A 71,326-nucleotide genomic window follows, 5' to 3' on the forward strand; every position below is an offset into this window, starting at 1 on the left:
GCATGATCAAGCTGTGGTGGATAATGTGTCTGCTGAACCTGTCCCTGAGGACATCGCGGGCAGCACAGCCGACGACAGAGGAAACCAACAGTTCAACGATATCAATCGTGACGACGCACCCTCCCCAGGCGCAGATGACGACCCTCAGCACAACAACACTGAGCCAACTACCGCCAGAGGTAGTGCCCCCAGAGAACAACGCCACCCAGCAGGACCCAGCGGCGGACGCCCAGTCCGCCACAGAGTCCGGCCGGAGCGGTACATTGAGCAATGTTGAGGGAGTGTTGGGGGGGGCTGCAATACTGCCATGCAATTGCAGAAAGGAAGAAGGGTCCCTGTGCAGACGCACCGCCGAATGGGAAGACAACACCGGTAACATACTTGCCCTGGCCGGGCGAACACATACGGACAATGTACTGTTATTAAATACATATAGGCGGTTTGAGGTGCTAGGAGATTGTGCTCTACTTCTGACAAAAATTGGCATAGATGATTTTGGGTACTATACGTGTACCTGTCTCAAACGGGGGGCGAGAAAAGCAGACCGCACGGGCGGTCATAAGACGGTGGACAGCATTAATTTCGTGACGTTGATGGAGAAAAAAGAAATTGCGAAACAGCATCCATACAGCCCCGGCGCGGAATGTGTCAAAGATGAAGAAGCAGTCACCATGAATAATGTCGCCTTACCCGTGACGACAATTGGTGACAGCTTTGAAACACAGTCTGCCGCTTCAGGGACGCTCATGTCGGAGATAGAGGCTGTAGAGCCGACGCCTGACGTTCCGGAAAATGTCAACGAAGCACTGGCAGAATCAAACTGGTCCCCGGCAGAGGTGCAAGCCCATTTGCATGCCATGGCAAGGCGGGAGGCTGCATGGAAGGCTTATGGGTTCGATGCCTCGGCATTACCTGGGGTTGATGAATGGGCAGGAAGGAACATGTGGTATCAACTGATGGTGCATTCGATTAAATCGTCTAAGGCGGTGAGTGGGCCGTGTTTAGTAAGAGTGAAATCACCAAGTACGCTTAAGGCCGTGTTCCAGACCATACCGGTGCCGGTATCCGACAATTGCCAGCTTAGATTATTGCTTTGGTTGGTTTACGAACAGTCGTGGAAGGCACCTGAAACCGACGCGCAGGTCAGGAAGATTTTCAAGCCCACAGGGGAGTGCGCCTGGATAAGCGAACTTCCCTACTTGGATTTGCTCGCAGTGCATGAGGACATCCAAGTCGCTGTGCCAGAATCCATAGATGTGCCATCTGTAAAGGTGCCCACCTGTTTTTGCTCTAATGTGACACATGGAGGGCCGGGGGTGCCTATGGGGGTGGCAGACTGCGACTATTACTCCATGCAATTCCCAGGAGAAGCATGGGGGCAGAGGGGAGCCGTCCATCCGGTGACCTTTGCTCTACCAGACTCCTATCAGGCGATTACTGTGATGGTGGCGAATCGCACGGTGCCTGGGAACACGACTGTAGGGAATCTTAGAGACATCTGGTGGGTTTGTGGAACTAGAACTTATTTGTTTTTGCCGTATGGATGGATGGGTTGCTGCTATTCTGCCACCCTGAAGCTTCCGTTCGAGGTATTGGCGATTAGAAAGGGCCACAAGCCTGAGGAGAAGGCTTTTAGGGAGGTCCCTAGTAGGGCTAAGAGGGAGATGGCGGCGTTTCATACCACCGACGCGTATCATTGGAGAATTAGCTTGGGAGAAAAATGGGGCCTTGGGATTTTTCCCTGGTATGGGGTCACATTTTTGGCAGATCACATTGATAACATCACGTATACCCTTCAGGGGTTCGCGAATGAAACGATCAAGGGCTTCAGACAGTTGTCGCTTACCCAAAAGAGCCATCGGCTGACTCTGCTTAAACACGACATGGCTTTGGATTATATCTTGGCAAGGCAAGGGGGGTTGTGCGTAGCCCTAAATTTGACAGACGACGCTTGCTACACTTTGATCCCAGATAACACTGACAACATCACCAGTATCATCGACGCGCTTAGAGTCATTCGGGATTCTTTTGGGCCGTCCGAGGGCGCTGGTTGGTCAGCGACGAGCTGGATTCAGGATAGACTGGGACCTGTGGGAACGATAGTGGCGCAGGTGCTGGGGGCACTCGGGATATCGCTGTGTGTAATGTTTTGTTTTTGCACTGTGATAATGACTTGCGCGAAGGCCATGATTTTACGGTGGATAGGTGTGGTAATGCCGAGGGACCAGACCCAGATGCCGTTACTCCCGTTCGACCGCGATGCAGATCTGAAATGCGCGGATGGGATGCTAATAAATGATAGGTACTCGGATTAAATTTAGCAGATTGGCGACGTGAGTACAAAGGTAGGGAGGACTGAGAGTAGCGATAGAAAACACTAAAAATAAATAAAGAACCGGGGATAGGACAGTGATGAGAGCGGAAAACCAGGTGTAGGGAACAAGAACACAGCACCAATGTCTTGGTATTCCGATTTTCAATTGTCTCTTTGTGTGCTGTGTTGCATGATTCCAGTGTGACGTGGTCCACCGTACAGTGTTGCCCGGCCCTAGACAGACTTTGACACCTTCGTTATGTCAAAGTTGCATGTGTGCTTTGTGTTTCGTGCCATTGCCATCACTCGATACTGGCAGAAGTTCTCATTCGTTGCAGAACCCCTGGATGTGGACCGGGGCCGTGCAAGGGACTCTATGGACAGTGAACTGGACATAAGGACTTTGTATGGACAGCAGGCCCTGGGCAGGGGTACCTGGCACGACCCACCATGGGAAGATTCGGTGGACTGGACTCTGCCTCAGCACGCACTCACACATGAGAAGGGGGGCTACAGTTTGGGGTTTTGAGTCGATAAGCATGTTTTGATACCTCTTTGTTGTATACCTCGTTTTTTTTTATATTCCGTTTTTTATACCGCATTTTGTTAAATCATGGCATGTTGATTAGGTGACGATGCGACTTGACCGTTTGGCAGTCGTTGAACGTGTCATTTCTTTTTCTTACTGTTCTGTGAGCTCATACTGTTTTGTGATGTGTGCCAGGACTCCTTGTTACCTGGCTGACGCCAGGTGGAGGGAATCACTGGGGTTGTTAGAAAGGGCCTCCCTCTTTTTCCTTGTCATTAGACAGGCAGGTTTTTTCTCTCGAGGGAGGGCCGACAGCTTTTTGGGGTTTCTAACGGACCACGCCAAATTCATTACTTCCCAAATTATCGATGGTGTTACGGTATTACCTAAGGGGGGTGGTTATCGTCATTTGGAGGAGGTGGATTTCGATTTTCCTTATTTGTGGTTCCTGTGAGGCCCCAGGTTGCTGTCAGGGAGCAGTTGGATACTTAAAGAGTTTGAGCTTTCCTAGACAATGTAACCTTACGTAGCATGTCTTGAGCGTGATTTAGGCTGCGAATTTCTAGGCCGTATTGTAGACGTGACTGTAAAATTTGGTTGGGTGAAGATTTTTGGATGTTTACCGATGTCATCTTTCTTTTTCGGACGTTTTCGGGACATTTATAACGTCCCGGAGGGGGGAATGAGGTAAATTTTAGATTCTAGGCGTCGCCGTATGTCACCTTAAATGGTGACTTAGCTGCAGTGAGGAGACCATAAGCTATTTTGGCTGGCCAGAGATGCCTCAGTTTCTGCAAGGTATAGCAACTTAGAATATAGAAGGGAGCAGCTGTTGTTATGCAGGGGAAAGCGTCTTCTACATGTCCTTCTTCGGACATTTGGGAGCAACGAGTAGACTAAAATACGAACAGCAGCTGCACCCCAAGTCATGACATCAACGGTTCGGGCAGGTATAAGATAGGCTTGTCTGTGAGAGGGGGGAGCTTTTTTGGGGCGAACATCTGTGCCGTCGAGAGCTGAACCATCTTTGCTTTTGGGGCCACTCAAACTTTTGGAGAGACATCACTTTGACATCGGTTGAATAAAATCTTTTCCCAATCAGCCGTGTGTCACTGGAGTGCTTGGCCGGGACAGCCATTGTCCACTGAGTGTTTTTTGGAGACCAGCGAAACAACAAAGACCATTCACCACAAGCATTTTTAATTGTATTGCTTAAATCGCATTTTCTCGGCGAGCTGAGCACTTTTTCTGAATTGTGCCGCTCCCGTCACTCTGGTTAGGTTGGCATCGAAAAAAACGCTCTCGGGTGCTTTAGAGTGCCGAGTTTATCACTGCGCATGAAGAAATGACCACCTCCAACGTTTGGTTTATGTTTTATAAGCATTTTTAATTTTATTGCTTAAATCGCATTTTCTCGGCGAGCTGAGCGCTTTTTCTGAATTGTGCCGCTCCCGTCACTCTGGTTAGGTTGGCATCGAAAAAAACGCTCTCGGGTGCTTTAGAGTGCCGAGTTTATCACTGCGCATGAAGAAATGACCACCTCCAACGTTTGGTTTATGTTTTATAAGCATTTTTAAATTTATTGCTTAAATCGCATTTTCTCGGCGAGCTGAGCGCTTTTTCTGAATTGTGCCGCTCCCGTAACTCTGGTTAGGTTGGCATCGAAAAAAACGCTCTCGGGTGCTTTAGAGTGCCGAGTTTATCACTGCGCATGAAGAAATGAGCACTTCCAACGTTTGGTTTATGTTTTATAAGCATTTTTAGTTTTATTGCTTAAATCGCATTTTCTCGGCGAGCTGAGCACTTTTTCTGAATTGTGCCACTCCCGTCACTCTGGTTAGGTTGGCATCGAAAAAAACGCTCTCGGGTGCTTTAGAGTGCCGAGTTTATCACTGCGCATGAAGAAATGACCACCTCCAACGTTTGGTTTATGTTTAATAAGCATTTTTAATTTTATTGCTTAAATCGCATTTTCTCGGCGAGCTGAGCACTTTTTCTGAATTGTGCCGCTCCCGTCACTCTGGTTAGGTTGGCATCGAAAAAAACGCTCTCGGGTGCTTTAGAGTGCCGACTTTATCACTGCGCATGAAGAAATGACCACCTCCGACGTTTGGTTTATGTTTTATAAGCATTTTTAATTTTATTGCTTAAATCGCATTTTCTCGGCGAGCTGAGCGCTTTTTCTGAATTGTGCCGCTCCCGTAACTCTGGTTAGGTTGGCATCGAAAAAAACGCTCTCGGGTGCTTTAGAGTGCCGAGTTTATCACTGCGCATGAAGAAATTACCACTTCCAACGTTTGGTTTATGTTTTATAAGCATTTTTAATTTTATTGCTTAAATCGCATTTTCTCGGCGAGCTGAGCACTTTTTCTGAATTGTGCCGCTCCCGTCACTCTGGTTAGGTTGGCATCGAAAAAAACGCTCTCGGGTGCTTTAGAGTGCCGAGTTTATTACTGCGCATTAAGAAATGGCCACCTCCAACGTTTGGTTTATGTTTTATAAGCATTTTTAATTTTATTGCTTAATTCGCATTTTCTCGGCGAGCTGAGCACTTTTTCTGAATTGTGCCGCTCCCCCCACTCTGGTTAGGTTGGCATCGAAAAAAACGCTCTCGGGTGCTTTAGAGTGCCGAGTTATTCACTGCGCACGAAGAAATGGCCACCTCCAACGTTTGGTTTATGTTTTATAAGCATTTTTGATTTTATTGCTTAAATCGCATTTTCTCGGCGAGCTGAGCGCTTTTTCTGAATTGTGCCGCTCCCGTCACTCTGGTTAGGTTGGCATCGAAAAAAACGCTCTCGGGTGCTTTAGAGTGCCGAGTTTATTACTGCGCATTAAGAAATGACCACCTCCAACGTTTGGTTTATGTTTTATAAGCATTTTTAATTTTATTGCTTAAATCGCATTTTCTCGGCGAGCTGAGCACTTTTTCTGAATTGTGCCGCTCCCGTCACTCTGGTTAGGTTGGCATCGAAAAAAACGCTCTCGGGTGCTTTAGAGTGCCGAGTTTATTACTGCGCATTAAGAAATGACCACCTCCAACGTTTGGTTTATGTTTTATAAGCATTTTTAATTTTATTGCTTAAATCGCATTTTCTCGGCGAGCTGAGCACTTTTTCTGAATTGTGCCGCTCCCGTAACTCTGGTTAGGTTGGCATCGAAAAAAAACGCTATCGGGTGCTTTAGAGTGCCGAGTTATTCACTGCGCATGAAGAAATGACCACCTCCAACGTTTGGTTTATGTTTAATAAGCATTTTTAATTTTATTGCTTAAATCGCATTTTCTCGGCGAGCTGAGCACTTTTTCTGAATTGTGCCGCTCCCGTCACTCTGGTTAGGTTGGCATCGAAAAAAACGCTCTCGGGTGCTTTAGAGTGCCGAGTTTATCACTGCGCATGAAGAAATGACCACCTCCAACGTTTGGTTTATGTTTTATAAGCATTTTTAATTTTATTGCTTAAATCGCATTTTCTCGGCGAGCTGAGCGCTTTTTCTGAATTGTGCCGCTCCCGTCACTCTGGTTAGGTTGGCATCGAAAAAAACGCTCTCGGGTGCTTTAGAGTGCCGAGTTTATTACTGCGCATTAAGAAATGACCACCTCCAACGTTTGGTTTATGTTTTATAAGCATTTTTAATTTTATTGCTTAAATCGCATTTTCTCGGCGAGCTGAGCACTTTTTCTGAATTGTGCCACTCCCGTCACTCTGGTTAGGTTGGCATCGAAAAAAACGCTCTCGGGTGCTTTAGAGTGCCGAGTTATTCACTGCGCATGAAGAAATGACCACCTCCAACGTTTGGTTTATGTTTTATAAGCATTTTTAATTTTATTGCTTAAATCGCATTTTCTCGGCGAGCTGAGCACTTTTTCTGAATTGTGCCGCTCCCGTCACTCTGGTTAGGTTGGCATCGAAAAAAACGCTCTCGGGTGCTTTAGAGTGCCGAGTTTATCACTGCGCATGAAGAAATGACCACCTCCAACGTTTGGTTTATGTTTTATAAGCATTTTTAATTTTATTGCTTAAATCGCATTTTCTCGGCGAGCTGAGCACTTTTTCTGAATTGTGCCGCTCCCGTCACTCTGGTTAGGTTGGCATCGAAAAAAACGCTCTCGGGTGCTTTAGAGTGCCGAGTTTATCACTGCGCATGAAGAAATGACCACCTCCAACGTTTGGTTTATGTTTTATAAGCATTTTTAATTTTATTGCTTAAATCGCATTTTCTCGGCGAGCTGAGCACTTTTTCTGAATTGTGCCGCTCCCGTCACTCTGGTTAGGTTGGCATCGAAAAAAACGCTCTCGGGTGCTTTAGAGTGCCGAGTTTATTACTGCGCATTAAGAAATGATCACCTCCAACGTTTGGTTTATGTTTTATAAGCATTTTTAATTTTATTGCTTAAATCGCATTTTCTCGGCGAGCTGAGCACTTTTTCTGAATTGTGCCGCTCCCGTCACTCTGGTTAGGTTGGCATCGAAAAAAACGCTCTCGGGTGCTTTAGAGTGCCGAGTTATTCACTGCGCATGAAGAAATGACCACCTCCAACGTTTGGTTTATGTTTTATAAGCATTTTTAATTTTATTGCTTTAATCGCATTTTCTCGGCGAGCTGAGCGCTTTTTCTGAATTGTGCCGCTCCCGTCACTCTGGTTAGGTTGGCATCGAAAAAAACGCTCTCGGGTGCTTTAGAGTGCCGAGTTTATCACTGCGCATGAAGAAATTACCACCTCCAACGTTTGGTTTATGTTTTATAAGCATTTTTAATTTTATTGCTTAAATCGCAATTTCTCGGCGAGCTGAGCGCTTTTTCTGAATTGTGCCGCTCCCGTCACTCTGGTTAGGTTGGCATCGAAAAAAACGCTCTCGGGTGCTTTAGAGTGCCGAGTTTATCACTGCGCATGAAGAAATGACCACCTCCAACGTTTGGTTTATGTTTTATAAGCATTTTTAATTTTATTGCTTAAATCGCATTTTCTCGGCGAGCTGAGCGCTTTTTCTGAATTGTGCCGCTCCCGTCACTCTGGTTAGGTTGGCATCGAAAAAAACGCTCTCGGGTGCTTTAGAGTGCCGAGTTTATCACTGCGCATGAAGAAATGACCACCTCCAACGTTTGGTTTATGTTTTATAAGCATTTTTAATTTTATTGCTTAAATCGCATTTTCTCGGCGAGCTGAGCACTTTTTCTGAATTGTGCCGCTCCCGTCACTCTGGTTAGGTTGGCATCGAAAAAAACGCTCTCGGGTGCTTTAGAGTGCCGAGTTTATTACTGCGCATTAAGAAATGACCACCTCCAACGTTTGGTTTATGTTTTATAAGCATTTTTAATTTTATTGCTTAAATCGCATTTTCTCGGCGAGCTGAGCACTTTTTCTGAATTGTGCCGCTCCCGTCACTCTGGTTAGGTTGGCATCGAAAAAAACGCTCTCGGGTGCTTTAGAGTGCCGAGTTATTCACTGCGCATGAAGAAATGACCACCTCCAACGTTTGGTTTATGTTTTATAAGCATTTTTAATTTTATTGCTTAAATCGCATTTTCTCGGCGAGCTGAGCACTTTTTCTGAAATGTGCCGCTCCCGTCACTCTGGTTAGGTTGGCATCGAAAAAAACGCTCTCGGGTGCTTTAGAGTGCCGAGTTTATCACTGCGCATGAAGAAATGACCACCTCCAACGTTTGGTTTATGTTTTATAAGCATTTTTAATTTTATTGCTTAAATCGCATTTTCTCGGCGAGCTGAGCACTTTTTCTGAATTGTGCCGCTCCCGTCACTCTGGTAGGTTGGCATTGAAAAAAACGCTCTCGGGTGCTTTAGAGTGCCGAGTTATTCACTGCGCATGAAGAAATGACCACCTCCAACGTTTGGTTTATGTTTTATAAGCATTTTTAATTTTACTGCTTAAATCGCATTTTCTCGGCGAGCTGAGCGCTTTTTCTGAATTGTGCCGCTCCCGTCACTCTGGTTAGGTTGGCATCGAAAAAAACGCTCTCGGGTGCTTTAGAGTGCCGAGTTTATCACTGCGCATGAAGAAATCACCACCTCCAACGTTTGGTTTATGTTTTATAAGCATTTTTAATTTTATTGCTTAAATCGCATTTTCTCGGCGAGCTGAGCACTTTTTCTGAATTGTGCCGCTCCCGTCACTCTGGTTAGGTTGGCATCGAAAAAAACGCTCTCGGGTGCTTTAGAGTGCCGAGTTTATCACTGCGCATGAAGAAATGACCACCTCCAACGTTTGGTTTATGTTTTACAAGCATTTTTAATTTTATTGCTTGAATCGCATTTTCTCGGCGAGCTGAGCACTTTTTCTGAATTGTGCCGCTCCCGTCACTCTGGTTAGGTTGGCATCGAAAAAAACGCTCTCGGGTGCTTTAGAGTACCGAGTTTATTACTGCGCATTAAGAAATGACCACCTCCAACGTTTGGTTTATGTTTTATAAGCATTTTTAATTTTATTGCTTAAATCGCATTTTCTCGGCGAGCTGAGCACTTTTTCTGAATTGTGCCGCTCCCGTCACTCTGGTTAGGTTGGCATCGAAAAAAACGCTCTCGGGTGCTTTAGAGTGCCGAGTTTATCACTGCGCATGAAGAAATGGCCACCTCCAACGTTTGGTTTATGTTTTATAAGCATTTTTAATTTTATTGCTTAAATCGCATTTTCTCGGCGAGCTGAGCGCTTTTTCTGAATTGTGCTGCTCCCGTCACTCTGGTTAGGTTGGCATCGAAAAAAACGCTCTCGGGTGCTTTAGAGTGCCGAGTTATTCACTGCGCATGAAGAAATGACCACCTCCAACGTTTGGTTTATGTTTAATAAGCATTTTTAATTTTATTGCTTAAATCGCATTTTCTCGGCGAGCTGAGCACTTTTTCTGAATTGTGCCGCTCCCGTCACTCTGGTTAGGTTGGCATCGAAAAAAACGCTCTCGGGTGCTTTAGAGTGCCGAGTTTATCACTGCGCATGAAGAAATGACCACCTCCAACGTTTGCTTAAGCATTTTTAATTGTATTGCTTAAATCGCATTTTCTCGGCGAGCTGAGCACTTTTTCTGAATTGTGCCGCTCCCGTCACTCTGGTTAGGTTGGCATCGAAAAAAACGCTCTCGGGTGCTTTAGAGTGCCGAGTTATTCACTGCGCATGAAGAAATGACCACCTTTTGGTTTATGTTTTATAAGCATTTTTAATTTTATTGCTTAAATCGCATTTTCTCGGCGAGCTGAGCGCTTTTTCTGAATTGTGCCGCTCCCGTCACTCTGGTTAGGTTGGCATCGAAAAAAACGCTCTCGGGTGCTTTAGAGTGCCGAGTTATTCACTGCGCATGAAGAAAAGACCACCTCCAACGTTTGGTTTATGTTTTATAAGCATTTTTAATTTTATTGCTTAAATCGCATTTTCTCGGCGAGCTGAGCACTTTTTCTGAATTGTGCCGCTCCCGTCACTCTGGTTAGGTTGGCATCGAAAAAAACGCTCTCGGGTGCTTTAGAGTGCCGAGTTATTCACTGCGCATGAAGAAATGACCACCTCCAACGTTTGGTTTATGTTTTATAAGCATTTTTAATTTTACTGCTTAAATCGCATTTTCTCGGCGAGCTGAGCGCTTTTTCTGAATTGTGCCGCTCCCGTCACTCTGGTTAGGTTGGCATCGAAAAAAACGCTCTCGGGTGCTTTAGAGTGCCGAGTTTATCACTGCGCATGAAGAAATGACCACCTCCAACGTTTGGTTTATGTTTTATAAGCATTTTTAATTTTATTGCTTAAATCGCATTTTCTCGGCGAGCTGAGCACTTTTTCTGAATTGTGCCGCTCCCGTCACTCTGGTTAGGTTGGCATCGAAAAAAACGCTCTCGGGTGCTTTAGAGTGCCGAGTTATTCACTGCGCATGAAGAAATGACCACCTCCAACGTTTGGTTTATGTTTTATAAGCATTTTTAATTTTATTGCTTAAATCGCATTTTCTCGGCGAGCTGAGCACTTTTTCTGAATTGTGCCGCTCCCGTCACTCTGGTTAGGTTGGCATCGAAAAAAAACGCTCTCGGGTGCTTTAGAGTGCCGAGTTTATCACTGCGCATGAAGAAATGACCACCTCCAACGTTTGGTTTATATTTAATAAGCATTTTTAATTTTATTGCTTAAATCGCATTTTCTCGGCGAGCTGAGCACTTTTTCTGAATTGTGCCGCTCCCGTCACTCTGGTTAGGTTGGCATCGAAAAAAACGCTCCCGGGTGCTTTAGAGTGCCGAGTTTATCACTGCGCATGAAGAAATGACCACCTCCAACGTTTGGTTTATGTTTTATAAGCATTTTTAATTTTATTGCTTAAATCGCATTTTCTCGGCGAGCTGAGCACTTTTTCTGAATTGTGCCGCTCCCGTCACTCTGGTTAGGTTGGCATCGAAAAAAACGCTCTCGGGTGCTTTAGAGTGCCGAGTTTATTACTGCGCATTAAGAAATGACCACCTCCAACGTTTGGTTTATGTTTTATAAGCATTTTTAATTTTATTGCTTAAATCGCATTTTCTCGGCGAGCTGAGCACTTTTTCTGAATTGTGCCGCTCCCGTCACTCTGGTTAGGTTGGCATCGAAAAAAACGCTCTCGGGTGCTTTAGAGTGCCGAGTTTATCACTGCGCATGAAGAAATGACCACCTCCAACGTTTGGTTTATGTTTTATAAGCATTTTTAATTTTATTGCTTAAATCGCATTTTCTCGGCGAGCTGAGCGCTTTTTCTGAAATGTGCCGCTCCCGTCACTCTGGTTAGGTTGGCATCGAAAAAAACGCTCTCGGGTGCTTTAGAGTGCCGAGTTTATCACTGCGCATGAAGAAATGACCACCTCCAACGTTTGGTTTATGTTTTATAAGCATTTTTAATTTTATTGCTTAAATCGCATTTTCTCGGCGAGCTGAGCGCTTTTTCTGAATTGTGCCGCTCCCGTCACTCTGGTTAGGTTGGCATCGAAAAAAACGCTCTCGGGTGCTTTAGAGTGCCGGGTTTATCACTGCGCATGAAGAAATGACCACCTCCAACGTTTGGTTTATGTTTTATAAGCATTTTTAATTTTATTGCTTAAATCGCATTTTCTCGGCGAGCTGAGCGCTTTTTCTGAATGGTGCCGCTCCCGTCACTCTGGTTAGGTTGGCATCGAAAAAAACGCTCTCGGGTGCTTTAGAGTGCCGAGTTATTCACTGCGCATGAAGAAATGACCACCTCCAACGTTTGGTTTATGTTTTATAAGCATTTTTAATTTTATTGCTTAAATCGCATTTTCTCGGCGAGCTGAGCACTTTTTCTGAATTGTGCCGCTCCCGTCACTCTGGTTAGGTTGGCATCGAAAAAAACGCTCTTGGGTGCTTTAGAGTGCCGAGTTTATCACTGCGCATGAAGAAATGACCACCTCCAACGTTTGGTTTATGTTTAATAAGCATTTTTAATTGTATTGCTTAAATCGCATTTTCTCGGCGAGCTGAGCACTTTTTCTGAATTGTGCCGCTCCCGTCACTCTGGTTAGGTTGGCATCGAAAAAACGCTCTCGGGTGCTTTAGAGTGCCGAGTTTATCACTGCGCATGAAGAAATGACCACCTCCAACGTTTGGTTTATGTTTTATAAGCATTTTTAATTTTATTGCTTAAATCGCATTTTCTCGGCGAGCTGAGCACTTTTTCTGAATTGTGCCGCTCCCGTCACTCTGGTTAGGTTGGCATCGAAAAAAACGCTCTCGGGTGCTTTAGAGTGCCGAGTTTATCACTGCGCATGAAGAAATGACCACCTCCAACGTTTGGTTTATGTTTTATAAGCATTTTTAATTTTATTGCTTAAATCGCATTTTCTCAGCGAGCTGAGCGCTTTTTCTGAATTGTGCCGCTCCCGTCACTCTGGTTAGGTTGGCATCGAAAAAAACGCTCTCGGGTGCTTTAGAGTGCCGAGTTTATCACTGCGCATGAAGAAATGACCACCTCCAACGTTTGGTTTATGTTTTATAAGCATTTTTAATTTTATTGCTTAAATCGCATTTTCTCGGCGAGCTGAGCACTTTTTCTGAATTGTGCCGCTCCCGTCACTCTGGTTAGGTTGGCATCGAAAAAAACGCTCTCGGGTGCTTTAGAGTGCCGAGTTTATTACTGCGCATTAAGAAATGACCACCTCCAACGTTTGGTTTATGTTTTATAAGCATTTTTAATTTTATTGCTTAAATCGCATTTTCTCGGCGAGCTGAGCACTTTTTCTGAATTGTGCCGCTCCCGTCACTCTGGTTAGGTTGGCATCGAAAAAAACGCTCTCGGGTGCTTTAGAGTGCCGAGTTATTCACTGCGCATGAAGAAATGACCACCTCCAACGTTTGGTTTATGTTTTATAAGCATTTTTAATTTTATTGCTTAAATCGCATTTTCTCGGCGAGCTGAGCACTTTTTCTGAAATGTGCCGCTCCCGTCACTCTGGTTAGGTTGGCATCGAAAAAAACGCTCTCGGGTGCTTTAGAGTGCCGAGTTTATCACTGCGCATGAAGAAATGACCACCTCCAACGTTTGGTTTATGTTTTATAAGCATTTTTAATTTTATTGCTTTAATCGCATTTTCTCGGCGAGCTGAGCGCTTTTTCTGAATTGTGCCGCTCCCGTCACTCTGGTTAGGTTGGCATCGAAAAAAACGCTCTCGGGTGCTTTAGAGTGCCGAGTTTATCACTGCGCATGAAGAAATTACCACCTCCAACGTTTGGTTTATGTTTTATAAGCATTTTTAATTTTATTGCTTAAATCGCAATTTCTCGGCGAGCTGAGCGCTTTTTCTGAATTGTGCCGCTCCCGTCACTCTGGTTAGGTTGGCATCGAAAAAAACGCTCTCGGGTGCTTTAGAGTGCCGAGTTATTCACTGCGCATGAAGAAATGACCACCTCCAACGTTTGGTTTATGTTTTATAAGCATTTTTAATTTTATTGCTTAAATCGCATTTTCTCGGCGAGCTGAGCACTTTTTCTGAATTGTGCCGCTCCCGTCACTCTGGTTAGGTTGGCATCGAAAAAAACGCTCTCGGGTGCTTTAGAGTGCCGAGTTATTCACTGCGCATGAAGAAAAGACCACCTCCAACGTTTGGTTTATGTTTTATAAGCATTTTTAATTTTATTGCTTAAATCGCATTTTCTCGGCGAGCTGAGCACTTTTTCTGAATTGTGCCGCTCCCGTCACTCTGGTTAGGTTGGCATCGAAAAAAACGCTCTCGGGTGCTTTAGAGTGCCGAGTTTATCACTGCGCATGAATAAATTACCACCTCCAACGTTTGGTTTATGTTTTATAAGCATTTTTAATTTTATTGCTTAAATCGCATTTTCTCGGCGAGCTGAGCACTTTTTCTGAATTGTGCCGCTCCCGTCACTCTGGTTAGGTTGGCATCGAAAAAAACGCTCTCGGGTGCTTTAGAGTGCCGAGTTTATCACTGCGCATGAAGAAATGACCACCTCCAACGTTTGGTTTATGTTTTATAAGCATTTTTAATTTTATTGCTTAAATCGCATTTTCTCGGCGAGCTGAGCACTTTTTCTGAATTGTGCCGCTCCCGTCACTCTGGTAGGTTGGCATTGAAAAAAACGCTCTCGGGTGCTTTAGAGTGCCGAGTTATTCACTGCGCATGAAGAAATGACCACCTCCAACGTTTGGTTTATGTTTTATAAGCATTTTTAATTTTACTGCTTAAATCGCATTTTCTCGGCGAGCTGAGCGCTTTTTCTGAATTGTGCCGCTCCCGTCACTCTGGTTAGGTTGGCATCGAAAAAAACGCTCTCGGGTGCTTTAGAGTGCCGAGTTTATCACCGCGCATGAAGAAATCACCACCTCCAACGTTTGGTTTATGTTTTATAAGCATTTTTAATTTTATTGCTTAAATCGCATTTTCTCGGCGAGCTGAGCACTTTTTCTGAATTGTGCCGCTCCCGTCACTCTGGTTAGGTTGGCATCGAAAAAAACGCTCTCGGGTGCTTTAGAGTGCCGAGTTTATCACTGCGCATGAAGAAATGACCACCTCCAACGTTTGGTTTATGTTTTACAAGCATTTTTAATTTTATTGCTTGAATCGCATTTTCTCGGCGAGCTGAGCACTTTTTCTGAATTGTGCCGCTCCCGTCACTCTGGTTAGGTTGGCATCGAAAAAAACGCTCTCGGGTGCTTTAGAGTACCGAGTTTATTACTGCGCATTAAGAAATGACCACCTCCAACGTTTGGTTTATGTTTTATAAGCATTTTTAATTTTATTGCTTAAATCGCATTTTCTCGGCGAGCTGAGCACTTTTTCTGAATTGTGCCGCTCCCGTCACTCTGGTTAGGTTGGCATCGAAAAAAACGCTCTCGGGTGCTTTAGAGTGCCGAGTTATTCACTGCGCATGAAGAAATGACCACCTCCAACGTTTGGTTTATGTTTTATAAGCATTTTTAATTTTATTGCTTAAATCGCATTTTCTCGGCGAGCTGAGCACTTTTTCTGAATTGTGCCGCTCCCGTGACTCTGGTTAGGTTGGCATCGAAAAAAACGCTCTCGGGTGCTTTAGAGTGCCGAGTTATTCACTGCGCATGAAGAAATGACCACTTCCAACGTTTGGTTTATGTTTTATAAGCATTTTTAATTTTATTGCTTAAATCGCATTTTCTCGGCGAGCTGAGCGCTTTTTCTGAATTGTGCCGCTCCCGTCACTCTGGTTAGGTTGGCATCGAAAAAAACGCTCTCGGGTGCTTTAGAGTGCCGAGTTTATCACTGCGCATGAAGAAATGACCACCTCCAACGTTTGGTTTATGTTTTATAAGCATTTTTAATTTTATTGCTTAAATCGCATTTTCTCGGCGAGCTGAGCACTTTTTCTGAATTGTGCCGCTCCCGTCACTCTGGTTAGGTTGGCATCGAAAAAAACGCTCTCGGGTGCTTTAGAGTACCGAGTTTATTACTGCGCATTAAGAAATGACCACCTCCAACGTTTGGTTTATGTTTTATAAGCATTTTTAATTTTATTGCTTAAATCGCATTTTCTCGGCGAGCTGAGCACTTTTTCTGAATTGTGCCGCTCCCGTCACTCTGGTTAGGTTGGCATCGAAAAAAACGCTCTCGGGTGCTTTAGAGTGCCGAGTTATTCACTGCGCATGAAGAAATGACCACCTCCAACGTTTGGTTTATGTTTTATAAGCATTTTTAATTTTATTGCTTAAATCGCATTTTCTCGGCGAGCTGAGCACTTTTTCTGAATTGTGCCGCTCCCGTGACTCTGGTTAGGTTGGCATCGAAAAAAACGCTCTCGGGTGCTTTAGAGTGCCGAGTTATTCACTGCGCATGAAGAAATGACCACTTCCAACGTTTGGTTTATGTTTTATAAGCATTTTTAATTTTATTGCTTAAATCGCATTTTCTCGGCGAGCTGAGCGCTTTTTCTGAATTGTGCCGCTCCCGTCACTCTGGTTAGGTTGGCATCGAAAAAAACGCTCTCGGGTGCTTTAGAGTGCCGAGTTTATCACTGCGCATGAAGAAATGACCACCTCCAACGTTTGGTTTATGTTTTATAAGCATTTTTAATTTTATTGCTTAAATCGCATTTTCTCGGCGAGCTGAGCACTTTTTCTGAATTGTGCCGCTCCCGTCACTCTGGTTAGGTTGGCATCGAAAAAAACGCTCTCGGGTGCTTTAGAGTACCGAGTTTATTACTGCGCATTAAGAAATGACCACCTCCAACGTTTGGTTTATGTTTTATAAGCATTTTTAATTTTATTGCTTAAATCGCATTTTCTCGGCGAGCTGAGCACTTTTTCTGAATTGTGCCGCTCCCGTCACTCTGGTTAGGTTGGCATCGAAAAAAACGCTCTCGGGTGCTTTAGAGTGCCGAGTTATTCACTGCGCATGAAGAAATGACCACCTTTTGGTTTATGTTTTATAAGCATTTTTAATTTTATTGCTTAAATCGCATTTTCTCGGCGAGCTGAGCGCTTTTTCTGAATTGTGCCGCTCCCGTCACTCTGGTTAGGTTGGCATCGAAAAAAACGCTCTCGGGTGCTTTAGAGTGCCGAGTTATTCACTGCGCATGAAGAAAAGACCACCTCCAACGTTTGGTTTATGTTTTATAAGCATTTTTAATTTTATTGCTTAAATCGCATTTTCTCGGCGAGCTGAGCACTTTTTCTGAATTGTGCCGCTCCCGTCACTCTGGTTAGGTTGGCATCGAAAAAAACGCTCTCGGGTGCTTTAGAGTGCCGAGTTATTCACTGCGCATGAAGAAATGACCACCTCCAACGTTTGGTTTATGTTTTATAAGCATTTTTAATTTTACTGCTTAAATCGCATTTTCTCGGCGAGCTGAGCGCTTTTTCTGAATTGTGCCGCTCCCGTCACTCTGGTTAGGTTGGCATCGAAAAAAACGCTCTCGGGTGCTTTAGAGTGCCGAGTTTATCACTGCGCATGAAGAAATGACCACCTCCAACGTTTGGTTTATGTTTTATAAGCATTTTTAATTTTATTGCTTAAATCGCATTTTCTCGGCGAGCTGAGCACTTTTTCTGAATTGTGCCGCTCCCGTCACTCTGGTTAGGTTGGCATCGAAAAAAACGCTCTCGGGTGCTTTAGAGTGCCGAGTTATTCACTGCGCATGAAGAAATGACCACCTCCAACGTTTGGTTTATGTTTTATAAGCATTTTTAATTTTATTGCTTAAATCGCATTTTCTCGGCGAGCTGAGCACTTTTTCTGAATTGTGCCGCTCCCGTCACTCTGGTTAGGTTGGCATCGAAAAAAACGCTCTCGGGTGCTTTAGAGTGCCGAGTTATTCACTGCGCATGAAGAAATGACCACCTCCAACGTTTGGTTTATGTTTTATAAGCATTTTTAATTTTATTGCTTAAATCGCATTTTCTCGGCGAGCTGAGCACTTTTTCTGAATTGTGCCGCTCCCGTGACTCTGGTTAGGTTGGCATCGAAAAAAACGCTCTCGGGTGCTTTAGAGTGCCGAGTTATTCACTGCGCATGAAGAAATGACCACTTCCAACGTTTGGTTTATGTTTTATAAGCATTTTTAATTTTATTGCTTAAATCGCATTTTCTCGGCGAGCTGAGCGCTTTTTCTGAATTGTGCCGCTCCCGTCACTCTGGTTAGGTTGGCATCGAAAAAAACGCTCTCGGGTGCTTTAGAGTGCCGAGTTTATCACTGCGCATGAAGAAATGACCACCTCCAACGTTTGGTTTATGTTTTATAAGCATTTTTAATTTTATTGCTTAAATCGCATTTTCTCGGCGAGCTGAGCACTTTTTCTGAATTGTGCCGCTCCCGTCACTCTGGTTAGGTTGGCATCGAAAAAAACGCTCTCGGGTGCTTTAGAGTACCGAGTTTATTACTGCGCATTAAGAAATGACCACCTCCAACGTTTGGTTTATGTTTTATAAGCATTTTTAATTTTATTGCTTAAATCGCATTTTCTCGGCGAGCTGAGCACTTTTTCTGAATTGTGCCGCTCCCGTCACTCTGGTTAGGTTGGCATCGAAAAAAACGCTCTCGGGTGCTTTAGAGTGCCGAGTTATTCACTGCGCATGAAGAAATGACCACCTCCAACGTTTGGTTTATGTTTTATAAGCATTTTTAATTTTATTGCTTAAATCGCATTTTCTCGGCGAGCTGAGCACTTTTTCTGAATTGTGCCGCTCCCGTGACTCTGGTTAGGTTGGCATCGAAAAAAACGCTCTCGGGTGCTTTAGAGTGCCGAGTTATTCACTGCGCATGAAGAAATGACCACTTCCAACGTTTGGTTTATGTTTTATAAGCATTTTTAATTTTATTGCTTAAATCGCATTTTCTCGGCGAGCTGAGCGCTTTTTCTGAATTGTGCCGCTCCCGTCACTCTGGTTAGGTTGGCATCGAAAAAAACGCTCTCGGGTGCTTTAGAGTGCCGAGTTTATCACTGCGCATGAAGAAATGACCACCTCCAACGTTTGGTTTATGTTTTATAAGCATTTTTAATTTTATTGCTTAAATCGCATTTTCTCGGCGAGCTGAGCACTTTTTCTGAATTGTGCCGCTCCCGTCACTCTGGTTAGGTTGGCATCGAAAAAAACGCTCTCGGGTGCTTTAGAGTACCGAGTTTATTACTGCGCATTAAGAAATGACCACCTCCAACGTTTGGTTTATGTTTTATAAGCATTTTTAATTTTATTGCTTAAATCGCATTTTCTCGGCGAGCTGAGCACTTTTTCTGAATTGTGCCGCTCCCGTCACTCTGGTTAGGTTGGCATCGAAAAAAACGCTCTCGGGTGCTTTAGAGTGCCGAGTTATTCACTGCGCATGAAGAAATGACCACCTTTTGGTTTATGTTTTATAAGCATTTTTAATTTTATTGCTTAAATCGCATTTTCTCGGCGAGCTGAGCGCTTTTTCTGAATTGTGCCGCTCCCGTCACTCTGGTTAGGTTGGCATCGAAAAAAACGCTCTCGGGTGCTTTAGAGTGCCGAGTTATTCACTGCGCATGAAGAAAAGACCACCTCCAACGTTTGGTTTATGTTTTATAAGCATTTTTAATTTTATTGCTTAAATCGCATTTTCTCGGCGAGCTGAGCACTTTTTCTGAATTGTGCCGCTCCCGTCACTCTGGTTAGGTTGGCATCGAAAAAAACGCTCTCGGGTGCTTTAGAGTGCCGAGTTATTCACTGCGCATGAAGAAATGACCACCTCCAACGTTTGGTTTATGTTTTATAAGCATTTTTAATTTTACTGCTTAAATCGCATTTTCTCGGCGAGCTGAGCGCTTTTTCTGAATTGTGCCGCTCCCGTCACTCTGGTTAGGTTGGCATCGAAAAAAACGCTCTCGGGTGCTTTAGAGTGCCGAGTTTATCACTGCGCATGAAGAAATGACCACCTCCAACGTTTGGTTTATGTTTTATAAGCATTTTTAATTTTATTGCTTAAATCGCATTTTCTCGGCGAGCTGAGCACTTTTTCTGAATTGTGCCGCTCCCGTCACTCTGGTTAGGTTGGCATCGAAAAAAACGCTCTCGGGTGCTTTAGAGTGCCGAGTTATTCACTGCGCATGAAGAAATGACCACCTCCAACGTTTGGTTTATGTTTTATAAGCATTTTTAATTTTATTGCTTAAATCGCATTTTCTCGGCGAGCTGAGCACTTTTTCTGAATTGTGCCGCTCGCGTCACTCTGGTTAGGTTGGCATCGAAAAAAAACGCTCTCGGGTGCTTTAGAGTGCCGAGTTTATCACTGCGCATGAAGAAATGACCACCTCCAACGTTTGGTTTATATTTAATAAGCATTTTTAATTTTATTGCTTAAATCGCATTTTCTCGGCGAGCTGAGCACTTTTTCTGAATTGTGCCGCTCCCGTCACTCTGGTTAGGTTGGCATCGAAAAAAACGCTCCCGGGTGCTTTAGAGTGCCGAGTTTATCACTGCGCATGAAGAAATGACCACCTCCAACGTTTGGTTTATGTTTTATAAGCATTTTTAATTTTATTGCTTAAATCGCATTTTCTCGGCGAGCTGAGCACTTTTTCTGAATTGTGCCGCTCCCGTCACTCTGGTTAGGTTGGCATCGAAAAAAACGCTCTCGGGTGCTTTAGAGTGCCGAGTTTATTACTGCGCATTAAGAAATGACCACCTCCAACGTTTGGTTTATGTTTTATAAGCATTTTTAATTTTATTGCTTAAATCGCATTTTCTCGGCGAGCTGAGCACTTTTTCTGAATTGTGCCGCTCCCGTCACTCTGGTTAGGTTGGCATCGAAAAAAACGCTCTCGGGTGCTTTAGAGTGCCGAGTTTATCACTGCGCATGAAGAAATGACCACCTCCAACGTTTGGTTTATGTTTTATAAGCATTTTTAATTTTATTGCTTAAATCGCATTTTCTCGGCGAGCTGAGCACTTTTTCTGAATTGTGCCGCTCCCGTCACTCTGGTTAGGTTGGCATCGAAAAAAACGCTCTCGGGTGCTTTAGAGTGCCGAGTTATTCACTGCGCATGAAGAAATGACCACCTCCAACGTTTGGTTTATGTTTTATAAGCATTTTTAATTTTATTGCTTAAATCGCATTTTCTCGGCGAGCTGAGCACTTTTTCTGAATTGTGCCGCTCCCGTCACTCTGGTTAGGTTGGCATCGAAAAAAAACGCTCTCGGGTGCTTTAGAGTGCCGAGTTTATCACTGCGCATGAAGAAATGACCACCTCCAACGTTTGGTTTATATTTAATAAGCATTTTTAATTTTATTGCTTAAATCGCATTTTCTCGGCGAGCTGAGCACTTTTTCTGAATTGTGCCGCTCCCGTCACTCTGGTTAGGTTGGCATCGAAAAAAACGCTCCCGGGTGCTTTAGAGTGCCGAGTTTATCACTGCGCATGAAGAAATGACCACCTCCAACGTTTGGTTTATGTTTTATAAGCATTTTTAATTTTATTGCTTAAATCGCATTTTCTCGGCGAGCTGAGCACTTTTTCTGAATTGTGCCGCTCCCGTCACTCTGGTTAGGTTGGCATCGAAAAAAACGCTCTCGGGTGCTTTAGAGTGCCGAGTTTATTACTGCGCATTAAGAAATGACCACCTCCAACGTTTGGTTTATGTTTTATAAGCATTTTTAATTTTATTGCTTAAATCGCATTTTCTCGGCGAGCTGAGCACTTTTTCTGAATTGTGCCGCTCCCGTCACTCTGGTTAGGTTGGCATCGAAAAAAACGCTCTCGGGTGCTTTAGAGTGCCGAGTTTATCACTGCGCATGAAGAAATGACCACCTCCAACGTTTGGTTTATGTTTTATAAGCATTTTTAATTTTATTGCTTAAATCGCATTTTCTCGGCGAGCTGAGCGCTTTTTCTGAAATGTGCCGCTCCCGTCACTCTGGTTAGGTTGGCATCGAAAAAAACGCTCTCGGGTGCTTTAGAGTGCCGAGTTTATCACTGCGCATGAAGAAATGACCACCTCCAACGTTTGGTTTATGTTTTATAAGCATTTTTAATTTTATTGCTTAAATCGCATTTTCTCGGCGAGCTGAGCGCTTTTTCAGAATTGTGCCGCTCCCGTCACTCTGGTTAGGTTGGCATCGAAAAAAACGCTCTCGGGTGCTTTAGAGTGCCGGGTTTATCACTGCGCATGAAGAAATGACCACCTCCAACGTTTGGTTTATGTTTTATAAGCATTTTTAATTTTATTGCTTAAATCGCATTTTCTCGGCGAGCTGAGCGCTTTTTCTGAATGGTGCCGCTCCCGTCACTCTGGTTAGGTTGGCATCGAAAAAAACGCTCTCGGGTGCTTTAGAGTGCCGAGTTATTCACTGCGCATGAAGAAATGACCACCTCCAACGTTTGGTTTATGTTTTATAAGCATTTTTAATTTTATTGCTTAAATCGCATTTTCTCGGCGAGCTGAGCACTTTTTCTGAATTGTGCCGCTCCCGTCACTCTGGTTAGGTTGGCATCGAAAAAAACGCTCTTGGGTGCTTTAGAGTGCCGAGTTTATCACTGCGCATGAAGAAATGACCACCTCCAACGTTTGGTTTATGTTTAATAAGCATTTTTAATTGTATTGCTTAAATCGCATTTTCTCGGCGAGCTGAGCACTTTTTCTGAATTGTGCCGCTCCCGTCACTCTGGTTAGGTTGGCATCGAAAAAACGCTCTCGGGTGCTTTAGAGTGCCGAGTTTATCACTGCGCATGAAGAAATGACCACCTCCAACGTTTGGTTTATGTTTTATAAGCATTTTTAATTTTATTGCTTAAATCGCATTTTCTCGGCGAGCTGAGCACTTTTTCTGAATTGTGCCGCTCCCGTCACTCTGGTTAGGTTGGCATCGAAAAAAACGCTCTCGGGTGCTTTAGAGTGCCGAGTTTATCACTGCGCATGAAGAAATGACCACCTCCAACGTTTGGTTTATGTTTTATAAGCATTTTTAATTTTATTGCTTAAATCGCATTTTCTCAGCGAGCTGAGCGCTTTTTCTGAATTGTGCCGCTCCCGTCACTCTGGTTAGGTTGGCATCGAAAAAAACGCTCTCGGGTGCTTTAGAGTGCCGAGTTTATCACTGCGCATGAAGAAATGACCACCTCCAACGTTTGGTTTATGTTTTATAAGCATTTTTAATTTTATTGCTTAAATCGCATTTTCTCGGCGAGCTGAGCACTTTTTCTGAATTGTGCCGCTCCCGTCACTCTGGTTAGGTTGGCATCGAAAAAAACGCTCTCGGGTGCTTTAGAGTGCCGAGTTTATTACTGCGCATTAAGAAATGACCACCTCCAACGTTTGGTTTATGTTTTATAAGCATTTTTAATTTTATTGCTTAAATCGCATTTTCTCGGCGAGCTGAGCACTTTTTCTGAATTGTGCCGCTCCCGTCACTCTGGTTAGGTTGGCATCGAAAAAAACGCTCTCGGGTGCTTTAGAGTGCCGAGTTATTCACTGCGCATGAAGAAATGACCACCTCCAACGTTTGGTTTATGTTTTATAAGCATTTTTAATTTTATTGCTTAAATCGCATTTTCTCGGCGAGCTGAGCACTTTTTCTGAAATGTGCCGCTCCCGTCACTCTGGTTAGGTTGGCATCGAAAAAAACGCTCTCGGGTGCTTTAGAGTGCCGAGTTTATCACTGCGCATGAAGAAATGACCACCTCCAACGTTTGGTTTATGTTTTATAAGCATTTTTAATTTTATTGCTTTAATCGCATTTTCTCGGCGAGCTGAGCGCTTTTTCTGAATTGTGCCGCTCCCGTCACTCTGGTTAGGTTGGCATCGAAAAAAACGCTCTCGGGTGCTTTAGAGTGCCGAGTTTATCACTGCGCATGAAGAAATTACCACCTCCAACGTTTGGTTTATGTTTTATAAGCATTTTTAATTTTATTGCTTAAATCGCAATTTCTCGGCGAGCTGAGCGCTTTTTCTGAATTGTGCCGCTCCCGTCACTCTGGTTAGGTTGGCATCGAAAAAAACGCTCTCGGGTGCTTTAGAGTGCCGAGTTATTCACTGCGCATGAAGAAATGACCACCTCCAACGTTTGGTTTATGTTTTATAAGCATTTTTAATTTTATTGCTTAAATCGCATTTTCTCGGCGAGCTGAGCACTTTTTCTGAATTGTGCCGCTCCCGTCACTCTGGTTAGGTTGGCATCGAAAAAAACGCTCTCGGGTGCTTTAGAGTGCCGAGTTATTCACTGCGCATGAAGAAAAGACCACCTCCAACGTTTGGTTTATGTTTTATAAGCATTTTTAATTTTATTGCTTAAATCGCATTTTCTCGGCGAGCTGAGCACTTTTTCTGAATTGTGCCGCTCCCGTCACTCTGGTTAGGTTGGCATCGAAAAAAACGCTCTCGGGTGCTTTAGAGTGCCGAGTTTATCACTGCGCATGAATAAATTACCACCTCCAACGTTTGGTTTATGTTTTATAAGCATTTTTAATTTTATTGCTTAAATCGCATTTTCTCGGCGAGCTGAGCACTTTTTCTGAATTGTGCCGCTCCCGTCACTCTGGTTAGGTTGGCATCGAAAAAAACGCTCTCGGGTGCTTTAGAGTGCCGAGTTTATCACTGCGCATGAAGAAATGACCACCTCCAACGTTTGGTTTATGTTTTATAAGCATTTTTAATTTTATTGCTTAAATCGCATTTTCTCGGCGAGCTGAGCACTTTTTCTGAATTGTGCCGCTCCCGTCACTCTGGTAGGTTGGCATTGAAAAAAACGCTCTCGGGTGCTTTAGAGTGCCGAGTTATTCACTGCGCATGAAGAAATGACCACCTCCAACGTTTGGTTTATGTTTTATAAGCATTTTTAATTTTACTGCTTAAATCGCATTTTCTCGGCGAGCTGAGCGCTTTTTCTGAATTGTGCCGCTCCCGTCACTCTGGTTAGGTTGGCATCGAAAAAAACGCTCTCGGGTGCTTTAGAGTGCCGAGTTTATCACCGCGCATGAAGAAATCACCACCTCCAACGTTTGGTTTATGTTTTATAAGCATTTTTAATATAGATGCACCGAAATAAAAATTCTTGGCCGAAACCGAAAACCAAAAATGAGGAAACCAAGGCCGAAAACCGAAAACCGAAACACCGAAAGAAATACTTCTCTGGTTCTTCTATATCAAACAAATTTGTTTTAGGTTCATTTACCTGACATGTTTCGGCGGAATCTTCCGCCTTCATCAGAGTGTCACTGATGTGTTTGTGACGCGTCTTTATCAGCTGATGGACGCGTCACAAACACATCAGTGACACTCTGATGAAGGCGGAAGATTCCGCCGAAACATGTCAGGTAAATGAACCTAAAACAAATTTGTTTGATATAGAAGAACCAGAGAAGTAATTGAAAAAGAAAAAACAAGATGAACCTAGTACAACTAACCGAAAGAAATGTCAGTTATTAGAACCACAGCATTTATGGCTACATGTGTACTAACCTCACTAAAATCAAGGCATTGCAATAAACCAGTTACGAAAGTATGAAAATATTTATTTAGCACTGACAACAATGCACAATATAAATTAAAATTCAAAAATAAAATAAAATGTTTAACTTGACCCAACTCATGTGTACATTAAATAATAATTTACAGGCTTATAACTGACTGTAAAATTAAATATGTTCTCTTATAAAAACACAGAGAACTTTCTTGCCTTTTCAAAAACGTCCCCCACAGACGGAGTGGGCGTGCTCGGTGTCAGTTTCCTTTTCTGTGTCGCCTTCTTCTCATATTCAGAATGGCGATCGGGATGTTTGGATTTCAGGTGGTGAATTAAACCCGACATGGAGAAACTTTTTGCAGATGCACCCCTTTCAGCATTGCATGTTTTGCAAATCGCTATCCGTGGGTCTTTCTCTGAGATAGTGAAATCAGTCCACACCGCAGACTTATCCCGTTTTCCCGCGTGCTGGCTGCGCTGTTTGCTCACGTCATCACAAGTTTCGGCCGTGTTGTTTCGGTGATTTAGGTCTTTCGGCCAAAAACCGAAAATGCACTTTTGGGTCATTTTCGGCCGAAAATTTTCGGTGGCCGAATTTTCGGTGCATCCCTAATTTTTAATTTTATTGCTTAAATCGCATTTTCTCGGCGAGCTGAGCACTTTTTCTGAATTGTGCCGCTCCCGTCACTCTGGTTAGGTTGGCATCGAAAAAAACGCTCTCGGGTGCTTTAGAGTGCCGAGTTTATCACTGCGCATGAAGAAATGACCACCTCCAACGTTTGGTTTATGTTTTACAAGCATTTTTAATTTTATTGCTTGAATCGCATTTTCTCGGCGAGCTGAGCACTTTTTCTGAATTGTGCCGCTCCCGTCACTCTGGTTAGGTTGGCATCGAAAAAAACGCTCTCGGGTGCTTTAGAGTACCGAGTTTATTACTGCGCATTAAGAAATGACCACCTCCAACGTTTGGTTTATGTTTTATAAGCATTTTTAATTTTATTGCTTAAATCGCATTTTCTCGGCGAGCTGAGCACTTTTTCTGAATTGTGCCGCTCCCGTCACTCTGGTTAGGTTGGCATCGAAAAAAACGCTCTCGGGTGCTTTAGAGTGCCGAGTTATTCACTGCGCATGAAGAAATGACCACCTCCAACGTTTGGTTTATGTTTTATAAGCATTTTTAATTTTATTGCTTAAATCGCATTTTCTCGGCGAGCTGAGCACTTTTTCTGAATTGTGCCGCTCCCGTGACTCTGGTTAGGTTGGCATCGAAAAAAACGCTCTCGGGTGCTTTAGAGTGCCGAGTTATTCACTGCGCATGAAGAAATGACCACTTCCAACGTTTGGTTTATGTTTTATAAGCATTTTTAATTTTATTGCTTAAATCGCATTTTCTCGGCGAGCTGAGCGCTTTTTCTGAATTGTGCCGCTCCCGTCACTCTGGTTAGGTTGGCATCGAAAAAAACGCTCTCGGGTGCTTTAGAGTGCCGAGTTTATCACTGCGCATGAAGAAATGACCACCTCCAACGTTTGGTTTATGTTTTATAAGCATTTTTAATTTTATTGCTTAAATCGCATTTTCTCGGCGAGCTGAGCACTTTTTCTGAATTGTGCCGCTCCCGTCACTCTGGTTAGGTTGGCATCGAAAAAAACGCTCTCGGGTGCTTTAGAGTACCGAGTTTATTACTGCGCATTAAGAAATGACCACCTCCAACGTTTGGTTTATGTTTTATAAGCATTTTTAATTTTATTGCTTAAATCGCATTTTCTCGGCGAGCTGAGCACTTTTTCTGAATTGTGCCGCTCCCGTCACTCTGGTTAGGTTGGCATCGAAAAAAACGCTCTCGGGTGCTTTAGAGTGCCGAGTTATTCACTGCGCATGAAGAAATGACCACCTCCAACGTTTGGTTTATGTTTTATAAGCATTTTTAATTTTATTGCTTAAATCGCATTTTCTCGGCGAGCTGAGCACTTTTTCTGAATTGTGCCGCTCCCGTGACTCTGGTTAGGTTGGCATCGAAAAAAACGCTCTCGGGTGCTTTAGAGTGCCGAGTTATTCACTGCGCATGAAGAAATGACCACTTCCAACGTTTGGTTTATGTTTTATAAGCATTTTTAATTTTATTGCTTAAATCGCATTTTCTCGGCGAGCTGAGCGCTTTTTCTGAATTGTGCCGCTCCCGTCACTCTGGTTAGGTTGGCATCGAAAAAAACGCTCTCGGGTGCTTTAGAGTGCCGAGTTTATCACTGCGCATGAAGAAATGACCACCTCCAACGTTTGGTTTATGTTTTATAAGCATTTTTAATTTTATTGCTTAAATCGCATTTTCTCGGCGAGCTGAGCACTTTTTCTGAATTGTGCCGCTCCCGTCACTCTGGTTAGGTTGGCATCGAAAAAAACGCTCTCGGGTGCTTTAGAGTACCGAGTTTATTACTGCGCATTAAGAAATGACCACCTCCAACGTTTGGTTTATGTTTTATAAGCATTTTTAATTTTATTGCTTAAATCGCATTTTCTCGGCGAGCTGAGCACTTTTTCTGAATTGTGCCGCTCCCGTCACTCTGGTTAGGTTGGCATCGAAAAAAACGCTCTCGGGTGCTTTAGAGTGCCGAGTTATTCACTGCGCATGAAGAAATGACCACCTCCAACGTTTGGTTTATGTTTTATAAGCATTTTTAATTTTATTGCTTAAATCGCATTTTCTCGGCGAGCTGAGCACTTTTTCAGAATTGTGCCGCTCCTGTCACTCTGGTTAGGTTGGCATCGAAAAAAACGCTCTCGGGTGCTTTAGAGTGCCGAGTTATTCACTGCGCATGAAGAAATGACCACCTCCAACGTTTGGTTTATGTTTAATAAGCATTTTTAATTTTATTGCTTAAATCGCATTTTCTCGGCGAGCTGAGCACTTTTTCTGAATTGTGCCGCTCCCGTCACTCTGGTTAGGTTGGCATCGAAAAAAACGCTCTCGGGTGCTTTAGAGTACCGAGTTTATTACTGCACATTAAGAAATGACCACCTCCAACGTTTGGTTTATGTTTTATAAGCATTTTTAATTTTATTGCTTAAATCGCATTTTCTCGGCGAGCTGAGCACTTTTTCTGAATTGTGCCGCTCCCGTCACTCTGGTTAGGTTGGCATCGAAAAAAACGCTCTCGGGTGCTTTAGAGTGCCGAGTTATTCACTGCGCATGAAGAAATGACCACCTCCAACGTTTGGTTTATGTTTTATAAGCATTTTTAATTTTATTGCTTAAATCGCATTTTCTCGGCGAGCTGAGCACTTTTTCTGAATTGTGCCGCTCCTGTCACTCTGGTTAGGTTGGCATCGAAAAAAACGCTCTCGGGTGCTTTAGAGTGCCGAGTTATTCACTGCGCATGAAGAAATGACCACCTCCAACGTTTGGTTTATGTTTTATAAGCATTTTTAATTTTATTGCTTAAATCGCATTTTCTCGGCGAGCTGAGCGCTTTTTCTGAATTGTGCCGCTCCCGTCACTCTGGTTAGGTTGGCATCGAAAAAAACGCTCTCGGGTGCTTTAGAGTGCCGAGTTTATCACTGCGCATGAAGAAATGGCCACCTCCAACGTTTGGTTTATGTTTTATAAGCATTTTTAATTTTATTGCTTAAATCGCATTTTCTCGGCGAGCTGAGCGCTTTTTCTGAATTGTGCTGCTCCCGTCACTCTGGTTAGGTTGGCATCGAAAAAAACGCTCTCGGGTGCTTTAGAGTGCCGAGTTATTCACTGCGCATGAAGAAATGACCACCTCCAACGTTTGGTTTATGTTTAATAAGCATTTTTAATTTTATTGCTTAAATCGCATTTTCTCGGCGAGCTGAGCACTTTTTCTGAATTGTGCCGCTCCCGTCACTCTGGTTAGGTTGGCATCGAAAAAAACGCTCTCGGGTGCTTTAGAGTGCCGAGTTTATCACTGCGCATGAAGAAATGACCACCTCCAACGTTTGGTTAAGCATTTTTAATTGTATTGCTTAAATCGCATTTTCTCGGCGAGCTGAGCACTTTTTCTGAATTGTGCCGCTCCCGTCACTCTGGTTAGGTTGGCATCGAAAAAAACGCTCTCGGGTGCTTTAGAGTGCCGAGTTATTCACTGCGCATGAAGAAATGACCACCTTTTGGTTTATGTTTTATAAGCATTTTTAATTTTATTGCTTAAATCGCATTTTCTCGGCGAGCTGAGCGCTTTTTCTGAATTGTGCCGCTCCCGTCACTCTGGTTAGGTTGGCATCGAAAAAAACGCTCTCGGGTAGTGCCGAGTTATTCACTGCGCATGAAGAAAAGACCACCTCCAACGTTTGGTTTATGTTTTATAAGCATTTTTAATTTTATTGCTTAAATCGCATTTTCTCGGCGAGCTGAGCACTTTTTCTGAATTGTGCCGCTCCCGTCACTCTGGTTAGGTTGGCATCGAAAAAAACGCTCTCGGGTGCTTTAGAGTGCCGAGTTATTCACTGCGCATGAAGAAATGACCACCTCCAACGTTTGGTTTATGTTTTATAAGCATTTTTAATTTTACTGCTTAAATCGCATTTTCTCGGCGAGCTGAGCGCTTTTTCTGAATTGTGCCGCTCCCGTCACTCTGGTTAGGTTGGCATCGAAAAAAACGCTCTCGGGTGCTTTAGAGTGCCGAGTTTATCACTGCGCATGAAGAAATGACCACCTCCAACGTTTGGTTTATGTTTTATAAGCATTTTTAATTTTATTGCTTAAATCGCATTTTCTCGGCGAGCTGAGCACTTTTTCTGAATTGTGCCGCTCCCGTCACTCTGGTTAGGTTGGCATCGAAAAAAACGCTCTCGGGTGCTTTAGAGTGCCGAGTTATTCACTGCGCATGAAGAAATGACCACCTCCAACGTTTGGTTTATGTTTTATAAGCATTTTTAATTTTATTGCTTATATCGCATTTTCTCGGCGAGCTGAGCACTTTTTCTGAATTGTGCCGCTCCCGTCACTCTGGTTAGGTTGGCATCGAAAAAAACGCTCTCGGGTGCTTTAGAGTGCCGAGTTTATCACTGCGCATGAAGAAATGACCACCTCCAACGTTTGGTTTATGTTTTATAAGCATTTTTAATTTTATTGCTTAAATCGCATTTTCTCGGCGAGCTGAGCACTTTTTCTGAATTGTGCCGCTCCCGTCACTCTGGTTAGGTTGGCATCGAAAAAAACGCTCTCGGGTGCTTTAGAGTGCCGAGTTATTCACTGCGCATGAAGAAATGACCACCTCCAACGTTTGGTTTATGTTTTATAAGCATTTTTAATTTTATTGCTTAAATCGCATTTTCTCGGCGAGCTGAGCACTTTTTCTGAATTGTGCCGCTCCCGTCACTCTGGTTAGGTTGGCATCGAAAAAAAAACGCTCTCGGGTGCTTTAGAGTGCCGAGTTTATCACTGCGCATGAAGAAATGACCACCTCCAACGTTTGGTTTATATTTAATAAGCATTTTTAATTTTATTGCTTAAATCGCATTTTCTCGGCGAGCTGAGCACTTTTTCTGAATTGTGCCGCTCCCGTCACTCTGGTTAGGTTGGCATCGAAAAAAACGCTCCCGGGTGCTTTAGAGTGCCGAGTTTATCACTGCGCATGAAGAAATGACCACCTCCAACGTTTGGTTTATGTTTTATAAGCATTTTTAATTTTATTGCTTAAATCGCATTTTCTCGGCGAGCTGAGCACTTTTTCTGAATTGTGCCGCTCCCGTCACTCTGGTTAGGTTGGCATCGAAAAAAACGCTCTCGGGTGCTTTAGAGTGCCGAGTTTATTACTGCGCATTAAGAAATGACCACCTCCAATGTTTGGTTTATGTTTTATAAGCATTTTTAATTTTATTGCTTAAATCGCATTTTCTCGGCGAGCTGAGCACTTTTTCTGAATTGTGCCGCTCCCGTCACTCTGGTTAGGTTGGCATCGAAAAAAACGCTCTCGGGTGCTTTAGAGTGCCGAGTTTATCACTGCGCATGAAGAAATGACCACCTCCAACGTTTGGTTTATGTTTTATAAGCATTTTTAATTTTATTGCTTAAATCGCATTTTCTCGGCGAGCTGAGCGCTTTTTCTGAAATGTGCCGCTCCCGTCACTCTGGTTAGGTTGGCATCGAAAAAAACGCTCTCGGGTGCTTTAGAGTGCCGAGTTTATCACTGCGCATGAAGAAATGACCACCTCCAACGTTTGGTTTATGTTTTATAAGCATTTTTAATTTTATTGCTTAAATCGCATTTTCTCGGCGAGCTGAGCGCTTTTTCTGAATTGTGCCGCTCCCGTCACTCTGGTTAGGTTGGCATCGAAAAAAACGCTCTCGGGTGCTTTAGAGTGCCGGGTTTATCACTGCGCATGAAGAAATGACCACCTCCAACGTTTGGTTTATGTTTTATAAGCATTTTTAATTTTATTGCTTAAATCGCATTTTCTCGGCGAGCTGAGCGCTTTTTCTGAATGGTGCCGCTCCCGTCACTCTGGTTAGGTTGGCATCGAAAAAAACGCTCTCGGGTGCTTTAGAGTGCCGAGTTATTCACTGCGCATGAAGAAATGACCACCTCCAACGTTTGGTTTATGTTTTATAAGCATTTTTAATTTTATTGCTTAAATCGCATTTTCTCGGCGAGCTGAGCACTTTTTCTGAATTGTGCGCTCCCGTCACTCTGGTTAGGTTGGCATCGAAAAAAACGCTCTCGGGTGCTTTAGAGTGCCGAGTTATTCCCTGCGCATGAAGAAATGACCACCTCCAACGTTTGGTTTATGTTTTATAAGCATTTTTAATTTTATTGCTTAAATCGCATTTTCTCGGCGAGCTGAGCACTTTTTCTGAATTGTGCCGCTCCCGTCACTCTGGTTAGGTTGGCATCGAAAAAAAACGCTCTCGGGTGCTTTAGAGTGCCGAGTTATTCACTGTGCATGAAGAAATGACCACATCCAACGTTTGGTTTATGTTTTACAAGCATTTTTAATTTTATTGCTTAAATCGCATTTTCTCGGCGAGCTGAGCGCTTTTTCTGAATCCTGCCGCTCCCGTCACTCTGGTTAGGTTGGCATCGAAAAAAACGCTCTCGGGTGCTTTAGATTGCCGAGTTTATCACTGCGCATGAAGAAATGACCACCTCCAAGTTTGGTTTATGTTTTATAAGCATTTTTAATTTTATTGCTTAAATCGCATTTTCTCGGCGAGCTGAGCACTTTTTCTGAATTGTGCCGCTCCCGTCACTCTGGTTAGGTTGGCATCGAAAAAAACGCTCTCGGGTGCTTTAGAGTGCCGAGTTTATCACTGCGCATGAAGAAATGACCACCTCCAACGTTTGGTTTATGTTTTATAAGCATTTTTAATTTTATTGCTTAAATCGCATTTTCTCGGCGAGCTGAGCGCTTTTTCTGAATTGTGCCGCTCCCGTCACTCTGGTTAGGTTGGCATCGAAAAAAACGCTCTCGGGTGCTTTAGAGTGCCGAGTTTATCACTGCGCATGAAGAAATGACCACCTCCAACGTTTGGTTTATGTTTTATAAGCATTTTTAATTTTATTGCTTAAATCGCATTTTCTCGGCGAGCTGAGCGCTTTTTCTGAATTGTGCCGCTCCCGTCACTCTGGTTAGGTTGGCATCGAAAAAAACGCTCTCGGGTGCTTTAGAGTGCCGAGTTTATCACTGCGCATGAAGAAATGACCACCTCCAACGTTTGGTTTATGTTTTATAAGCATTTTTAATTTTATTGCTTAAATCGCATTTTCTCGGCGAGCTGAGCACTTTTTCTGAATTGTGCCGCTCCCGTCACTCTGGTTAGGTTGGCATCGAAAAAAACGCTCTCGGGTGCTTTAGAGTGCCGAGTTATTCACTGCGCATGAAGAAATGACCACCTCCAACGTTTGGTTTATGTTTTATAAGCATTTTTAATTTTATTGCTTAAATCGCATTTTCTCGGCGAGCTGAGCACTTTTTCTGAATTGTGCGCTCCCGTCACTCTGGTTAGGTTGGCATCGAAAAAAACGCTCTCGGGTGCTTTAGAGTGCCGAGTTATTCACTGCGCATGAAGAAATGACCACCTCCAACGTTTGGTTTATGTTTTATAAGCATTTTTAATTTTATTGCTTAAATCGCATTTTCTCGGCGAGCTGAGTTTTTTTTCTGAATTGTGCCGCTCCCGTCACTCTGGTTAGGTTGGCATCGAAAAAAACGCTCTCGGGTGCTTTAGAGTGCCGAGTTATTCACTGCGCATGAAGAAATGACCACATCCAACGTTTAGTTTATGTTTTATAAGAATTTTTAATTTTATTGCTTAAATCGCATTTTCTCGGCGAGCTGAGCGCTTTTTCTGAATTGTGCCGCTCCCGTCACTCTGGTTAGGTTGGCATCGAAAAAAACGCTCTCGGGTGCTTTAGAGTGCCGAGTTTATCACTGCGCATGAAGAAATGACCACCTCCAACGTTTGGTTTATGTTTTATAAGCATTTTTAATTTTATTGCTTAAATCGCATTTTCTCGGCGAGCTGAGCACTTTTTCTGAATTGTGCCGCTCCCGTCACTCTGGTTAGGTTGGCATCGAAAAAAACGCTCTCGGGTGCTTTAGAGTGCCGAGTTTATTACTGCGCATTAAGAAATGACCACCTCCAACGTTTGGTTTATGTTTTATAAGCATTTTTAATTTTATTGCTTAAATCGCATTTTCTCGGCGAGCTGAGCACTTTTTCTGAATTGTGCCGCTCCCGTCACTCTGGTTAGGTTGGCATCGAAAAAAACGCTCTCGGGTGCTTTAGAGTGCCGAGTTTATCACTGCGCATGAAGAAATGACCACCTCCAACGTTTGGTTTATGTTTTATAAGCATTTTTAATTTTATTGCTTAAATCGCATTTTCTCGGCGAGCTGAGCACTTTTTCTGAATTGTGCCGCTCCCGTCACTCTGGTTAGGTTGGCATCGAAAAAAACGCTCTCGGGTGCTTTAGAGTGCCGAGTTTATCACTGCGCATGAAGAAATGACCACCTCCAACGTTTGGTTTATGTTTTATAAGCATTTTTAATTTTATTGCTTAAATCGCATTTTCTCGGCGAGCTGAGCGCTTTTTCTGAATTGTGCCGCTCCCGTCACTCTGGTTAGGTTGGCATCGAAAAAAACGCTCTCGGGTGCTTTAGAGTGCCGAGTTTATTACTGCGCATTAAGAAATGACCACCTCCAACGTTTGGTTTATGTTTTATAAGCATTTTTAATTTTATTGCTTTAATCGCATTTTCTCGGCGAGCTGAGCGCTTTTTCTGAATTGTGCCGCTCCCGTCACTCTGGTTAGGTTGGCATCGAAAAAAACGCTCTCGGGTGCTTTAGAGTGCCGAGTTATTCACTGCGCATGAAGAAAAGACCACCTCCAACGTTTGGTTTATGTTTTATAAGCATTTTTAATTTTATTGCTTAAATCGCATTTTCTCGGCGAGCTGAGCACTTTTTCTGAATTGTGCCGCTCCCGTCACTCTGGTTAGGTTGGCATCGAAAAAAACGCTCTCGGGTGCTTTAGAGTGCCGAGTTTATCACTGCGCATGAAGAAATTACCACCTCCAACGTTTGGTTTATGTTTTATAAGCATTTTTAATTTTATTGCTTAAATCGCATTTTCTCGGCGAGCTGAGCACTTTTTCTGAATTGTGCCGCTCCCGTCACTCTGGTTAGGTTGGCATCGAAAAAAACGCTCTCGGGTGCTTTAGAGTGCCGAGTTTATCACTGCGCATGAAGAAATGACCACCTCCAACGTTTGGTTTATGTTTTATAAGCATTTTTAATTTTATTGCTTAAATCGCATTTTCTCGGCGAGCTGAGCACTTTTTCTGAATTGTGCCGCTCCCGTCACTCTGGTAGGTTGGCATTGAAAAAAACGCTCTCGGGTGCTTTAGAGTGCCGAGTTATTCACTGCGCATGAAGAAATGACCACCTCCAACGTTTGGTTTATGTTTTATAAGCATTTTTAATTTTACTGCTTAAATCGCATTTTCTCGGCGAGCTGAGCACTTTTTCTGAATTGTGCCGCTCCCGTCACTCTGGTTAGGTTGGCATCGAAAAAAACGCTCTCGGGTGCTTTAGAGTACCGAGTTTATTACTGCGCATTAAGAAATGACCACCTCCAACGTTTGGTTTATGTTTTATAAGCATTTTTAATTTTATTGCTTAAATCGCATTTTCTCGGCGAGCTGAGCACTTTTTCTGAATTGTGCCGCTCCCGTCACTCTGGTTAGGTTGGCATCGAAAAAAACGCTCTCGGGTGCTTTAGAGTGCCGAGTTATTCACTGCGCATGAAGAAATGACCACCTCCAACGTTTGGTTTATGTTTTATAAGCATTTTTAATTTTATTGCTTAAATCGCATTTTCTCGGCGAGCTGAGCACTTTTTCTGAATTGTGCCGCTCCCGTGACTCTGGTTAGGTTGGCATCGAAAAAAACGCTCTCGGGTGCTTTAGAGTGCCGAGTTATTCACTGCGCATGAAGAAATGACCACTTCCAACGTTTGGTTTATGTTTTATAAGCATTTTTAATTTTATTGCTTAAATCGCATTTTCTCGGCGAGCTGAGCGCTTTTTCTGAATTGTGCCGCTCCCGTCACTCTGGTTAGGTTGGCATCGAAAAAAACGCTCTCGGGTGCTTTAGAGTGCCGAGTTTATCACTGCGCATGAAGAAATGACCACCTCCAACGTTTGGTTTATGTTTTATAAGCATTTTTAATTTTATTGCTTAAATCGCATTTTCTCGGCGAGCTGAGCACTTTTTCTGAATTGTGCCGCTCCCGTCACTCTGGTTAGGTTGGCATCGAAAAAAACGCTCTCGGGTGCTTTAGAGTACCGAGTTTATTACTGCGCATTAAGAAATGACCACCTCCAACGTTTGGTTTATGTTTTATAAGCATTTTTAATTTTATTGCTTAAATCGCATTTTCTCGGCGAGCTGAGCACTTTTTCTGAATTGTGCCGCTCCCGTCACTCTGGTTAGGTTGGCATCGAAAAAAACGCTCTCGGGTGCTTTAGAGTGCCGAGTTATTCACTGCGCATGAAGAAATGACCACCTCCAACGTTTGGTTTATGTTTTATAAGCATTTTTAATTTTATTGCTTAAATCGCATTTTCTCGGCGAGCTGAGCACTTTTTCAGAATTGTGCCGCTCCTGTCACTCTGGTTAGGTTGGTGTTATGTATTGACTTGGAAGTGTTGTTTCTCGTTTGCATATTGCATTGTTTGGTATGCTCTACTTTTTGTTGCCCTTCTCCGTGCGGTGTGGAGGTGTGATTGGTCAGCGGATGAATATCATTGTGATGAGGCTTGTTCAGGAAATAAAAACACGCTAACAAAAGTAACGTGAATCTGTGCTCTTTACAAAGGTTATGTAAGAGAATAAACATAACAAAATTGGCGACGAGACTTAAAAAGGACCCTACAAATGCGGAGGTGGACCGGACACAAGTGAATAGTGCTTCATGGACTTGGTTGTGTGGACGTAAGTTTCGTCTGCTCGCCCCGGATTCTGCTCTGATCAAGCTAGCCGGAGGTGAGGACGGGTGTCGCTCAGGACCAAGGTAAAAGTGAACGGACGCCAAGAAAAGTGAAAAAAAAAATGTCCGGAATCTTGGGAAATATGGACATATTTGACAGTTCGGTAGAAGACTGGACAACTTATGTGGAAAGAGTTGAGCAGTACTGCCTGGCTAATGAGATACAGGACGAAAGAAAAGTAGCTGTCCTACTCAGTGTCATGGGCGCCAAAATGTATAACTTACTCCGTAGCCTGGTCGCCCCAGCTAAACCGGCAGACAAAACATTTGATGAAATAATGCAGATAATGAAAAGTCATCTAAACCCAGCACCATTGGTGATTGCTGAGCGCTTTAGATTTCACAAGAGAAACCAGTCAAGGACGGAGACGGTGTCAGAGTACATCGCAGAACTGAGGAAACTGGCCGAACACTGTCAGTTCAGAGACGGACTTTCAGATGCTCTGAGGGACAGGTTCGTGTGCGGGCTGCACAACGAGAGCATTCAGAAACGGCTTTTGACGGAGGACAAACTCACCTTGCAACGAGCAGTGGAAATAGCTGTTTCAGCGGAGACAGCAGCAAGGGATGCGACGGAGCTTCAAGGTAAAAACGCAGCCACAAGCTCTGTGTTTAAACTGCACACCAAACGGCATAATACCAAAGCAAAGCCCTGTTTCAGATGTGGTAAACAGTCACATGACCCCGCAGAGTGTTGGTTTAAGGATAAAGACTGCCGACAATGTGATAGAAGAGGGCACATACAGAAGATGTGTAAATCAAAGTACAGTAATGCAAAAGATAAACACAATATAAGAAAAGGACAAAAATTGCACAAAGTAGCACAGACAGATTCTGACAGTTCAAGTGAGGAAGAATTGGCTTGTTTAGGGCTGTGTGCTACCGAAGAGAATGACGGTGATGTGATTTGGCTGACACCAAAAATTAATGGAGTGCCATTAAAAATGGAACTGGACACAGGGTCAGCACTGTCGATCATATCATTCAACGACTACAAGAAAATGTTCCCAGACACTAAACTGTCACGCACCAGTGTAAAACTGAAGACATACACAGGAGAAAAGGTTGCACCACTGGGAAAACTCAAAGTGAAAGTGAAATACAGAAACCAAAAGTGCAATCTTGAGCTGTTCGTCCTTAAAGAGGGAGGTGTACCACTATTTGGTCGTAGATGGCTACGACAAATCAAGCTTAACTGGCATGAAATAAAGTCCATGCACATAGCCTCCAAACAGCTCACAGACATGAAGTTAACTGAGATACTGGATAAACATGCACATGTGTTCAGCGAAGGCATAGGAACAATGAAACACATCAAAGCACGTCTCGAGCTGGAAGAAGGTGCAAAAGCAAAGTTTCATAAAGCACGCCCTGTTCCATATGCGCTACGCCCAAAAGTTGAAGCTGAGCTGCAAAATCTCATGGATCAAGGAATAGTATCCAAAGTGGACTGGTCTGAGTGGGCTACACCAATCGTACCTGTTGCCAAGAAATCTTCAGACAAAGTGCGCATTTGTGGTGATTTCAAAGTAACTGTTAACCCTGTCATGCATGCAGACCAGTATCCACTCCCTCGCATCGATGACATTTTTGCATCTCTAGCAAATGGTGAGCACTTCACAAAGATTGACCTCGCACAAGCATATCTACAGATGGAAATGGATGAAAGTTCACGCAAGTACCTCACCATAAATACTCACAAAGGACTATACCAATACAACCGGCTTGTATTTGGTATTACAAGTGCCCCTGCGATATGGCAACGTGCAATGGACCAAGTGCTACAAGGAATCCCAGGTACTCAATGTTACTTGGATGATATTATTGTTACTGGTTGGGACAAAGAGTCACACTTGCAAAACTTGAATGCAGTTCTAACGAAACTGGAAGAATATGGTCTAAAAGCAAACAAAAAGAAATGTGAGTTTTTCAAGGAGTCCATTGAGTATTGTGGACACAAAATAGACAAGCACGGACTTCACAAAACGCAGGACAAAATTGAAGCTGTAGTAAAATCTCCACAACCAGAAAATGTCAGCCAGTTACGCTCATTTCTTGGCCTTGTTAACTATTATCACAAGTTTTTGCCAAACCTTTCCACTGTGCTGCACCCACTGAATGCACTACTGCACCAAAAGGCAAAGTGGGACTGGACTAAAGACTGTGAACAGGCATTTACAAAGGCAAAGGAACTCATTATTTCAGACAAGGTGCTCACACACTTTGATCCGAAGCTTCCCCTATGTCTAGCCTGTGACGCTTCACCTTATGGCATTGGTGCAGTTCTATCTCACAAAATGACTGATGGCTCTGAACGCCCCATTGCCTTTGCATCACGCTCTTTATCACCAGCAGAGCGTAATTATGCACAGATTGACAGAGAAGCTTTAAGCTTAGTGTGGGGTGTTAAGAAGTTTAACCAATACCTGTATGGAAAACACTTCATGCTGATTACAGATCACCAGCCTCTTGTTTCCATTTTCAGTCCAAAGAAAGGTGTTCCTGCTATGGCTGCCGCTCGTTTACAACGTTGGGCTCTCTTTCTTGGAGCACACACCTATACCATAGACTATAAAGGGACAAAACTACACGGAAATGCAGATGGTCTCTCTCGCCTTCCTCAACCACTGACAGAGAAGGCTACTGATCCTGCTTTAAATCTTCACATGCTGCAAATGGAACCACTTCCGGTGACTTGCGCTCAAATAAGCAAAGAAACAAGAAACGACCCTCTGCTATCTCGAGTGTATGACTTAACTGTTAATGGCTGGCCAATGCATGCAGATACTGAACTTAAGGACTATTTCACCAGAAAAGACCAACTTACTGTGTCCCAAGGATGTGTCCTGTGGGGGTCACGCGTTGTTGTACCTCCCAAACTGCGATCCAAAGTTCTAAACTCGCTGCATGATGGGCACATGGGGGTAGTTAAGATGAAAAGTCTTGCTAGAAGTTATGTGTGGTGGCCTGGCCTTGACAACCAAATTGAAACTCTGGTCAAAACATGCAGAGGATGTCACCAGACTCAGCGCTCACCTCAGATTGCCCCTGTCCACACTTGGGAATGGCCTGTTGCCCCATGGCAACGCATTCACATTGACTATGCTGGACCTTTCATGGATCACATGTTCCTTATTGTGGTCGACGCTCATTCAAAATGGCCCGAGGTTTTCACTGTAAAGAAAGCAACTACAACTGTAACAGTGAACCAGTTACAGATGCTTTTTGCACGTACAGGATACCCTCTTCAGCTTGTAAGTGACAATGGTACCCAGTTTACTAGTGAGGAGTTTCAGATCTTCCTGAAAAGCAACGGAATAAAACACCTTACTTCTGCTCCTCACCACCCTGCAACGAATGGACTTGCTGAACGTTTTGTACAAACTTTCAAACAGTCGATGAAAGCCAGTAGGAGGGAGGAAGTTCCACTACAGCAGAAAATCGCCAACTTTCTGCTAGCCTACAGAAACACTCCACATACTACTACTGGACAGTCACCTGCAATGTTGTTCATGGGAAGAAACCTAAGATCTCGTTTAGATCTCCTGAAACCTGACATCCGAGAACATGTTTCAAACAGACAATGTTCACCAACTCAATTACAAAGGAAACTAAGATCATTTGACATCGGACAAAAAGTATTGGCAAGAGACTATCGTAACCAAGGCGACAAGTGGCAACATGCGGAAATTTTGACGCAAACTGGACCACTCTCATATACAGTGAGTGTTGAGCCTAATGTCGTCTGGCGCAGACATGTTGACCAGCTTTTGGACGCATCACCTGGAAATGCCGCTACTCAAACTACGACACCTACTGACCCACAAAACCCTAAGGACAGTACTCCAGCCTCTGACATCACCCCTGAGGAAAACATGTCCACACCGGAGATAATGGACATACACAAACCAATGACAAACCTACCTGATCCTCCTGGACGCAGATATCCTGAGAGGGTTCGCAAACCACCAGACAGACTTGATTTATAAATGTTGAAAAGAAACAAATGTTCTTTAAAAGAAAAAAAAAAAAAAAAAAGTTGTTAATATTTGATGTTGAAAATTGTTGTGAATTTTGAAATGCCTCTAAAAAGAAAAGTATACACTTAATAGCACATAGAAACATAGTACTATTATTTTTTTATTTGATGATTATTGGTGCATCAAAGCTGGAAGAGAGGAATTGTTATGTATTGACTTGGAAGTGTTGTTTCTCGTTTGCATATTGCATTGTTTGGTATGCTCTACTTTTTGTTGCCCTTCTCCGTGCGGTGTGGAGGTGTGATTGGTCAGCGGATGAATATCATTGTGATGAGGCTTGTTCAGGAAATAAAAACACGCTAACAAAAGTAACGTGAATCTGTGCTCTTTACAAAGGTTATGTAAGAGAATAAACATAACAGTTGGCATCGAAAAAAACGCTCTCGGGTGCTTTAGAGTGCCGAGTTATTCACTGCGCATGAAGAAATGACCACCTCCAACGTTTGGTTTATGTTTAATAAGCATTTTTAATTTTATTGCTTAAATCGCATTTTCTCGGCGAGCTGAGCACTTTTTCTGAATTGTGCCGCTCCCGTCACTCTGGTTAGGTTGGCATCGAAAAAAACGCTCTCGGGTGCTTTAGAGTACCGAGTTTATTACTGCGCATTAAGAAATGACCACCTCCAACGTTTGGTTTATGTTTTATAAGCATTTTTAATTTTATTGCTTAAATCGCATTTTCTCGGCGAGCTGAGCACTTTTTCTGAATTGTGCCGCTCCCGTCACTCTGGTTAGGTTGGCATCGAAAAAAACGCTCTCGGGTGCTTTAGAGTGCCGAGTTATTCACTGCGCATGAAGAAATGACTACCTCCAACGTTTGGTTTATGTTTTATAAGCATTTTTAATTTTATTGCTTAAATCGCATTTTCTCGGCGAGCTGAGCACTTTTTCTGAATTGTGCCGCTCCTGTCACTCTGGTTAGGTTGGCATCGAAAAAAACGCTCTCGGGTGCTTTAGAGTGCCGAGTTATTCACTGCGCATGAAGAAATGACCACCTCCAACGTTTGGTTTATGTTTTATAAGCATTTTCAATTTTATTGCTTAAATCGCATTTTCTCGGCGAGCTGAGCGCTTTTTCTGAATTGTGCCGCTCCCGTCACTCTGGTTAGGTTGGCATCGAAAAAAACGCTCTCGGGTGCTTTAGAGTGCCGAGTTTATCACTGCGCATGAAGAAATGGCCACCTCCAACGTTTGGTTTATGTTTTATAAGCATTTTTAATTTTATTGCTTAAATCGCATTTTCTCGGCGAGCTGAGCGCTTTTTCTGAATTGTGCTGCTCCCGTCACTCTGGTTAGGTTGGCATCGAAAAAAACGCTCTCGGGTGCTTTAGAGTGCCGAGTTATTCACTGCGCATGAAGAAATGACCACCTCCAACGTTTGGTTTATGTTTAATAAGCATTTTTAATTTTATTGCTTAAATCGCATTTTCTCGGCGAGCTGAGCACTTTTTCTGAATTGTGCCGCTCCCGTCACTCTGGTTAGGTTGGCATCGAAAAAAACGCTCTCGGGTGCTTTAGAGTGCCGAGTTTATCACTGCGCATGAAGAAATGACCACCTCCAACGTTTGGTTAAGCATTTTTAATTGTATTGCTTAAATCGCATTTTCTCGGCGAGCTGAGCACTTTTTCTGAATTGTGCCGCTCCCGTCACTCTGGTTAGGTTGGCATCGAAAAAAACGCTCTCGGGTGCTTTAGAGTGCCGAGTTATTCACTGCGCATGAAGAAAAGACCACCTCCAACGTTTGGTTTATGTTTTATAAGCATTTTTAATTTTATTGCTTAAATCGCATTTTCTCGGCGAGCTGAGCACTTTTTCTGAATTGTGCCGCTCCCGTCACTCTGGTTAGGTTGGCATCGAAAAAAACGCTCTCGGGTGCTTTAGAGTGCCGAGTTATTCACTGCGCATGAAGAAATGACCACCTCCAACGTTTGGTTTATGTTTTATAAGCATTTTTAATTTTACTGCTTAAATCGCATTTTCTCGGCGAGCTGAGCGCTTTTTCTGAATTGTGCCGCTCCCGTCACTCTGGTTAGGTTGGCATCGAAAAAAACGCTCTCGGGTGCTTTAGAGTGCCGAGTTTATCACTGCGCATGAAGAAATGACCACCTCCAACGTTTGGTTTATGTTTTATAAGCATTTTTAATTTTATTGCTTAAATCGCATTTTCTCGGCGAGCTGAGCACTTTTTCTAAATTGTGCCGCTCCCGTCACTCTGGTTAGGTTGGCATCGAAAAAAACGCTCCCGGGTGCTTTAGAGTGCCGAGTTTATCACTGCGCATGAAGAAATGACCACCTCCAACGTTTGGTTTATGTTTTATAAGCATTTTTAATTTTATTGCTTAAATCGCATTTTCTCGGCGAGCTGAGCACTTTTTCTGAATTGTGCCGCTCCCGTCACTCTGGTTAGGTTGGCATCGAAAAAAACGCTCTCGGGTGCTTTAGAGTGCCGAGTTTATTACTGCGCATTAAGAAATGACCACCTCCAACGTTTGGTTTATGTTTTATAAGCATTTTTAATTTTATTGCTTAAATCGCATTTTCTCGGCGAGCTGAGCACTTTTTCTGCATTGTGCCGCTCCCGTCACTCTGGTTAGGTTGGCATCGAAAAAAACGCTCTCGGGTGCTTTAGAGTGCCGAGTTTATCACTGCGCATGAAGAAATGACCACCTCCAACGTTTGGTTTATGTTTTATAAGCATTTTTAATTTTATTGCTTAAATCGCATTTTCTCGGCGAGCTGAGCACTTTTTCTGAATTGTGCCGCTCCCGTCACTCTGGTTAGGTTGGCATCGAAAAAAACGCTCTCGGGTGCTTTAGAGTGCCGAGTTATTCACTGCGCATGAAGAAATGACCACCTCCAACGTTTGGTTTATGTTTTATAAGCATTTTTAATTTTATTGCTTAAATCGCATTTTCTCGGCGAGCTGAGCACTTTTTCTGAAATGTGCCGCTCCCGTCACTCTGGTTAGGTTGGCATCGAAAAAAACGCTCTCGGGTGCTTTAGAGTGCCGAGTTTATCACTGCGCATTAAGAAATGACCAGCTCCAACGTTTGGTTAATGTTTTATAAGCATTTTTAATTTTATTGCTTAAATCGCATTTTCTCGGCGAGCTGAGCGCTTTTTCTGAATTGTGCCGCTCCCGTCACTCTGGTTAGGTTGGCATCGAAAAAAACAGTCTCGGGTGCTTTAGAGTGCCGAGTTTATCACTGCGCATGAAGAAATGACCACCTCCAACGTTTGGTTTATGTTTTATAAGCATTTTTAATTTTATTGCTTAAATCGCATTTTCTCGGCGAGCTGAGCACTTTTTCTGAATTGTGCCGCATCCGTCACTCTGGTTAGGTTGGCATCGAAAAAAACGCTCTCGGGTGCTTTAGAGTGCCGAGTTATTCACTGCGCATGAAGAAATGACCACCTCCAACGTTTGGTTTATGTTTAATAAGCATTTTTAATTTTATTGCTTAAATCGCATTTTCTCGGCGAGCTGAGCACTTTTTCTGAATTGTGCCGCTCCCGTCACTCTGGTTAGGTTGGCATCGAAAAAAACGCTCTCGGGTGCTTTAGAGTGCCGAGTTTATCACTGCGCATGAAGAAATGACCACCTCCAACGTTTGGTTTATGTTTTATAAGCATTTTTAATTTTATTGCTTAAATCGCATTTTCTCGGCGAGCTGAGCGCTTTTTCTGAATTGTGCCGCTCCCGTCACTCTGGTTAGGTTGGCATCGAAAAAAACGCTCTCGGGTGCTTTAGAGTGCCGAGTTTATCACTGCGCATGAAGAAATGACCACCTCCAACGTTTGGTTTATGTTTTATAAGCATTTTTAATTTTATTGCTTAGATCGCATTTTCTCGGCGAGCTGAGCGCTTTTTCGGAATTGTGCCGCTCCCGTCACTCTGGTTAGGTTGGCATCGAAAAAAACGCTCTCGGGTGCTTTAGAGTGCCGAGTTTATTACTGCGCATTAAGAAATGACCACCTCCAACGTTTGGTTTATGTTTTATAAGCATTTTTAATTGTATTGCTTAAATCGCATTTTCTCGGCGAGCTGAGCACTTTTTCTGAATTGTGCCGCTCCCGTCACTCTGGTTAGGTTGGCATCGAAAAAAACGCTCTCGGGTGCTTTAGAGTGCCGAGTTTATCACTGCGCATGAAGAAATGACCACCTCCAACGTTTGGTTTATGTTTAATAAGCATTTTTAATTTTATTGCTTAAATCGCATTTTCTCGGCGAGCTGAGCACTTTTTCTGAATTGTGCCGCTCCCGTCACTCTGGTTAGGTTGGCATCGAAAAAAACGCTCTCGGGTGCTTTAGAGTGCCGAGTTTATTACTGCGCATTAAGAAATGACCACATCCAACGTTTGGTTTATGTTTTATAAGCATTTTTAATTTTATTGCTTAAATCGCATTTTCTCGGCGAGCTGAGCACTTTTTCTGAATTGTGCCGCTCCCGTCACTCTGGTTAGGTTGGCATCGAAAAAAACGGTCTCGGGTGCTTTAGAGTGCCGAGTTTATCACTGCGCATGAAGAAATGACCACCTCCAACGTTTGGTTTATGTTTTATAAGCATTTTCAATTGTATTGCTTAAATCGCATTTTCTCGGCGAGCTGAGCACTTTTTCTGAATTGTGCCGCTCCCGTCACTCTGGTTAGGTTGGCATCGAAAAAAACGCTCTCGGGTGCTTTAGAGTGCCGAGTTATTCACTGCGCATGAAGAAATGACCACCTCCAACGTTTGGTTTATGTGTAATAAGCATTTTTAATTTTATTGCTTAAATCGCATTTTCTCGGCGAGCTGAGCACTTTTTCTGAATTGTGCCGCTCCCGTCACTCTGGTTAGGTTGGCATCGAAAAAAACGCTCTCGGGTGCTTTAGAGTGCCGAGTTTATCACTGCGCATGAAGAAATGACCACCTCCAACGTTTGGTTTATGTTTTATAAGCATTTTTAATTTTATTGCTTAAATCGCATTTTCTCGGCGAGCTGAGCACTTTTTCTGAATTGTGCCGCTCCCGTCACTCTGGTTAGGTTGGCATCGAAAAAAACGCTCTCGGGTGCTTTAGAGTGCCGAGTTTATCACTGCGCATGAAGAAATGACCACCTCCAACGTTTGGTTTATGTTTTATAAGCATTTTTAATTTTATTGCTTAAATCGCATTTTCTCGGCGAGCTGAGCACTTTTTCTGAATTGTGCCGCTCCCGTCACTCTGGTTAGGTTGGCATCGAAAAAAACGCTCTCGGGTGCTTTAGAGTGCCGAGTTTATTACTGCGCATTAAGAAATGACCACCTCCAACGTTTGGTTTATGTTTTATAAGCATTTTTAATTTTATTGCTTAAATCGCATTTTCTCGGCGAGCTGAGCACTTTTTCTGAATTGTGCCGCTCCCGTCACTCTGGTTAGGTTGGCATCGAAAAAAACGCTCTCGGGTGCTTTAGAGTGCCGAGTTATTCACTGCGCATGAAGAAATGACCACCTCCAACGTTTGGTTTATGTTTTATAAGCATTTTTAATTTTATTGCTTAAATCGCATTTTCTCGGCGAGCTGAGCACTTTTTCTGAATTGTGCCGCTCCCGTCACTCTGGTTAGGTTGGCATCGAAAAAAACGCTCTCGGGTGCTTTAGAGTGCCGAGTTTATCACTGCGCATGAAGAAATGACCACCTCCAACGTTTGGTTTATGTTTTATAAGCATTTTTAATTTTATTGCTTAAATCACATTTTCTCGGCGAGCTGAGCGCTTTTTCTGAATTGTGCCGCTCCCGTCACTCTGGTTAGGTTGGCATCGAAAAAAACGCTCTCGGGTGCTTTAGAGTGCCGAGTTTATCACTGCGCATGAAGAAATGACCACCTCCAACGTTTGGTTTATGTTTTATAAGCATTTTTAATTTTATTGCTTAAATCGCATTTTCTCGGCGAGCTGAGCACTTTTTCTGAATTGTGCCGCTCCCGTCACTCTGGTTAGGTTGGCATCGAAAAAAACGCTCTCGGGTGCTTTAGAGTGCCGAGTTATTCACTGCGCATGAAGAAAAGACCACCTCCAACGTTTGGTTTATGTTTTATAAGCATTTTTAATTTTATTGCTTAAATCGCATTTTCTCGGCGAGCTGAGCACTTTTTCTGAATTGTGCCGCTCCCGTCACTCTGGTTAGGTTGGCATCGAAAAAAACGCTCTCGGGTGCTTTAGAGTGCCGAGTTTATCACTGCGCATGAAGAAATTACCACCTCCAACGTTTGGTTTATGTTTTATAAGCATTTTTAATTTTATTGCTTAAATCGCATTTTCTCGGCGAGCTGAGCACTTTTTCTGAATTGTGCCGCTCCCGTCACTCTGGTTAGGTTGGCATCGAAAAAAACGCTCTCGGGTGCTTTAGAGTGCCGAGTTTATCACTGCGCATGAAGAAATGACCACCTCCAACGTTTGGTTTATGTTTTATAAGCATTTTTAATTTTATTGCTTAAATCGCATTTTCTCGGCGAGCTGAGCACTTTTTCTGAATTGTGCCGCTCCCGTCACTCTGGTAGGTTGGCATTGAAAAAAACGCTCTCGGGTGCTTTAGAGTGCCGAGTTATTCACTGCGCATGAAGAAATGACCACCTCCAACGTTTGGTTTATGTTTTATAAGCATTTTTAATTTTACTGCTTAAATCGCATTTTCTCGGCGAGCTGAGCGCTTTTTCTGAATTGTGCCGCTCCCGTCACTCTGGTTAGGTTGGCATCGAAAAAAACGCTCTCGGGTGCTTTAGAGTGCCGAGTTTATCACTGCGCATGAAGAAATCACCACCTCCAACGTTTGGTTTATGTTTTATAAGCATTTTTAATTTTATTGCTTAAATCGCATTTTCTCGGCGAGCTGAGCACTTTTTCTGAATTGTGCCGCTCCCGTCACTCTGGTTAGGTTGGCATCGAAAAAAACGCTCGGGTGCTTTAGAGTGCCGAGTTTATCACTGCGCATGAAGAAATGACCACCTCCAACGTTTGGTTTATGTTTTACAAGCATTTTTAATTTTATTGCTTGAATCGCATTTTCTCGGCGAGCTGAGCACTTTTTCTGAATTGTGCCGCTCCCGTCACTCTGGTTAGGTTGGCATCGAAAAAAACGCTCTCGGGTGCTTTAGAGTACCGAGTTTATTACTGCGCATTAAGAAATGACCACCTCCAACGTTTGGTTTATGTTTTATAAGCATTTTTAATTTTATTGCTTAAATCGCATTTTCTCGGCGAGCTGAGCACTTTTTCTGAATTGTGCCGCTCCCGTCACTCTGGTTAGGTTGGCATCGAAAAAAACGCTCTCGGGTGCTTTAGAGTGCCGAGTTATTCACTGCGCATGAAGAAATGACCACCTCCAACGTTTGGTTTATGTTTTATAAGCATTTTTAATTTTATTGCTTAAATCGCATTTTCTCGGCGAGCTGAGCACTTTTCCTGAATTGTGCCGCTCCCGTGACTCTGGTTAGGTTGGCATCGAAAAAAACGCTCTCGGGTGCTTTAGAGTGCCGAGTTATTCACTGCGCATGAAGAAATGACCACTTCCAACGTTTGGTTTATGTTTTATAAGCATTTTTAATTTTATTGCTTAAATCGCATTTTCTCGGCCAGCTGAGCGCTTTTTCTGAATTGTGCCGCTCCCGTCACTCTGGTTAGGTTGGCATCGAAAAAAACGCTCTCGGGTGCTTTAGAGTGCCGAGTTTATCACTGCGCATGAAGAAATGACCACCTCCAACGTTTGGTTTATGTTTTATAAGCATTTTTAATTTTATTGCTTAAATCGCATTTTCTCGGCGAGCTGAGCACTTTTTCTGAATTGTGCCGCTCCCGTCACTCTGGTTAGGTTGGCATCGAAAAAAACGCTCTCGGGTGCTTTAGAGTACCGAGTTTATTACTGCGCATTAAGAAATGACCACCTCCAACGTTTGGTTTATGTTTTATAAGCATTTTTAATTTTATTGCTTAAATCGCATTTTCTCGGCGAGCTGAGCACTTTTTCTGAATTGTGCCGCTCCCGTCACTCTGGTTAGGTTGGCATCGAAAAAAACGCTCTCGGGTGCTTTAGAGTGCCGAGTTATTCACTGCGCATGAAGAAATGACCACCTCCAACGTTTGGTTTATGTTTTATAAGCATTTTTAATTTTATTGCTTAAATCGCATTTTCTCGGCGAGCTGAGCACTTTTTCAGAATTGTGCCGCTCCTGTCACTCTGGTTAGGTTGGCATCGAAAAAAACGCTCTCGGGTGCTTTAGAGTGCCGAGTTATTCACTGCGCATGAAGAAATGACCACCTCCAACGTTTGGTTTATGTTTAATAAGCATTTTTAATTTTATTGCTTAAATCGCATTTTCTCGGCGAGCTGAGCACTTTTTCTGAATTGTGCCGCTCCCGTCACTCTGGTTAGGTTGGCATCGAAAAAAACGCTCTCGGGTGCTTTAGAGTACCGAGTTTATTACTGCGCATTAAGAAATGACCACCTCCAACGTTTGGTTTATGTTTTATAAGCATTTTTAATTTTATTGCTTAAATCGCATTTTCTCGGCGAGCTGAGCACTTTTTCTGAATTGTGCCGCTCCCGTCACTCTGGTTAGGTTGGCATCGAAAAAAACGCTCTCGGGTGCTTTAGAGTGCCGAGTTATTCACTGCGCATGAAGAAATGACCACCTCCAACGTTTGGTTTATGTTTTATAAGCATTTTTAATTTTATTGCTTAAATCGCATTTTCTCGGCGAGCTGAGCACTTTTTCTGAATTGTGCCGCTCCTGTCACTCTGGTTAGGTTGGCATCGAAAAAAACGCTCTCGGGTGCTTTAGAGTGCCGAGTTATTCACTGCGCATGAAGAAATGACCACCTCCAACGTTTGGTTTATGTTTTATAAGCATTTTCAATTTTATTGCTTAAATCGCATTTTCTCGGCGAGCTGAGCGCTTTTTCTGAATTGTGCCGCTCCCGTCACTCTGGTTAGGTTGGCATCGAAAAAAACGCTCTCGGGTGCTTTAGAGTGCCGAGTTTATCACTGCGCATGAAGAAATGGCCACCTCCAACGTTTGGTTTATGTTTTATAAGCATTTTTAATTTTATTGCTTAAATCGCATTTTCTCGGCGAGCTGAGCGCTTTTTCTGAATTGTGCTGCTCCCGTCACTCTGGTTAGGTTGGCATCGAAAAAAACGCTCTCGGGTGCTTTAGAGTGCCGAGTTATTCACTGCGCATGAAGAAATGACCACCTCCAACGTTTGGTTTATGTTTAATAAGCATTTTTAATTTTATTGCTTAAATCGCATTTTCTCGGCGAGCTGAGCACTTTTTCTGAATTGTGCCGCTCCCGTCACTCTGGTTAGGTTGGCATCGAAAAAAACGCTCTCGGGTGCTTTAGAGTGCCGAGTTTATCACTGCGCATGAAGAAATGACCACCTCCAACGTTTGGTTAAGCATTTTTAATTGTATTGCTTAAATCGCATTTTCTCGGCGAGCTGAGCACTTTTTCTGAATTGTGCCGCTCCCGTCACTCTGGTTAGGTTGGCATCGAAAAAAACGCTCTCGGGTGCTTTAGAGTGCCGAGTTATTCACTGCGCATGAAGAAAAGACCACCTCCAACGTTTGGTTTATGTTTTATAAGCATTTTTAATTTTATTGCTTAAATCGCATTTTCTCGGCGAGCTGAGCACTTTTTCTGAATTGTGCCGCTCCCGTCACTCTGGTTAGGTTGGCATCGAAAAAAACGCTCTCGGGTGCTTTAGAGTGCCGAGTTATTCACTGCGCATGAAGAAATGACCACCTCCAACGTTTGGTTTATGTTTTATAAGCATTTTTAATTTTACTGCTTAAATCGCATTTTCTCGGCGAGCTGAGCGCTTTTTCTGAATTGTGCCGCTCCCGTCACTCTGGTTAGGTTGGCATCGAAAAAAACGCTCTCGGGTGCTTTAGAGTGCCGAGTTTATCACTGCGCATGAAGAAATGACCACCTCCAACGTTTGGTTTATGTTTTATAAGCATTTTTAATTTTATTGCTTAAATCGCATTTTCTCGGCGAGCTGAGCACTTTTTCTGAATTGTGCCGCTCCCGTCACTCTGGTTAGGTTGGCATCGAAAAAAACGCTCCCGGGTGCTTTAGAGTGCCGAGTTTATCACTGCGCATGAAGAAATGACCACCTCCAACGTTTGGTTTATGTTTTATAAGCATTTTTAATTTTATTGCTTAAATCGCATTTTCTCGGCGAGCTGAGCACTTTTTCTGAATTGTGCCGCTCCCGTCACTCTGGTTAGGTTGGCATCGAAAAAAACGCTCTCGGGTGCTTTAGAGTGCCGAGTTTATTACTGCGCATTAAGAAATGACCACCTCCAACGTTTGGTTTATGTTTTATAAGCATTTTTAATTTTATTGCTTAAATCGCATTTTCTCGGCGAGCTGAGCACTTTTTCTGCATTGTGCCGCTCCCGTCACTCTGGTTAGGTTGGCATCGAAAAAAACGCTCTCGGGTGCTTTAGAGTGCCGAGTTTATCACTGCGCATGAAGAAATGACCACCTCCAACGTTTGGTTTATGTTTTATAAGCATTTTTAATTTTATTGCTTAAATCGCATTTTCTCGGCGAGCTGAGCACTTTTTCTGAATTGTGCCGCTCCCGTCACTCTGGTTAGGTTGGCATCGAAAAAAACGCTCTCGGGTGCTTTAGAGTGCCGAGTTATTCACTGCGCATGAAGAAATGACCACCTCCAACGTTTGGTTTATGTTTTATAAGCATTTTTAATTTTATTGCTTAAATCGCATTTTCTCGGCGAGCTGAGCACTTTTTCTGAATTGTGCCGCTCCCGTCACTCTGGTTAGGTTGGCATCGAAAAAAAACGCTCTCGGGTGCTTTAGAGTGCCGAGTTTATCACTGCGCATGAAGAAATGACCACCTCCAACGTTTGGTTTATATTTAATAAGCATTTTTAATTTTATTGCTTAAATCGCATTTTCTCGGCGAGCTGAGCACTTTTTCTGAATTGTGCCGCTCCCGTCACTCTGGTTAGGTTGGCATCGAAAAAAACGCTCCCGGGTGCTTTAGAGTGCCGAGTTTATCACTGCGCATGAAGAAATGACCACCTCCAACGTTTGGTTTATGTTTTATAAGCATTTTTAATTTTATTGCTTAAATCGCATTTTCTCGGCGAGCTGAGCACTTTTTCTGAATTGTGCCGCTCCCGTCACTCTGGTTAGGTTGGCATCGAAAAAAACGCTCTCGGGTGCTTTAGAGTGCCGAGTTTATTACTGCGCATTAAGAAATGACCACCTCCAACGTTTGGTTTATGTTTTATAAGCATTTTTAATTTTATTGCTTAAATCGCATTTTCTCGGCGAGCTGAGCACTTTTTCTGAATTGTGCCGCTCCCGTCACTCTGGTTAGGTTGGCATCGAAAAAAACGCTCTCGGGTGCTTTAGAGTGCCGAGTTTATCACTGCGCATGAAGAAATGACCACCTCCAACGTTTGGTTTATGTTTTATAAGCATTTTTAATTTTATTGCTTAAATCGCATTTTCTCGGCGAGCTGAGCGCTTTTTCTGAAATGTGCCGCTCCCGTCACTCTGGTTAGGTTGGCATCTGTTAGGATACGGATTTTAGCTATTGATCTGACTCCAAATTGTGATCAACACTTAACACAAAAATTGCTATGTTCTAATCCACACACTGGCGCACCTAACAATTTTGCGAGTTCGTTCTGTCAAAGAGAAGACCAGTAGATCAATCAGACCGAATTTACCAATTGTTTAATCTTGACAAAGCAAGCTAATACAGGCGCCTGGGTCTTGGGTCCTTAACACAAAAACTCGTGTGCCTTCGTGACCAGAAAGACGACACATTCTTCCGGGTTGCCCAGTTTTAAAGAAACACAATATGAATATTCAAACATGCAAAAGATTGTGTGGTGATTGGTCGATGGTCTGTGGTCATCTCCTCCTCGTTTGGGTTTTCCCCTGCTCAGCACAGGTGTCTGGACCACAAAGACGAGTTGTTTTTCGCGTTCCCATCGGCCTTGAGATATGCTCCCTTTCCGGACCTCCTGTTCCACAATACTTTGAAGAAAACAAATTCATGTAGCCTGCACATTCCTTTCCACTTATTAAGCAACCACACTACTACTAGAAATTATATTGATATGGTTATATGTGTCTAACGGAGCCTTAATCAAATGTGTTTGCAAACTGCCGAAAGTACATTTCCCTTTATTCCCTCTCATGACCTCATTTATGAGGTCATCACCCGTTACTCTAGCAAGCAGCGACCAGCATGCTGTCGGTCCTTTCTTCCCGCCTGGGTCAGTCGGCCCCCTGGCGCTGTGTTGTTGGGGATGAAAGTACAACATGCATCACCAAACATTCCGCACACACCATGTTCCTTAGCCAATAGCATGTCCAACGCAATTCTATTTTGGAACGACATCAATGCCAATTGTTCATGGACCGCTGTAAATGATACATTTTTATTGGGGGTGATCCATAGGAAAATGCTTTTGAATCCCGAGGACACTTGATTAACGAATTCATACTTATCTGGCACACCTATGGCGTCAATATATGTTGGATCGTTGTCGCTCAACCATGGGGGCAAGACGTCTCTTTTGGCTCACTTCAGGAGCCCCGCCAGTGGGGACTCCATGTTCCAATTGAGATTCTGTGTTTCAATGGGGACAACCACTACAGGCATTATCAAAGACACGAGGGCACAGATACCCTATGCATCCTTTGGCAAGTGATGCTATAATTTGTTGTCACCACACCACAACCAGTTGTCACTGGTCTTCCTCTGCTCCTTCCATCACTGCTAGTTGAATTCTGGCATGTCCTGTTAAAGCTTAAAAACAAGTGGATTTGGAAAAAAAACTTTGGATATCAAAATTACAAATTGAAACCTACTCGCCCATTTGTATTTTACAACCTACTCACCCAATTCTTTGGATATCAAAATTACAAATTGAAACCTACTCACCCATTTGTATTTTACAACCTACTCACCCAATTCTATCTTACCACTCCCCCTTTTGACACATTCACCCAATGTGTCATTATGTATCAAAAGGAACCTGCTAAGCATCCCCTCTCATCACCACACTCATTGTAGTCAGGCCCGCGGAACCTCTAGCTCGTCCACCACACGCTCGGCGACACAAACAAAAATCATCGCACTCCTGTCAGTGAGCTTATAGCCCTGCTGACAGCGGACATTTGTACAAAAACAGACATCAAGTATCAGAATAAAAACAGTCATAAAATGAATCCTGGCGCCCGCGGATCATGTCCTGAAAACCATGTCATCAACAAGTTCATCATAAAAACCAAAAGGGCAAGGGTTAACATATTCTTGTAAATTCAATACAAATTTTCCACGAACGCAATCGACAACCTGCAAGAACGAAAACAAGTTACGCAAGCAGCGCGCAATCCGCTTCTTGGCTGGTGGCTGTTGCTGCTGCAAAAAATTAAGTCACACAGAAAAACAAAGCAGAGCGTGCACTTGTCGCAAGCAAGCTCAAGCGTCAAACACTTGGTCACTGTCCACCTAGTCCGTCACCCCGTCGGGTGAGCTCAAAGTCGTCACACATCAAATCGTCCAAAGTCTTAATGTTCCATAACAGTTCTGTCTTGTCTAACCATATTACTGAAATGGGCCTTCTCCATCGCACTGTTTTGTTGTCGATGGTGCCCCTGAGTAATCCTAAACCCATATTTAGTCAAAAATTAGTCCTGATCAATCATGCTCTTTCAAATCTGTAGTATCTTTATATTTTTCAGGTGAGAGGAATGTTATCCTCTGCTGTGATCACATCACCCCAACTTTGAATCATGTCAACCATTCACAATACACAAACACCACACCACAAGCACAGACTTGACATTCATACACCATTACAGACAAACTGTCATTCCACAACACACACAGAAAAACATACAATATTAAATTGTAAAAAGGAACCGTCCCTACACAAAATATTCTCCTCAATTAAAATTTCCCTTTTTTATTTTAAATCCAAAATTAATATCTAATTGTCTGGTTTCCTGTCCTCTCCTCGTTTGCCAATATGCATAATGCTGGAACATGATTTAACTCCCCATTTAGTTTGCTCACATCTCTCACTTAGACTATTTGACACTTTGTGTTGAGCTGTAACTTCAATATTTCCACATTCCCATATTTCTTCTACTAAACAGTTCCATTTTGCTTTCCGTTTAAATTCATCCCTCCAAATAACTACCTCTGGCAAAGAACCAACAATTTATAGAGCACTCCCTTTTACTGTTACCTTGTTCCCTCAGTCATCTTCTCACAAGCATAACTGACCCTCCTAAAAAATAATGATACCAAAAATAATGTTTAAAAACAATATACACAGCTTCCTCCTGCCACTTACGCTATCACCTTGAAGATTATCGTTCTCATTTTTGTTGATGCCAATTCTTAAAATTAAATGCTTACTTTTGATAATGGAGTCACGCTATATCACAAAGTAAAAACCTTCCACGCTCCCCCTTTCTACCTATCAAAACCAATTAGGAATATTTTTGCTGTCATGATCATCATTGTGGCCCTCACACTTATTGTTCCTGTACTTTAAATTGTCTGATTCACTTCATTCCACTTTTAACACATTCCAAATATTAATACCAAATATTCTAAATATTTACGATTTTCGAGAAATTTACAAATTTTAAGCCAATATTTCACCATTCATTCTTCATGGCACATTCAATATTTCTCATTTTCTTCCACATAATTCCTCCAATTAACCTTCTTTCACTTTCCAATTCACCTTCTCTCACTTTCTAGCTTAAAACTTCCCATTTCCACTTTCAACATTGCGGCAACATTTTGCAAAATTTCCTTTTTTCCTTCTAATTTCTAATTATTTTTTCACTGACTCAACCTGTTTCAAATTTTTTAACTGTTCATCTTATGCCCACCTATTCCAAAACTTCCCACTTGTGAAAAATTTCAAATTTTCAACTTCAAAATTCACGCCCAATTTTGCGAAATTCTTTCGAAATTTTCATCCATTTTCTGACCAATTTAACACGTTCTAAATTTAAACATAATCTTGTAGCATTCCCCGATTTTGTATTCAGCCTCTTCACCTTCACACACAATTTCTCCAAAAATTACAAATTCTAGTTATTACTGTTAATCCTCCGTGACCCTCGTAAGGACAAGCCGCACCAGTAATGGATGGATGGATGGATGGATGGATTGTTAACCCTAACCATAAATGCCTATCATAAAGTGTCATTTAAATCAATTGTCGCAATTGATGTATAATTAAATTCTGTCGTTTTGATAAATTTAATTTCTATCGATCAATATCCACTTTGCAAAGTTTCTGATCACGCTGTCGTATGATTTGTTATTATTAATGCATCTTCGCTGTCCATATCTATGTATTTTGTTGTTATCCCCGTTTCAGTGTCAATAAGCAGCCTTATTATTCCCTCTTTTATCAAAACTCCTCAGATATGTCCGCCCCAGCACCCAAACACACTTCCATCCCTTTTGTCCCACACTCCACCAACTTTGTAATGCTTCAGCAGTCTTTAGCAATGTGTCCAGTTTGACTTCGTGTGACTCATGCAAGTCTTTAGCAGCCTCTCCTCTTAGATTCTCATGATGATGATTCAGGGCTGGATCATCCGCCACTCTCAAATGCGTCCATCTTGTCTTTGTTCTTTCAGTCTTTTTGATCTGCAACTGTGTGTATTCCACCAACTGTATGGTTCTTGTCCTGTGAAAAGCTGTGCTTGCCCCCTTCAAGCATGATAGCAGTTTCTGTTGTTCTCCCAAAGGTCAAAGGTGTCTCATGACCAGGGACAGTCCTCTGTTGATTTTGAGACAGCCAGTGGAGTAAGAGGACTCAGTTCAGGAATCGTGCCACGCGCTAGGGAAGAACACACTGGGACACAAATTTAACAAAACTATCTTTGTGTTATCAGTCTTCCTGTGTAGTATTTGTTCCTTACACCCCAAATCTTCCTATTAACATTTTGTATCCTATCAGTTGCGCACACTCATCATCTTACTATCAAGCCGCCCTTATCAAATGCTTTTTTTCTTCTGAGCAATCCATCCACCCTACCCATTAACACGGCTAAACTCCTCGTTCCAGTGTTTATCATCAAATAAAGTTCCGAAATCTTTTGTAATAAACTGTAATGTAATTTAACAATCTACCAACATGGTTGTATATGCGGTGAATGTTATTGTTCAATCTATAGGTCATACAGCCCCTGTGTTCCAACTATGACACTCCTCCTTGATTTACCATCTCATAAGTTATTGTTGTCAGCAGCGCTAAATTATAGTGCTTGAAAGTGAATGTCTTATCGCCCAATTTAAAACACATGCCACATTTGACCTAGTATTTATTCATTTATTTATTTGCCATCCTCATGTTAGCTGGCATATGTCAGAATTAAAATGTAATTTTGCTTTCGATTTTAAGTCTTTCAAAACTGCTATATCCTTACTGCACCGAAATAAACTGTTAAATATATCTTTAAAAACAACCAAAACAATCTATGCTCCTGCACAGACTCTTAAAAGTGGCACCCAAATGCCAGATTACAAATCAAACCTCCTCCTTCACTCTCACATTTTTTGATAAAACAATCTACTTATCTAAACACTGTCATCACCAACTAAATTAATGGCCTGCAAATACAATGTTGTTGCTGTGGTCCCTCAAAACATGTGACTAAAATTTGGATAATTATTAACTCCCATCAATTGAACAATTATCTCATCACTATTTACAAGTTAGCCCCCCTCTCTTCTCTCACTTCTCCTCAACATTGTATCAATGTTGACGTCACAATCTGGCCAGGCCCGCACGTCCCGCTGGCCCCCACCCTCGCCGGTATGAGCCGAACGGGCCCCCTCCTTTTTTTTGAACATTCTCTGATCCATCCCATCTTCCTCCTCACACGCCCGCAACCACACATGTACACATAAACGCACACACAGCGAGCGCGCACACAACCGCACATACACACACGCATCCGCACGGCACGCACGCCAATACACAAAGTGCTCGCGCAGAGCTCAGACGAACGACGATAGACTGACACAAACTTTTACAGAGATTACGCACATACACAGAACACACAGACAAAGGGATTCAAATCCATCTCTCATGTAGCTCACAATTTGCACTTCCACATTAGCATACATTCCTCTCAATCTCACTCCATTCATTCCTCTCATCACACACACACTCCCCCCAATTTGGTTGCACATTTTGGATATTTTAGCGGTCTGGTCTCTCACAGGAGGAACTGTTACCACCGGATACTTTTTGAGGAGGCCTCACTTCTCCTCGGGGATCTCACAAGCACCCCAGCTATTTGAATGCGATCGTCACCGCACCCTTGTCCGCCACGACGAAGCGAAACAGAGGAGTCCGCCCTCCCACCACGGAATTTAACTGTTTCTCAAAGAACAGAGGAGCCCGCACTCCCACCACGGAATTTAACTGTTTCTCAAAGAACAGAGGAGCCCGCACTCCCACCACGGAATTTAACTGTTTCTAAAAGAACAGAGGAGCCCGCACTCCCACCACGGAATTTAACTGTTTCTAATTGCTTGCACACCTTATTTGATCTGAACGACAGTCTCCTCTTAAATTTCCTATTTCAATTTGCAAAATTTCGACATATAGTAACAGGTATTCTGCTTACCTCATCGGTTTAGGAGACGTCGTACCAGCTCAACGTTGTGCACATATTCTTTATTCCAACGGTACGCCGACCGGGAGACAGCTGTCCCAGACTAACTGTCCGATGACTTGGACACAGACCACGAGTTGTCAATAACCCTTCTCTTGACATCACGTCGGGGTCACCAAGAAACTGTTAGGATACGGATTTTAGCTATTGATCTGACTCCAAATTGTGATCAACACTTAACACAAAAATTGCTATGTTCTAATCCACACACTGGCGCACCTAACAATTTTGCGAGTTCGTTCTGTCAAAGAGAAGACCAGTAGATCAATCAGACCGAATTTACCAATTGTTTAATCTTGACAAAGCAAGCTAATACAGGCGCCTGGGTCTTGGGTCCTTAACACAAAAACTCGTGTGCCTTCGTGACCAGAAAGACGACACATTCTTCCGGGTTGCCCAGTTTTAAAGAAACACAATATGAATATTCAAACATGCAAAAGATTGTGTGGTGATTGGTCGATGGTCTGTGGTCATCTCCTCCTCGTTTGGGTTTTCCCCTGCTCAGCACAGGTGTCTGGACCACAAAGACGAGTTGTTTTTCGCGTTCCCATCGGCCTTGAGATATGCTCCCTTTCCGGACCTCCTGTTCCACAATACTTTGAAGAAAACAAATTCATGTAGCCTGCACATTCCTTTCCACTTATTAAGCAACCACACTACTACTAGAAATTATATTGATATGGTTATATGTGTCTAACGGAGCCTTAATCAAATGTGTTTGCAAACTGCCGAAAGTACATTTCCCTTTACATCGAAAAAAACGCTCTCGGGTGCTTTAGAGTGCCGAGTTTATCACTGCGCATGAAGAAATGACCACCTCCAACGTTTGGTTTATGTTTTATAAGCATTTTTAATTTTATTGCTTAAATCGCATTTTCTCGGCGAGCTGAGCGCTTTTTCTGAATTGTGCCGCTCCCGTCACTCTGGTTAGGTTGGCATCGAAAAAAACGCTCTCGGGTGCTTTAGAGTGCCGGGTTTATCACTGCGCATGAAGAAATGACCACCTCCAACGTTTGGTTTATGTTTTATAAGCATTTTTAATTTTATTGCTTAAATCGCATTTTCTCGGCGAGCTGAGCGCTTTTTCTGAATGGTGCCGCTCCCGGCACTCTGGTTAGGTTGGCATCGAAAAAAACGCTCTCGGGTGCTTTAGAGTGCCGAGTTATTCACTGCGCATGAAGAAATGACCACCTCCAACGTTTGGTTTATGTTTTATAAGCATTTTTAATTTTATTGCTTAAATCGCATTTTCTCGGCGAGCTGAGCACTTTTTCTGAATTGTGCCGCTCCCGTCACTCTGGTTAGGTTGGCATCGAAAAAAACGCTCTTGGGTGCTTTAGAGTGCCGAGTTTATCACTGCGCATGAAGAAATGACCACCTCCAACGTTTGGTTTATGTTTAATAAGCATTTTTAATTGTATTGCTTAAATCGCATTTTCTCGGCGAGCTGAGCACTTTTTCTGAATTGTGCCGCTCCCGTCACTCTGGTTAGGTTGGCATCGAAAAAACGCTCTCGGGTGCTTTAGAGTGCCGAGTTTATCACTGCGCATGAAGAAATGACCACCTCCAACGTTTGGTTTATGTTTTATAAGCATTTTTAATTTTATTGCTTAAATCGCATTTTCTCGGCGAGCTGAGCACTTTTTCTGAATTGTGCCGCTCCCGTCACTCTGGTTAGGTTGGCATCGAAAAAAACGCTCTCGGGTGCTTTAGAGTGCCGAGTTTATCACTGCGCATGAAGAAATGACCACCTCCAACGTTTGGTTTATGTTTTATAAGCATTTTTAATTTTATTGCTTAAATCGCATTTTCTCGGCGAGCTGAGCGCTTTTTCTGAATTGTGCCGCTCCCGTCACTCTGGTTAGGTTGGCATCGAAAAAAACGCTCTCGGGTGCTTTAGAGTGCCGAGTTTATCACTGCGCATGAAGAAATGACCACCTCCAACGTTTGGTTTATGTTTTATAAGCATTTTTAATTTTATTGCTCAAATCGCATTTTCTCGGCGAGCTGAGCGCTTTTTCTGAATTGTGCCGCTCCCGTCACTCTGGTTAGGTTGGCATCGAAAAAAACGCTCTCGGGTGCTTTAGAGTGCCGAGTTTATCACTGCGCATGAAGAAATGACCACCTCCAACGTTTGGTTTATGTTTTATAAGCATTTTTAATTTTATTGCTTAAATCGCATTTTCTCGGCGAGCTGAGCACTTTTTCTGAATTGTGCCGCTCCCGTCACTCTGGTTAGGTTGGCATCGAAAAAAACGCTCTCGGGTGCTTTAGAGTGCCGAGTTATTCACTGCGCATGAAGAAATGACCACCTCCAACGTTTGGTTTATGTTTTATAAGCATTTTTAATTTTATTGCTTAAATCGCATTTTCTCGGCGAGCTGAGCACTTTTTCTGAATTGTGCGCTCCCGTCACTCTGGTTAGGTTGGCATCGAAAAAAACGCTCTCGGGTGCTTTAGAGTGCCGAGTTATTCACTGCGCATGAAGAAATGACCACCTCCAACGTTTGGTTTATGTTTTATAAGCATTTTTAATTTTATTGCTTAAATCGCATTTTCTCGGCGAGCTGAGCACTTTTTCTGAATTGTGCGCTCCCGTCACTCTGGTTAGGTTGGCATCGAAAAAAACGCTCTCGGGTGCTTTAGAGTGCCGAGTTATTCCCTGCGCATGAAGAAATGACCACCTCCAACGTTTGGTTTATGTTTTATAAGCATTTTTAATTTTATTGCTTAAATCGCATTTTCTCGGCGAGCTGAGCACTTTTTCTGAATTGTGCCGCTCCCGTCACTCTGGTTAGGTTGGCATCGAAAAAAACGCTCTCGGGTGCTTTAGAGTGCCGAGTTATTCACTGCGCATGAAGAAATGACCACATCCAACGTTTAGTTTATGTTTTATAAGCATTTTTAATTTTATTGCTTAAATCGCATTTTCTCGGCGAGCTGAGCGCTTTTTCTGAATTGTGCCGCTCCCGTCACTCTGGTTAGGTTGGCATCGAAAAAAAAGCTCTCGGGTGCTTTAGAGTGCCGAGTTTATCACTGCGCATGAAGAAATGACCACCTCCAACGTTTGGTTTATTAAGCATTTTTAATTTTATTGCTTAAATCGCATTTTCTCGGTGAGCTGAGCACTTTTTCTGAATTGTGCCGCTCCCGTCACTCTGGTTAGGTTGGCATCGAAAAAAACGCTCTCGGGTGCTTTAGAGTGCCGAGTTATTCACTGCGCATGAAGAAATGACCACCTCCAACGTTTGGTTTATGTTTTATAAGCATTTTTAATTTTATTGCTTAGATCGCATTTTCTCGGCGAGCTGAGCGCTTTTTCGGAATTGTGCCGCTCCCGTCACTCTGGTTAGGTTGGCATCGAAAAAAACGCTCTCGGGTGCTTTAGAGTGCCGAGTTTATTACTGCGCATTAATAAATGACCACCTCCAACGTTTGGTTTATGTTTTATAAGCATTTTTAATTTTATTGCTTAAATCGCATTTTCTCGGCGAGCTGAGCACTTTTTCTGAATTGTGCCGCTCCCGTCACTCTGGTTAGGTTGGCATCGAAAACAACGCTCTCGGGTGCTTTAGAGTGCCGAGTTATTCACTGCGCATGAAGAAATGATCACCTCCAATGTTTGGTTTATGTTTAATAAGCATTTTTAATTTTATTGCTTAAATCGCATTTTCTCGGCGAGCTGAGCACTTTTTCTGAATTGTGCCGCTCCCGTCACTCTGGTTAGGTTGGCATCGAAAAAAACGCTCTCGGGTGCTTTAGAGTGCCGAGTTTATCACTGCGCATGAAGAAATGACCACCTCCAACGTTTGGTTTATGTTTTATAAGCATTTTTAATTTTATTGCTTAAATCGCATTTTCTCGGCGAGCTGAGCACTTTTTCTGAATTGTGCCGCTCCCGTCACTCTGGTTAGGTTGGCATCGAAAAAAACGCTCTCGGGTGCTTTAGAGTGCCGAGTTATTCACTGCGCATGAAGAAATGACCACCTCCAACGTTTGGTTTATGTTTAATAAGCATTTTTAATTTTATTGCTTAAATCGCATTTTCTCGGCGAGCTGAGCACTTTTTCTGAATTGTGCCGCTCCCGTCACTCTGGTTAGGTTGGCATCGAAAAAAACGCTCTCGGGTGCTTTAGAGTGCCGAGTTTATTACTGCGCATGAAGAAATGACCACCTCCAACGTTTGGTTTATGTTTTATAAGCATTTTTGATTTTATTGCTTAAATCGCATTTTCTCGGCGAGCTGAGCACTTTTTCTGAATTGTGCCGCATCCGTCACTCTGGTTAGGTTGGCATCGAAAAAAACGCTCTCGGGTGCTTTAGAGTGCCGAGTTATTCACTGCGCATGAAGAAATGACCACCTCCAACGTTTGGTTTATGTTTAATAAGCATTTTTAATTTTATTGCTTAAATCGCATTTTCTCGGCGAGCTGAGCACTTTTTCTGAATTGTGCCGCTCCCGTCACTCTGGTTAGGTTGGCATCGAAAAAAACGCTCTCGGGTGCTTTAGAGTGCCGAGTTTATCACTGCGCATGAAGAAATGACCACCTCCAACGTTTGGTTTATGTTTTATAAGCATTTTTAATTTTATTGCTTAAATCGCATTTTCTCGGCGAGCTGAGCGCTTTTTCTGAATTGTGCCGCTCCCGTCACTCTGGTTAGGTTGGCATCGAAAAAAACGCTCTCGGGTGCTTTAGAGTGCCGAGTTTATCACTGCGCATGAAGAAATGACCACCTCCAACGTTTGGTTTATGTTTTATAAGCATTTTTAATTTTATTGCTTAGATCGCATTTTCTCGGCGAGCTGAGCGCTTTTTCGGAATTGTGCCGCTCCCGTCACTCTGGTTAGGTTGGCATCGAAAAAAACGCTCTCGGGTGCTTTAGAGTGCCGAGTTTATTACTGCGCATTAAGAAATGACCACCTCCAACGTTTGGTTTATGTTTTATAAGCATTTTTAATTGTATTGCTTAAATCGCATTTTCTCGGCGAGCTGAGCACTTTTTCTGAATTGTGCCGCTCCCGTCACTCTGGTTAGGTTGGCATCGAAAAAAACGCTCTCGGGTGCTTTAGAGTGCCGAGTTTATCACTGCGCATGAAGAAATGACCACCTCCAACGTTTGGTTTATGTTTAATAAGCATTTTTAATTTTATTGCTTAAATCGCATTTTCTCGGCGAGCTGAGCACTTTTTCTGAATTGTGCCGCTCCCGTCACTCTGGTTAGGTTGGCATCGAAAAAAACGCTCTCGGGTGCTTTAGAGTGCCGAGTTTATTACTGCGCATTAAGAAATGACCACATCCAACGTTTGGTTTATGTTTTATAAGCATTTTTAATTTTATTGCTTAAATCGCATTTTCTCGGCGAGCTGAGCACTTTTTCTGAATTGTGCCGCTCCCGTCACTCTGGTTAGGTTGGCATCGAAAAAAACGGTCTCGGGTGCTTTAGAGTGCCGAGTTTATCACTGCGCATGAAGAAATGACCACCTCCAACGTTTGGTTTATGTTTTATAAGCATTTTCAATTGTATTGCTTAAATCGCATTTTCTCGGCGAGCTGAGCACTTTTTCTGAATTGTGCCGCTCCCGTCACTCTGGTTAGGTTGGCATCGAAAAAAACGCTCTCGGGTGCTTTAGAGTGCCGAGTTATTCACTGCGCATGAAGAAATGACCACCTCCAACGTTTGGTTTATGTGTAATAAGCATTTTTAATTTTATTGCTTAAATCGCATTTTCTCGGCGAGCTGAGCACTTTTTCTGAATTGTGCCGCTCCCGTCACTCTGGTTAGGTTGGCATCGAAAAAAACGCTCTCGGGTGCTTTAGAGTGCCGAGTTTATCACTGCGCATGAAGAAATGACCACCTCCAACGTTTGGTTTATGTTTTATAAGCATTTTTAATTTTATTGCTTAAATCGCATTTTCTCGGCGAGCTGAGCACTTTTTCTGAATTGTGCCGCTCCCGTCACTCTGGTTAGGTTGGCATCGAAAAAAACGCTCTCGGGTGCTTTAGAGTGCCGAGTTTATCACTGCGCATGAAGAAATGACCACCTCCAACGTTTGGTTTATGTTTTATAAGCATTTTTAATTTTATTGCTTAAATCGCATTTTCTCGGCGAGCTGAGCACTTTTTCTGAATTGTGCCGCTCCCGTCACTCTGGTTAGGTTGGCATCGAAAAAAACGCTCTCGGGTGCTTTAGAGTGCCGAGTTTATTACTGCGCATTAAGAAATGACCACCTCCAACGTTTGGTTTATGTTTTATAAGCATTTTTAATTTTATTGCTTAAATCGCATTTTCTCGGCGAGCTGAGCACTTTTTCTGAATTGTGCCGCTCCCGTCACTCTGGTTAGGTTGGCATCGAAAAAAACGCTCTCGGGTGCTTTAGAGTGCCGAGTTATTCACTGCGCATGAAGAAATGACCACCTCCAACGTTTGGTTTATGTTTTATAAGCATTTTTAATTTTATTGCTTAAATCGCATTTTCTCGGCGAGCTGAGCACTTTTTCTGAATTGTGCCGCTCCCGTCACTCTGGTTAGGTTGGCATCGAAAAAAACGCTCTCGGGTGCTTTAGAGTGCCGAGTTTATCACTGCGCATGAAGAAATGACCACCTCCAACGTTTGGTTTATGTTTTATAAGCATTTTTAATTTTATTGCTTAAATCACATTTTCTCGGCGAGCTGAGCGCTTTTTCTGAATTGTGCCGCTCCCGTCACTCTGGTTAGGTTGGCATCGAAAAAAACGCTCTCGGGTGCTTTAGAGTGCCGAGTTTATCACTGCGCATGAAGAAATGACCACCTCCAACGTTTGGTTTATGTTTTATAAGCATTTTTAATTTTATTGCTTAAATCGCATTTTCTCGGCGAGCTGAGCACTTTTTCTGAATTGTGCCGCTCCCGTCACTCTGGTTAGGTTGGCATCGAAAAAAACGCTCTCGGGTGCTTTAGAGTGCCGAGTTATTCACTGCGCATGAAGAAATGACCACCTCCAACGTTTGGTTTATGTTTTATAAGCATTTTTAATTTTATTGCTTAAATCGCATTTTCTCGGCGAGCTGAGCACCTTTTCTGAATTGTGCCGCTCCCGTCACTCTGGTTAGGTTGGCATCGAAAAAAACGCTCTCGGGTGCTTTAGAGTGCCGAGTTTATCACTGCGCATGAAGAAATGACCACCTCCAACGTTTGGTTTATGTTTTATAAGCATTTTTAATTTTATTGCTTAAATCGCATTTTCTCGGCGAGCTGAGCAGTTTTTCTGAATTGTGCCGCTCCCGTCACTCTGGTTAGGTTGGCTTCGAAAAAAAACGCTCTCGGGTGCTTTAGAGTGCCGAGTTTATCACTGCGCATGAAGAAATGACCACCTCCAACGTTTGGTTTATGTTTTATAAGCATTTTTAATTTTATTGCTTAAATCGCATTTTCTCGGCGAGCTGAGCGCTTTTTCTGAATTGTGCCGCTCCCGTCACGCTGGTTAGGTTGGCATCGAAAAAAACGCTCTCGGGTGCTTTAGAGTGCCGAGTTTATCACTGCGCATGAAGAAATGACCACCGCCAACGTTTGGTTTATGTTTTATAAGCATTTTTAATTTTATTGCTTAAATCGCATTTTCTCGGCGAGCTGAGCACTTTTTCTGAATTGTGCCGCTCCCGTCACTCTGGTTAGGTTGGCATCGAAAAAAACGCTCTCGGGTGCTTTAGAGTGCCGAGTTTATTACTGCGCATTAAGAAATGACCACCTCCAACGTTTGGTTTATGTTTAATAAGCATTTTTAATTTTATTGCTTAAATCGCATTGTGCCGCTCCCGTCACTCTGGTTAGGTTGGCATCGAAAAAAACGCTCTCGGGTGCTTTAGAGTGCCGAGTTATTCACTGCGCATGAAGAAATGACCACCTCCAACGTTTGGTTTATGTGTAATAAGCATTTTTAATTTTATTGCTTAAATCGCATTTTCTCGGCGAGCTGAGCACTTTTTCTGAATTGTGCCGCTCCCGTCACTCTGGTTAGGTTGGCATCGAAAAAAACGCTCTCGGGTGCTTTAGAGTGCCGAGATTATTACTGCGCATTAAGAAATGACCACCTCCAACGTTTGGTTTATGTTTGATAAGCATTTTTAATTTTATTGCTTAAATCGCATTTTCTCGGCGAGCTGAGCACTTTTTCTGAATTGTGCCGCTCCCGTCACTCTTGTTAGGTTGGCATCGAAAAAAACGCTCTCGGGTGCTTTAGAGTGCCGAGTTTATCACTGCGCATTAAGAAATGACCACCTCCAACGTTTGGTTTATGTTTTATAAGCATTTTTAATTTTATTGCTTAAATCGCATTTTCTCGGCGAGCTGAGCACTTTTTCTGAATTGTGCCGCTCCCGTCACTCTGGTTAGGTTGGCATCGAAAAAAACGCTCTCGGGTGCTTTAGAGTGCCGAGTTTATCACTGCGCATGAAGCAATGACCACCTCCAACGTTTGGTTTATGTTTTATAAGCATTTTTAATTTTATTGCTTAAATCGCATTTTCTCGGCGAGCTGAGCACTTTTTCTGAATTGTGCCGCTCCCGTCACTCTGGTTAGGTTGGCATCGAAAAAAACGCTCTCGGGTGCTTTAGAGTGCCGAGTTTATTACTGCGCATTAAGAAATGACCACATCCAACGTTTGGTTTATGTTTTATAAGCATTTTTAATTTTATTGCTTAAATCGCATTTTCTCGGCGAGCTGAGCACTTTTTCTGAATTGTGCCGCTCCCGTCACTCTGGTTAGGTTGGCATCGAAAAAAACGCTCTCGGGTGCTTTAGAGTGCCGAGTTATTCACTGCGCATGAAGAAATGACCACCTCCAACGTTTGGTTTATGTTTTATAATCATTTTTAATTTTATTGCTTAAATCGCATTTTCTCGGCGAGCTGAGCACTTTTTCTGAATTGTGCCGCTCCCGTCACTCTGGTTAGGTTGGCATCGAAAAAAACGCTCTCGGGTGCTTTAGAGTGCCGAGTTTATCACTGCGCATGAAGAAATGACCACCTCCAACGTTTGGTTTATGTTTTATAAGCATTTTTAATTGTATTGCTTAAATCGCATTTTCTCGGCGAGCTGAGCACTTTTTCTGAATTGTGCCGCTCCCGTCACTCTGGTTAGGTTGGCATCGAAAAAAACGCTCTCGGGTGCTTTAGAGTGCCGAGTTTATCACTGCGCATGAAGAAATGACCACCTCCAACGTTTGGTTTATGTTTTATAAGCATTTTTTATTTTATTGCTTAAATCGCATTTTCTCGGCGAGCTGAGCACTTTTTCTGAATTGTGCCGCTCCCGTCACTCTGGTTAGGTTGGCATCGAAAAAAACGCTCTCGGGTGCTTTAGAGTGCCGAGTTTATTACTGTGCATTAAGAAATGACCACCTCCAACGTTTGGTTTATGTTTTATAAGCATTTTTAATTTTATTGCTTAAATCGCATTTTCTCGGCGAGCTGAGCACTTTTTCTGAATTGTGCCGCTCCCGTCACTCTGGTTAGGTTGGCATCGAAAAAAACGCTCTCGGGTGCTTTAGAGTGCCGAGTTATTCACTGCGCATGAAGAAATGACCACCTCCAACGTTTGGTTTATGTTTTATAATCATTTTTAATTTTATTGCTTAAATCGCATTTTCTCGGCGAGCTGAGCACTTTTTCTGAATTGTGCCGCTCCCGTCACTCTGGTTAGGTTGGCATCGAAAAAAACGCTCTCGGGTGCTTTAGAGTGCCGAGTTTATCACTGCGCATGAAGAAATGACCACCTCCAACGTTTGGTTTATGTTTTATAAGCATTTTTAATTGTATTGCTTAAATCGCATTTTCTCGGCGAGCTGAGCACTTTTTCTGAATTGTGCCGCTCCCGTCACTCTGGTTAGGTTGGCATCGAAAAAAACGCTCTCGGGTGCTTTAGAGTGCCGAGTTTATCACTGCGCATGAAGAAATGACCACCTCCAACGTTTGGTTTATGTTTTATAAGCATTTTTTATTTTATTGCTTAAATCGCATTTTCTCGGCGAGCTGAGCACTTTTTCTGAATTGTGCCGCTCCCGTCACTCTGGTTAGGTTGGCATCGAAAAAAACGCTCTCGGGTGCTTTAGAGTGCCGAGTTTATTACTGTGCATTAAGAAATGACCACCTCCAACGTTTGGTTTATGTTTTATAAGCATTTTTAATTTTATTGCTTAAATCGCATTTTCTCGGCGAGCTGAGCAATTTTTCTGAATTGTGCCGCTCCCGTCACTCTGGTTAGGTTGGCATCGGAAAAAACGCTCTCGGGTGCTTTAGAGTGCCGAGTTATTCACTGCGCATGAAGAAATGACCACCTCCAACGTTTGGTTTATGTTTTATAAGCATTTTTAATTTTATTGCTTAAATCGCATTTTCTCGGCGAGCTGAGCACTTTTTCTGAATTGTGCCGCTCCCGTCACTCTCGTTAGGTTGGCATCGAAAAAAACGCTCTCGGGTGCTTTAGAGTGCCGAGTTTATCACTGCGCATGAAGAAATGACCACCTCCAACGTTTGGTTTATGTTTTATAAGCATTTTTAATTTTATTGCTTAAATTGCATTTTCTCGGCGAGCTGAGCACTTTTTCTGAATTGTGCCGCTCCCGTCACTCTGGTTAGGTTGGCATCGAAAAAAACGCTCTTGGGTGCTTTAGAGTGCCGAGTTTATCACTGCGCATGAAGAAATGACCACCTCCAACGTTTGGTTTATGTTTAATAAGCATTTTTAATTTTATTGCTTTAATCGCATTTTCTCGGCGAGCTGAGCACTTTTTCTGAATTGTGCCGCTCCCGTCACTCTGGTTAGGTTGGCATCGAAAAAAACGCTCTCGGGTGCTTTAGAGTGCCGAGTTTATTACTGCGCATTAAGAAATGACCACATCCAACGTTTGGTTTATGTTTTATAAGCATTTTTAATTGTATTGCTTAAATCGCATTTTCTCGGCGAGCTGAGCACTTTTTCTGAATTGTGCCGCTCCCGTCACTCTGGTTAGGTTGGCATCGAAAAAAACGCTCTCGGGTGCTTTAGAGTGCCGAGTTATTCACTGCGCATGAAGAAATGACCACCTCCAACGTTTGGTTTATGTTTTATAAGCATTTTTAATTTTATTGCTTAAATCGCATTTTCTCGGCGAGCTGAGCACTTTTTCTGAATTGTGCCGCTCCCGTCACTCTGGTTAGGTTGGCATCGAAAAAAAACGCTCTCGGGTGCTTTAGAGTGCCGAGTTTATCACTGCGCATGAAGAAATGACCACCTCCAACGTTTGGTTTATGTTTTATAAGCATTTTTAATTTTATTGCTTAAATCGCATTTTCTCGGCGAGCTGAGCACTTTTTCTGAATTGTGCCGCTCCCGTCACTCTGGTTAGGTTGGCATCGAAAAAAACGCTCTCGGGTGCTTTAGAGTGCCGAGTTTATCACTGCGCATGAAGAAATGACCACCTCCAACGTTTGGTTTATGTTTTATAAGCATTTTTAATTTTATTGCTTAAATCGCATTTTCTCGGCGAGCTGAGCACTTTTTCTGAATTGTGCCGCTCCCGTCACTCTGGTTAGGTTGGCATCGAAAAAAACGCTCTCGGGTGCTTTAGAGTGCCGAGTTATTCACTGCGCTTGAAGAAATGACCACCTCCAACGTTTGGTTTATGTTTAATAAGCATTTTTAATTTTATTGCTTAAATCGCATTTTCTCGGTGAGCTGAGCACTTTTTCTGAATTGTGCCGCTCCCGTCACTCTGGTTAGGTTGGCATCGAAAAAACGCTCTCGGGTGCTTTAGAGTGCCGAGTTTATTACTGCGCATTAAGAAATGACCACCTCCAACGTTTGGTTTATGTTTTATAAGCATTTTTAATTTTATTGCTTAAATCGCATTTTCTCGGCGAGTTGAGCACTTTTTCTGAATTGTGCCGATCCCGTCACTCTGGTTAGGTTGGCATCGAAAAAAACGCTCTCGGGTGCTTTAGAGTGCCGAGTTATTCACTGCGAACGAAGAAATGACCACCTCCAACGTTTGGTTTATGTTTTATAAGCATTTTTAATTTTATTGCTTAAATCGCATTTTCTCGGCGAGCTGAGCGCTTTTTCTGAATTGTGCCGCTCCCGTCACTCTGGTTAGGTTGGCATCGAAAAAAACGCTCTCGGGTGCTTTAGAGTGCCGAGTTTATCACTGCGCATGAAGAAATGACCACCTCCAACGTTTGGTTTATGTTTTATAAGCATTTTTAATTTTATTGCTTAAATCGCATTTTCTCGGCGAGCTGAGCACTCTTTCTGAATTGTGCCGCTCCCGTCACTCTGGTTAGGTTGGCATCGAAAAAAACGCTCTCGGGTGCTTTAGAGTGCCGAGTTATTCACTGCGCATGAAGAAATGACCACCTCCAACGTTTGGTTTATGTTTAATAAGCATTTTTAATTTTATTGCTTTAATCGCATTTTCTCGGCGAGCTGAGCACTTTTTCTGAATTGTGCCGCTCCCGTCACTCTGGTTAGGTTGGCATCGAAAAAAACGCTCTCGGGTGCTTTAGAGTGCCGAGTTTATTACTGCGCATTAAGAAATGACCACATCCAACGTTTGGTTTATGTTTTATAAGCATTTTTAATTGTATTGCTTAAATCGCATTTTCTCGGCGAGCTGAGCACTTTTTCTGAATTGTGCCGCTCCCGTCACTCTGGTTAGGTTGGCATCGAAAAAAACGCTCTCGGGTGCTTTAGAGTGCCGAGTTATTCACTGCGCATGAAGAAATGACCACCTCCAACGTTTGGTTTATGTTTTATAAGCATTTTTAATTTGATTGCTTAAATCGCATTTTCTCGGCGAGCTGAGCACTTTTT

At 43.0% G+C, this 71,326-nt stretch overlaps 2 protein-coding genes and 1 long non-coding RNA gene across 3 annotated transcripts in view; 2 read left to right on the top strand and 1 right to left on the bottom strand.

The window, feature by feature from the left end:
* The window catches only part of LOC133147247 (uncharacterized), a 7,114-nt gene extending 3,423 nt beyond the window's left edge, over positions 1 to 3,691 (top strand). The window contains exons 1-2 of the mRNA XM_061271240.1: positions 1 to 372; positions 2,653 to 3,691. The exon at positions 1 to 372 is cut by the window's left edge and continues 3,423 nt beyond it. Coding sequence (XP_061127224.1) covers positions 1 to 372; positions 2,653 to 2,843 — 563 coding nt within the window. The 3' untranslated portion in view covers positions 2,844 to 3,691. The remainder of the gene's footprint in view (positions 373 to 2,652) is intronic.
* Positions 3,692 to 36,352: 32,661 nt separating this feature from the next.
* On the top strand, positions 36,353 to 41,072 carry LOC133147243 (uncharacterized). The gene is made up of 2 exons (XM_061271238.1): positions 36,353 to 37,309; positions 39,210 to 41,072. The coding sequence occupies exons 1-2, from the start codon at positions 36,787 to 36,789 to the stop codon at positions 39,290 to 39,292; spliced, it is 606 nt and encodes a 201-aa protein (XP_061127222.1). The 5' UTR covers positions 36,353 to 36,786; the 3' UTR covers positions 39,293 to 41,072.
* Positions 41,073 to 52,481: 11,409 nt separating this feature from the next.
* On the bottom strand, positions 52,482 to 59,242 carry LOC133147244 (uncharacterized). The gene is made up of 2 exons (XR_009711593.1): positions 53,710 to 59,242; positions 52,482 to 53,666 (listed from the first exon to the last, which is right to left on the bottom strand). It is a non-coding gene; the product is annotated as an uncharacterized LOC133147244 (long non-coding RNA).
* Positions 59,243 to 71,326: the final 12,084 nt, after the last annotated feature.

Source organism: Syngnathus typhle, unplaced genomic scaffold (genome assembly GCF_033458585.1).
Source record: "Syngnathus typhle isolate RoL2023-S1 ecotype Sweden unplaced genomic scaffold, RoL_Styp_1.0 HiC_scaffold_36, whole genome shotgun sequence".
NCBI lineage: Eukaryota > Metazoa > Chordata > Actinopteri > Syngnathiformes > Syngnathidae > Syngnathus > Syngnathus typhle.

Coding starts and splice junctions, on each gene's coding strand:
- LOC133147243 (XM_061271238.1), top strand. CDS start 36,787: ATGTCCGGAATCTTGGGAAATATGGACATATTTGACAGTTCGGTAGAA. Junction 37,310..39,209: donor GGATGCGACGGAGCTTCAAG/GTAAAAACGCAG, acceptor TTCCATTTTCAG/TCCAAAGAAAGGTGTTCCTG.